We start from the raw sequence: 55,048 nt of genomic DNA, 5'->3' as shown, positions 1-55,048 counted from the left end.
TGGGGTCTTGGCAATAATATTTGGGGCTAAAGGTAACTTTAAAATCATTGGTCGTGATCCATGGTAACAGCTTAACTGAAACTCACTCATCCCTGTTGCGCCTGCTGGTGCGTAGGGCAGAAAGTTGCAACAAAGGCTCTCCACTTAGGACATCTTCTCCACCGTGCCCCAGCTCTGACATTGACAGGGCTCAGTTTCGACTTTAACAGAAAATAAATGGGCAAATTTTAAATAATTTCCCCACAACAAAAAGCAGAACAAGAAACAACCTTTGAGTCCACTTTATTGAACTGTCGTGTTTTGAAATTTCAAGACAACTGACTGACAGCAATTGTCTAAATACTTAACCCAAGTCCTACAATAAAACTATGATAATAGGAAAGTGCAAAGTTCACTCGTCATTCTAAATAAAGATTAAAATCATGTCATATTTAAACTAATATTCTACAGTACTCTTTTCTAAAATAAGCACGGGGAATTGCTTGTCTTTACATGTGATAATGGAATCTTGTGATGTTCCAACCTCAACTCGGATGCAAACACACACGCCGCAAAAGCATTAAGAACTAAGTGTCACACATTTCATTATTTTAATAAGGAGAACATTGCAACTCATGAAAGGTAATGTGTTGTATATAAAAAAAGAGACTAAATGCATACATAAGCAGACATTCAATTATCAATAAATACATGCATTCTATTATTTTTTTCTCTTACATCAAAATGAAATCTTTTCCCTATTGATCAAAACCAAAGTTTTGGTAGTTGACAGCAACCTCAAATAGGAGTAAAAAATGTTGGCTTTCGTGGGATAAGTAGTGACTATCTGGAGTAAAATAACACGGCAAAACTTACTAGTTCTTTGCCAAAATGAAGTTACCCATCTGCGTGAACACAGCTAAAGTCAGTGGTGCAAAACAATGGTAATGTAGTAATATAGGTATCAACGGATTTCCTCCGCTCTCACTTCACTTTCATTAAACTATAAGACATCAGGTCAAAGCGGAAAGATGGTAGAAAGTTACAAAATGAAACTAAAAAATAAAAGCAATTACTCAAGTACGTATGGTCCACTGTTCATAATACATATGTTGACCCCATCTTTGTGTTCAACTTTACTTGACCGGGACTAGATCTAAACTATTAAAAAAGAAAATGCCATTTACCCAAAGTGCACAAAAAAAATCAAATACAAAAAGCCAAATAGAGAGCCTGAGAATTAACTGATAAATATAAATAAACCTCCTCTGTTTTACAACCTCCTATTAAAGTAAGTGGAAAATGGTTTAGACTATGATGAAGGACAAGGAAGACTGTCTCCAATCTTATCATAAACTATTAATGCAATATTGACAAGTTAACAGCAGTGGCACAAACACTATTTGAAGAATGTATCCAAATAACTACATTTCTGCCAGTACATTATGCAGCACACTAATGCAATTGTTAAAACCGCTTACTCTGCTGTGCAGCTATTGGCTCAGAAGGATTCACTGTTTCTCCGGGTCCAGAATTGTTCATCGCTACATGTTATGTTCCTATGTCAGTGCGCTTAATGTGCTTAACAGACAAAGAGAAGACAAACAGGCTTGCTAATAGAACCTAAAATCTTGCAGAGCACACAAGGACTTAATTCCATTAGGAGGCACAACAGGATATACTGAAGGGAAGGAAGTCTCTTAGTTAAAACGGGTGCTGCTGGAAGATGAGTCTTGCAGGGAGTCAGGATAGACAGGTCCTGTAGAGAAGATGGAGAGAAAGAGGATTGATTCCGATGTCTGAGGTTCAGTTAAGTGACGTGTGTTTTGGCATCTCATCTACGGTGGGCAGAAATCAGCAAAGTAGGGGTGCTGCAATGCCTCCTCTGCAGAGATCCTCTGGACAGGATTACACTTCAACAGATTCTAAAAGAAGAAAAAAAGAGAATGCAACTCAAATATGCGTTTGTACGGAAACATTTCTTGAGCATTCAAGCAGTTTCTAAACCCATAGGTGCAACATCGCGAAACTTCCGGGAACGCTTGCGAAACAGAACAGGGTATGGGGTTTGAGAAGTCCAAAATTCTTCCTTTGTTAGCCAACGTCGCTATGACATCACCAACAAGTGTGATCGAAGATTTCTATTGGAGAAGCGGTTTTAGTCTAGTATCTTCATGGGAGTCCCATACGGCGGCGCACAGTTGGCCCAGCATTGTCTAACTGACTTGCCTAGTTAAATAAATAAAATTCATACTCTACTGTCTTTGATTCAAGTTAGGTTTGGGAAAAAGCCTTGCACTGGCTCCACCTGGTGGTAAGTTGATTTTCCCAGCCAAGCGGTCAACTAGTTACAAACTACGCAACTCCAGACACATGCATGTTGTTTTAATGCCACTTGTGTGGGTATTTGTGCAAACCTATGAATTCAGAGCTATACAATAGAAGAGTGAAGGACATTGGATTGTAAATTGATGTTAACATCAAGGGATGGTATAGCGTGATAATACGTTGTATACTGAATAATATAAATGGTCAGTTGGGGGGCGATACTAACCTGCAGCAGATCCCGTCCTGTGCTACTGAGTTTGGGGACAACATTCACCAGTGAGGTCGTGGCTGGATACATGGGGTACGGCTGTAGAMAAAAAGAACAATAAGGGTAACGGATGTAAACAAACAGCAGCGCAGAACATTTTTGTTCCTTCTCTAAGAGATGAATCTGTGATCTGGAAACTGCCATTAATCTCATACCTTGTAAATCATATATTCRCATTTTTCTGTCAGGCAGTAGAAAACATGAATTTCTATATAATCAACTGTAATTCACAAAATGAGTGGGTTTGACTACCTTGTAGTCTGGGAGCTTTGTCATTGTCTGCCACTGTTCTTCAGTTGGTGTACCCAACAATGTGCCACAACAGCGTTAAGGAATGACTTTCACCACTAAATAGGACTCGTCAAGTTTAGTCATTACAATAGATTAATCTCAACAAAGTGGACCAACTTTAGTTCCTGTGTTTTGTTTCTACATACCACACAACAAATGGACAGTGCGCTGAACTTGGTGGTTAACTATCGAAAACATCTCGGAAAGGATATCTGAAGATCCTCTTCAGCTGGTCGTCGACGTCATTACCCGGGAAAAGGGGCCTTCCAGCGTTTGCCAACTCTAAATAAAAAAAATTATAAAAGTTATTGAAGATTCAAAAAAAGGCAGGAGGCAGACCTGCCAACCTTAAATCATTTTTATGAGTACCACTTCAGCGTGGCGTTGGACCCCATGGCAGCGAGCGTGTGACACCCCCACAGATCAAATCATAGGCAAATGCACCTGTTTTTAGCCTAATAATGATGTTGGCAGAAGACTCCCAGTATGAATGGTAGGCTATAGGCCAGGGCTCTCCAACCCTGTCCCTGGAGAGCTACCATTCTGTAGGTTTTCGTTCCAACCGTTATCTAGTGCCCCTGATTCTAATAATTAGCTGGTTGATAAACTGAATCAGGTTAGTTACAACTGGGGTCAAAACAAAAACCTACAGGAGGCTAGCTCTCCAGGAACAGGGTTGGAGAGTCCGGCTATAGACCGTTATGGGTACTTGGGAATTGGCTGGTCTTCAGTAGCTCACTAGAAAAGTTAATGTCAGTGACCCCCTCAAGAAGTTAGAGCATTTTGAAAAACCTGTAAAACAAAAACTGTAACTGCCATAAATTATATCAAACAATGTAGCCAACACAGTTGTCTAGTCAAATACTATTTCCCAACTAGAGTCCTTGTGTACCACCAACAGTACACATTTTAATTTTAGCCCCGGACAAGCACACCKGATTCAACTTGTCAACTAATCATCCTTCCCTCAATTAGTTGAATCTGGTGAGTTTGTCCGGGGCTACAACAAAAAGGAGGACTGAAGTTTGGAAACAGTGGTCTAGTATTTCATCCTAAATTAAATTGAGGTCTCAATGACGCTCACATTTTTTCTAGGTTAAATTTAGGGGTAATGATTATTCTAATTAATAGGTGTATTTATATAGATGGTCTTGTGAAAATGCAAAGTGACTTCTTCATTTTGTTTGGGGACAAAATTCTAAATTAATTCAATTACTGGATGCAATGTAGTAGTCTGGCTTACTGTAGGCTATTTGGAAGATGAAACAACTGAACTAGGCCTATATGAGCTTGTTTCAGGTCTCCATCCCTGACCTCATCCATCAAGTTAGGTCTGACTAATACCATTCATTCAACATGCCGTCATCGTGAACTGACTGGGCTATTACCACATCATTAGCAGCCTACTGTTGACATACAGCTACAGTACCAGTCAAAAGTGTGAACACACATACTCATTCAAGGGTTTTTCTTTATTTTTACTATATTGTAGAATAATAGTGAAGACATCAAAACTATGAAATAACACATGGAATCTTGTAGTAACCAAWAAAGTATTAAACAAATCAAAATATGACAGCTTTGCACACTCTTGGCATTCTCTCAACCAGCTTCAACTGGAATGATTCTCCTTTAGTCTCGAATGAGTTCCCACATATGCTGAGCACTTGTTGGCTGCTTTTCCTTCACTCTGTGGTAAAACTCATCCCAAACCATCTCAATTGGGTTGAGATGGGGTGATTGTGGAGGCCAGGTCATCTGATGCAGCTCTCCATCACTCTCCTTCTTGGTCAAATAGCCCTTACACAGCACGGAGGTGTGTTTGGGGTTATTGTCCTGTTGAAACAAATGATAGTCCCACTAAGCGCAAACGAGATGGGATGGCATATCGCTGCAGAATTCTGTGGTAGCCATGCTGGTTAAGTGTGCCTTGAATGCTAAAWAAATCAGTGTCACCACCACACCACCTCCTCCATGCTTCACGGTGGGAACCACACATGCAGAGATCATCCATCCACCTACTCTGCGTCTCAAAGACACAGCTGTTGGAAACAAATCTCAGACCAAAAGGACAGATTTACACCGTTCTAATGTCCATTGCTCGGGTTTCTTGGCCCAAGCAATTGCAAAATAGTTGGGAAGAGATTTGCAATGTACCGATTCCATGGCACACTGTTTATGAATTGACACGCAACACGACGCCAGATTCAAAACTTTGAATTTTTCTGTTTAAATTATTATACAAAATTCTTGAAACCAATAGAATGTTTAAATATATAGAATGTAAAAAAAAAAAATATATATATATATATATATATATATATATGGGATACAATCTTCCCAGCTCTGCAGATTTTGCTGCGAGGAGGCAGAGTCATTAGATCATTTATTTTGGTACTGTCCTTATGCAGCTCGTTTTTGGTCACAGGTCCAGGAATGGCTGAAGAATTGCAACATTTCCCTAGAGCTAATGCAGCAGATAGCAATACTGGGTGATTTGAAAAGTCATAGTCAATCAATAATATAATAATTATTTAGCAAACATTTCTTTAATTTACAATCTGTAGAAACTATGAGAATAGAAATGTTCAGTACTTTTGTGAAGCATCACAGCACAGTTGAAAAATACATGGCAAATAGAAATTAAGGGATAGAAGGGAGGGGTTGAATGGAGCTGAAGGGACTAATAACAACAAGATAACAAATGTAAAACATACGGGGTCTGTAAAATGTATTTAGGTTCAGAACTTTTGTGAAACAGCACAGTTACAAATATATGGCAAATAGAAATCAAACTGGATGGACATCACAAAGAGAGGAAGGCCAGGACTAAAAACAAAAYATAACTATTGTAAAATAGATTGTGTCTGTAAAATGTGTATAGTATGTATAAGTTGGAAGTTGAAGCCTAAGTGTTATTGATTAGTAGTTTACTCCAATTGGGGGAGGGGTGGTAGGGTTTGCAGGGAATAATAAAGGAAGGTATATTCTAAAGAAACATATGTAGGTACACTACCGTTCAAAAGCTTGAGGTCACTTAGAAATGTCCTTGTTTTTGAAAGAAAAGCACATTTTTGTCCAATAACATCAAATTGATCAGAAATACAGTGTAGACCTTGCTAATGTTGTAAATGACTGTTGTAGCTGGAAACGGCTGATTGTTAATGGAATGTCTACATATGGGTACAGAGGCCCATTATCAGCAACCATCACTCCTGTGTTACAAAGGCGCGTTGTGTTAGCTAATCCCAAGTTTATAATTTTAAAAGGCTAATTGATCATTAGAAAACCMTTTTGCAATTATGTTAGCACAGCTGAAAACTGTTATAAAACTGGCCTTCTTTAGACTAGTTGAGTATCAGGAACAKTAGCATTTGTGGGTTCGATTACAGGCTCAAATGTCTACACTGTATTTCTGATCAATTTTATGTTATTTTAAAAATGGACAAAAAAWGTGTTTTTCTTTCAAAAACAAGGACATTTCTAAGTGACCCCAAACTTCTGAACGGTAGTGTATATATAGGGGACTGGAAATGATGCAGACAATTACATTGATGGAAGCAAAAATCGATCCGCAATATTAAAGCTGATCCACCCCCTAAAAAAAGTATCTTCTTATTGGTGTCCTTTAGGAGTGGTTTCTTTGCAGCAATTCTAACATGAAGGTCTGATTGACGCAGTCTCATCTGAACAGTTGATGTTGTGATGTGTCTCTTAGTTGAACTCTGTGAAGCATTTACTTGGCCTTCAATCTGAGGTGCAGTTAACTCTAATTAACTTATCCTCTGCAGCAGAGCTTACTTTGGGTCTTCCTTCCTGTGGTGGTCCTCATGAGAGCCAGTTTTATCATAGCACTTGACGGTTTTAACAACTGCACTTGAAGAAACTGTCAAAGTTCTTGAAAGTTTCCGGATTGACTGACCTTGATGTCTTATAGTAACGATAGACTGTCATTTCTCTTTGCTTATTTGAGCTGTTCTTGCCATAATATGGACTTGGTCTTTTACCCAATAGGGCTATCTTCTGTATACCAACCCTACCTTGTCACAAACACAACTGATTGGCTCAAACGCATTAAGGAAAGAAATTCCACAAATTAACTTTTGACAAGGCAAACCTGTTAATTGAAATGCATTCCAGGTGACTACCTCATTAAGCTGGTTGAGAGAATGCCAAGAGTGTGCAAAGCTGTCAAGGCAAAGGGTGGCTACTTTGAAGAATCTAAAATATATTTTGAATTGTTAAAACACTTTTTTGGTTACTACATGATTCCATWGGTGTTATTTCATAGTTTTGATGTCTTCACTATTATTCTACAATGCAGACAATAGTCAAATAAATGAGTAGGTGTGTCCAAAGTTGACTGGTACTGTATATCAAAGGTCAATTAAGAACTGATTCATTAACATAGGCCTACTAAACTTTCACAGTCCAACATAACCTGTGAAGGATGGTATTAGCGGAACAGCTCTCTGCCATGTCTGTTTCCATCCACGCAGCGATGTGCACAGAACTACCTGAACACTGCACGTTTCCTTGCTTGTCAATGCACTCGTGCCTACTACCGTTGGGGAAATCAAAGCAAGTGTGGGCTAGAAAGTGTTCTCGCTTAGTTGACTAAACTTTGTAGCCAAATACCTTTGTTATAATGACGCCTTAGTTAAAAGCACTAACTACAAAATAATATTGGTTATGTGCTTGCCTAACTTATACAATTTGTTAGTCCATGTATTTGGCAAACAGTTTGTTCAACTTTAATTTTTTCTACCCTTTTCCTCATACAGCAGTGGTATGCGAAGTGGAGAGATGCCCTCCAGCTCGAGGGAGGAAARTAGTACTACAATTACAGGAGCGGAGGGCTAGAGATTATTTCCAAAGATTGTCTATTAGCCTCTTCCTCTCTGTTTTCTCTCCTCGACTGAGTCCTCTGACTGGTTCTGCTTCAACTTCAGACGGCTGAGTCAAAAACCACAAAGTGCCAACGAGATGCCTCTTTTTGTGTATTTTAGGGTAGTTTTTCATACCAGCATACTTTGACTTCAAATGACGTGCTTGGTACGCAGCAACATGTGTGCAGGTTGGCAGGTCTGCAGAGGCCCCAACTTATTTGAGCGTTATAAACACAGGTATGAACAGACCGTAAGATCATCCCCCTTGAATTCGCGTCTCAATTTTAACCTTGACGTTACACATACCTGCAAATATACATCCAGCAGACCACATGTCAATGGAGGTAGAATAAAGCTTAGCACCGAAGAGCACATCTGGGGGCCTATACCACAACGTCACAACCTTCAGAGAGAGAGAGAAGCTTGAGTGTCACCAGTAAGTTAGGCCAGTAATTGTTTGCATGTATCCCAATGAATCATGTAATTGCATATAAACATGTAGTCAATATCCCACCTCTGCTGAGTAACATCTCACTGGGATTCCAAAGGCTCGAGCCAAGCCAAAGTCAGCCAGCTTCAATTCCCCATTCTAAATTAAGCAAATCATACCACATTGTAGGCTATTTAAAAAGGGAAATACTTTTCTCACTAACTAAGCAACAACATTTCTGTTTCAGCTAAGACAGACATACAGTATACAGMACAATGTGTACTTTAGGACTTTCTAGAACTAGAATTTAAAAACAGTAAACATTCCACTGACTTACCCTGTTGATGAGAAGGTTCTGTGGCTTCAGGTCTCTATGGAGAACATTCCGACTGTGGCAGAAAGCAAGCCCCTTCAACAGCTGGTACATGAATGACTGCACATACAGAAAGTAGGGGAAGACTGAGTTAAGCACAGAGATACAGAAACACAAGCCAGTAATACTACAGTATTCTCACTATCAATGAGAGTCATTGGAGGTATTCTTCTGAGCTATAATTTTGCGATTGCAAAATCAACAATACCCTGCATATTATGCGAGGGCTAGCAAATTTGACCAATCACAGCATTAAAACAGTCAATTCATCACAATATCGCATAAAACTGACTGAAAAAGAGGGTTAGCAATTTCTACAAAARGAGGGTTAGCAATTTCTACAAAAAGAGGGTTAGCAATTTCAACCAATCACTGCACATTTTACCGCATAATATGGTTCAWTCAAGCCACACGTCAACAAACTTTTCCCCTTGTCAGCGCATTTGAAACAAAATAATTACATATTGCCACAAAATCCTGAAGGGACAGTTCTACTGATGGGACATCATTAGAGCCATATTCTGCTCCTTATTTGAATCTCAATTAGGGCCGTGACGATTACGGAATTTGGGGTAACAATTCATTGTCATCAGGGATGCAAACTGGTGAGGGCCCAAAAATGTGACACTTTTTTGCTGTTGCACTGAAACAATCAAAAAATCCCTGCTAGGGGGAAATGCAGATTAAYCAATTAAACAACAAAGAATWTGATCTACATGATCAGTCTCTGTGTGTAWAATAAAAAGTGGTTAATGTGAACCGAACCCAACTAAAAACTGTAAGGAAAGCAATCCAATGTTATTTGTTGCCTAGACTTTACTGCAAATGACACTCAAGTCTTGAAAAAAACAAAAACAATACACTAATATTGCAGTTAGCCATGACAGCCTTTATAATAGAATGATTGTGACCACACACATCTAAATATTGCATTTYGGGGRRAAAACATCTTAACCCTAGGATGCATATGCCGGGTCATGTTTTTTTTGTTGCTGTATTGATCCCCAAAAATGCCATCTAATATTCCAGGAGTTCCTTAAATAATGTGTCTTAATGTTCTAACATCCTAGTTGTKTTTTYTWWATTTTATTATTKAAGTAAAAAATAGTTTTTTGCATCACTACCCCAAGTTTTCATGTGGGTCAAATATGACCTGTATGTATTTCCTATGGAAATCACTGCATTGCACTCGTCAAACTGACCTTTCTTTTTGCTACAACAATAAAATCTAAGTAATTAATAAAATATTTATGGTGTGATGAAAGAGAGCCATGCCACCACCACTCAGAGCAGCCAGGACCAGAAGAAGAAGAGGTGGCAACTCTGCTCAAGTGTAAAGGATAGAATAGTTAGCTGCTGGTGTTCTCAGTGCAACACATCTGTCTGCAAAGAGCAGTCACATGCTTGTGGTTTGTAACAAATGCATGGACTAAGACAGCATAAGTAAGCATCACACACGCACAACTTTATTCCTTTAGTGTTCATGTTTTCTGAATTCACAATTGTTAGTGTTGTCGTTTATATTGATGATTGAACTTTTGGAGTTTTCAAATAAATATTTTTGAAATATTATAAAAACATGTTTATGTGGTTTAAAGTGCCTTGCAAAAGTTATCCATCCCCCTTGGCGTTTTTCCTATTTTGTTGCATTACAACCTGTAATTTAAAAATGATTTTTATTTGAATTTCATGTAATGGACATACACAAATCAGTCCAAATTTGGTGAAGTGGAAATTCAAAAAATAACTTGTTTCAAGAAATAAAAATGTTTAAAAAAACATGAAAAGTGGCCGTGTGCATATGTATTCACCCCCTTTGCTATGAAGCCCCTAAATAACTCCTTCCGTGGCCTCCAACTGCTCTTAAACGCTAGTAAAACCACCCGCCCGCCCGACTAGCATCACCACCCAGGACGTTCCGACCTAGAATATGTGGACAACTATAAATACCTAGGTGTCTGACTCATATTAAACATTCCGATCCAAAATCAAATTCTAGAATCCGGCCATACCCTAGTAAAACTGACTATCCTACCGATCCTCGACTTCGGCGACGTCATCTACAAAATAGCTTCCAATACTCTAYTCAGCAAACTGGACGCAGTCTATCATAGTGCCATCCGTTCTGTTACTAAAACACCTTATACCACCCACCACTGCRACCTGTATGCTCTAGTCGGCTGGCCCTCGCTACATATTCATCGCCAGACACACTGGCTCCAGGWTATCTATAAGTCTATGCTAGGTAAAGCGCCGCCTTATCTCAGTTCACTTGTCACGATAACAACACCCACCCGTAGCACACGTTCCAGCAGGTATATCTCACTGATCATCCCCAAAGTCAACACCTCATTTGGCCGCCTTTCCTTCCAGTTCTCTGCTGCCAGTGACTGGAACGAATTGCAAAAATCGCTGAAGTTGGAGACTTTTATTTCCCTCACCAACTTTAAACATCAACTATCTGAGTAGCTAACTGATCGCTGCAGCTGTACATAGTCCATCTGTAAATATCCCACCCAATCTACCTACCTCATCCCCATACTGTTTTTATTTTATTTACTTTTCTGCTCTTTTGCACACCAGTATCTCTACTTGCACATCATCATATGCTCATTTATCACTCCAGTGTTAATCTGCTAAATTGTAATTATTCGCTYCTATGGCCTATTTATTGCGTACCTCCTYATGCCTTTTGCACACACTGTATATAGACTTTCTTTTTCTACTGTGTTATTGGCTTGTTTATTGTTTACTCCATGTGTAACTCTGTGTTGTTGTCTGTGTCACACTGCTTTGCTTTATCTTGGCCAGGWCGCAGTTGTAAATGAGAACTTGTTCTCAACTAGCTTACCTGGTTAAATAAAGGTGAACAAAAATAAATAATAATAAATGATCTGGTGCAACCAATTACCTTCAGAAGTCACATAATATAACCCCTTTATTTAACCAGATAGGCCAGTTGAGAACAAGTTCTAACTTACAACTGCAACCTGGCCAAGATAATGCAAAACAGTGCGACAAAAACAACACAGAGTTACACACAAACAAACGTACAGTCAATAACACAAAAGAAAAATCTTTGTACAGTGTGTACCAATGTAGAAGTAGAAATAAAGTCCATGATCACATGATCTCAGTATATATATACACACACACACACACACACACACACACACACACACACGTTCTGAAAAGCCCCAGAGTGTGCAACACCAGTAAGCAAGGGGCAACGCCAAGAAAACGCCACCATGAAGACCAAGGAGCACTCCAAACAGGTCAGGGACAAAGTTGTGGAGAAGTACAGATCAGAGTTGGGTTATATTAAAAAAAATATCAGAAACTTTGAACATCCCACAGAGCACCATTAAATCCATTATTTAAAAAATGGAAAGAATATGGCACCACAACAAACCTGCCAAGAGAGTGCCGCCCACCGAAACTCACGGACCAGGCAAGGAGGGCATTAACCAGAGAGGCAACGAAGAGACCAAAGACAACCCTGAAGGAGCTGCAAAGCTCCACAGCGGAGATAGGAGAATCTGTCCATTTGACCACTTTAAGCCATACACTCCACAGAGTTGGGCTTCACGGAAGAGCAGTCAGAAAAAAAACATTGCTTTCCCCATCGGCAGGGACTGGGAAACTGGTCAGAATTGAAGGAATGAMGGATGGTGCTAAATACAGGGAAATTCTTGAGGGAAACCTGTTTCAGTCTTCCAGAGATTTGAGACTGGGACGGAGGTTCACCTTCCAGCAGGACAATGACCCAAAGCATACTGCTAAAGCAACACTTGAGTGGTTTAAGGGGAAACATTTAAATGTCTTGGAATAGCCTTTTCAAAGCCCAGACCTCAATCCAATTGAGAATCTGTGGTATGACCTAAAGATTGCTGTACACCAGCAGAACCCATCCAACTTGAAGGACTGGAGCAGTTTTGCCTTGAAGAATGGGAAAAATCCCAGTGACTGGATGTGCCAAGCTTATAGAGAAAACCACAAGAGACTTGCAGCTGTAATTGCTGCAAAAGGGTGGCTCTACTACAAAGTACTGACTTTGGGGGGGGGGGGGGGGGGGGGGGGGGGGGGGGGGGGGGGGTGGAAAGTTATGTACGCTCAAGCTCTGTTTTTTGTGTTATTTCTTGTTTGTTTCACAATAAAAAATATTTTGCATCTTCAAAGTGGTAGGCATGTTGTGTAAATCAAATGATACAAAACACCCAAATAAATCAATTATAATTCCAGGTTGTAAGGCAACAAAATAGGAAAAATGTCAAGGGGGAGGAATACTTTCGCAAGCCACTGTATTTTGTTCTTCACACTAAAAGGTTGAATGTGAAACTTTGTAAGATGGATTGTAAGAAAAAGATGCTAATATTTTCAATAGCTGTTATGAATATTCATAATATATTATCATTGAAATGTGTATCAAACTGTTGAAGAGCGACTAAAAACATTTCAAACAAAATAATTATCGATAGGTACAAATCACTTAAAATAATTATGTTCCACAAAATGGATAATATTTTAGACCCATATAAATGAAACAGATATTACATTATGGGGTCATTTTGACCAGGCATATGCATTCTTGGGACGCCATGTTTACTCTGCATCCTAGGGTTAAAGTAGAAATAGAATGAAAATAACAGGCATTCTGTTTGCTCTATTATAGTGGCCACTATAGTAGACATCGAATAAGTGCACAAGGCTACATGTGTGCAAAAATACCCCCCCCCCACTCACACAAGTGTTACTGTCAAGTTCAACAAAACAAAAGCAATATCTTTGGGCTACACTGCATATTATTACACTGTACACCTTCTGCCTGTGGACATCAGTTCTACAATGTGCCAGCAGAGCATGATACCCTTTGTTGGCATAATCTCTTTCAGGCAGTGAGTACACCAGTGGCATTCCCACTTTTTATCCACTTTATTGAAAGAGGGAAAGTGTGTGGCGTTTCTTTCACTTCTATTGGCATCCAGCATAATAAGCCAGGCCCCAGCTCCACTTGATCCCTGAATCCACTTGTTTAACAAGCAACGCCTCATTTTCACCTATTTCTCTCATTCTGAAAATTAACCACATAGAGGGAAAACATTAGTTCACAGATAGTTAGTTCGCTAGGTAACATTCACAGATTGCCAGGGTCCACGTAAGCAACTACCGCGTTATAACTTGATGATCAGTGTTTGTGCCGAAAATCTCCCCCCTGCCAGAATCCCCCCCCCCCCCTTCGCAGGCAAGAAAATGGCATTGCTCAAACCCCCCTTCTAATTTCCTTAATTTTGTGGCTCGAGTCAAATACTCTTCTATAGAACAAACTTCACGTCAGGATAGAAAACCAAAATTAATAATTAATGTATGCGTGTTATATTAAACATAGAATAGTAAGTGCATAATGCGAATTAAAGACATATTAATAGAAACAAAACTGCAGACATTACTAATGCCCTCCCCGCAATCAAAACCGACTAACGTGATCAGAAAACTCAACTAGCAAGCAAGTTGCAGCAATGAAGAATTGAGTGCATGCGCGTTCACGCGAGGGGGGGGGGTTCTGCAGGGGGGAGATTTTCGGCACAACACCGGCAAGGAGTCGTATACCAGTTAATACTATAGCAAATTGGTTAGGTTACTAACGTTAGCTCATCTGATGTTGTAACGTTAGCTGTCTGACTTTATTAGCCAGTTAATTTTCACACAAACTGAATTATTTGATCTGCTCATTACGTCACCTATTTTGGACTCAAAACAGCGAATTYCACCTAAAGGTCACTAGTTTGCATCCCTGTGTCAAGCAAATGGACATGGTTATTGTCATAACTGTCATTTTTGTAGAAAAGTATTTTGAGCTTGTCATGGATCATAATGCATCATAGAAAATGATCTACAACACARCTTTGTTAACATCTCGGTTTAAAAAAACGAATGATGATTTTTTTTTTTTACGGTTATTGTCCATAATTGTTGGTTACACGATAATTGTGCCAGGACCTAATAGCAATGACTCACCTTGACCGTTTCTGGATCTAGGTCTCCATTGCAGCTGTCAAAATACTTCTTTAGATCCTGTGGTTGTAAAAGTCACAAGTTCTATCAGCAACATTACATTTCTTCTCATCATATCAAACTGGTAAAAAGTACAAAACCCTTATAGTTGAACCTGCGGTCACATCTGCTTTAAAATGGTCAGTCAAGTCTATTGGTAAATTGTCATAACTACAAACTGCTCTTTATACAATAATGTAATCTGCATACATCTGGCAACAAAGCAACGCTCACCTGATCACAAAATTCAAACACCAATGTTAACTTCTTGTCACTGTGCAGAACATCATGCAACCTAGGGAAAACAAAATTAATTGTCAATTAAACTCTTCGCATAGCTAGATATTTAATCTAATGCTAATTATAACACTCTTGAAAAGTAACTTACTACTACTTACTGAGTCAGGCCGTTCTAACTATGCTATGGCATAAATACATTTAGCTAGCTATGTATTTTCAGAATTTGACCAATTTCACTTCAGACCTACCTCACAATGTTTTTATGCTTCAGTTCTTTCAGGAGGCAAATTTCTCGCAGGGCAGAACTTGGGACCCCCTACAAGAAACAAGGGGTGTAATCATTAGCCAAACAGCTGCTAAAACAATAATTTTAGTTGGGTCCCTCCGTGGCACTGTAAAAACACTTGCAGTCATAAGCAGGTGACAAAGTAGTGTCATTTGAAAACTCGAGTCCTATCAAACAGACCAGTAAACATGTCACACCTGCAGTGGTGTCTCTTAGTGTTTACCTGCAGTGGGAGCTCTCTTCGGGCTTCATGCTGTGTGTGTGAAACGTTTTGCAACAGAATCTGCTTTATGAATACGCCCTAGCGTACAGCAGTAACCAAATTGAGACATCAAGAAATATGCTAACCAGTTGGACAGCAAGCTAAAGTAGCTGTATTTGTAGTCTCAAAAATGCCTACCTCATCGTCGTCATCCAATCKCACTCTTTTCAAAGCCACGATTTCATGCGTTTCTCTGTTTTTTGCTTTGAAAACAGTTCCATATGTACCTGGAGAAAGAAATCACAACGTTCGCTAGCTAGCTTGACTGAATGGGCTGTGTTAATTAGCAAGGTAGCTAGAAAACTTGCCCAGGACTGGGCTAACTAGTTTCATTATTTACATAGAATAATGAAAAGCTAACTAGCAGTTAACTTCAACGAATTTAACTAGATTCCGACGAATATAACTTATGTTACATCTTTTTATAGATACGTCAACATATTTCAGGCTAACTAGYTATATTTTGTTAGCACGCAAGCTAACGCGTCAGACAACTAGCTACTAGTAATGTAGGTAACTAACGTTAGCTAAATGTTGTCGTTGTAACATATGCTTGCTGCTAACGTTAGTAAATACTACCAAATATCTAAACACTATCGAACGTGTCACTTAGCAATGACTTGTCATTTAAAATTACGGATATGATGGCTGCTAACATTACTATTGGCTAGCTATTATTATTATTAGCTAGTAGCAGTCATAGCAATGCTAACGGAAAACATTATCAGCAAGAGAAATCCTGGTAAAGAAACAGACACTTACCCTCTCCAATCTTTTCAAGCTTTTCATACTTCTGCATATTTTGTCAATAAAGCTAGTCTTTAACTAGCTAACTAGTGAAAAGCAGCCCCAGGGTTTGGGGAAATTTGTGATACGCGTTAGCTAGCTGTTCTCAGCTACAATGATGCTGCTACATGGGCATCTAAAGGCCAGATTATGAACTGCATGCAAAATCACCCATTCCCAGTCAAAAATAATTATTAAGAACCTGTTTCACTGTCATTCTCATGTGGTCAATCAGAAATGTTTAATAAAAAGCAATACTCAATTTTGTTGCAATGTTCCCTCCTGAATAAATCCCCATTCAGAGGTCCAGTTAAACAGCCTGTTTAAATCCGGTTCTAAGAAGCCTGTTAATGGATTTAGCTAGCCTAGATCCACCATTTTCACATCGTATTATCTGTTCAGACAATGATCATTATACATGCCCCCCTCAAATTCTTGCAAAATTTACTGATATATACAGGTCAGGTCCAAGTAACCCTTTTAAAACCACAATCACATACTGTATTGTACGGTTAGTATTCTCTTCCTATTAAGAGCACATGAGCACTTGCAATTTCTGCAGCCTCGGGGCACAATAAAATATGATCGCGTTTGTCCACCCATACATTTGGCTTGTATAAAATGGAATTTGACATTGGACCATTTAACTAAAGCAACTTTACAACATCAAACTAGTCACAMAAGTACATTACGGCAAGTATTTTCRGGTCACATTGTAGGTCTACAGTTTTGTGCAATATCAAAGTCAGGGCTGCCAACTTTTGAAGAAAGTTTGGAGTGAGTTTTGCCATGTGAATTTCATTGCCCCCTGACACAATCCCTAGATGGTGGACTGGGGGTCCTCCCCCATGAAGATTTTACTGTTTTAAAGCTAATTTCCTGCAATTCTACGTATTTTTCCATGGCTAAGGCCTATGACCAGGGTGGGAAAATATGTGTATTCAGGATGCTTTGAACATTAAATGAACACCCAATWTTCAATGACTTTGTTACTTTTAGGTTTTTGGGTGATGAAATGTAAAGTATGCAAATATTTTTTTAGCATCTTTTTTAGGTGGTTTGACACTTTATTCAGACAGTAATGAAATGAGATAGGGAGACAAGCAAAATGCTAGAAACAGTGAGACGTTTGGAAGTATGGATTGATCCCTGTTCTCAGTTGGAAAGTTGTATGTGACACGTGCCGGGGAGTGTTACCACTACGCCAAGTCTCTGCACAGGACATTTTTATATTGATGGCAGTGGGTAACCACATCATAGATTACAGTTTCCTTGTCCATAGACTGCTTTCAAGGTAAGGACACCAAGATTTTATATTTTGTCAGTTGGGTGAACTCTATCTTTAAAATAGGGATGGAAGAAAATCCTGCTTGCTCTCCAGAAGGGTTGGCCATCTCTGATCTATGTTTCCCAAGTGCTGGATGTTTGAAAATGTTCATGTTATAACAATTAATTTCACCCAACCTTCAAGAAATATCTAATGAATATCTATATTCAGATGGTTTAAAGATCCTTTGCCATCATCTTACTCTACATAGACAAAAAATAATGTGTTTATGAGTTGTGAGTCCCCCTACCATCTCTGCCTAGCATGTGCACAATACTAAAATGTCAAACAATTATATTTGATTGCTGTAGCATTTAATATCATATGCTTATTTGTATGACTTATTTTATTCAAAACTGTCCAAGAACGGCTGCAAAAATACATAGCCTCATATAATTAATTGTCAAAGACACAAGTACAGTGCATTCGGAAAGTATTCAGACCCCTTGACTTTTTCCATATTTTGTTACAATACAGCCTTTTTCTAAAAATGGTTAAATCAATTTTTTCCCTCATCAATCTACACACAACACCCCATAATGACAAAGTGAAAAAAGGTTTTTTAGAATTTTTTGCAAAATTATTTAAAAAAATAATTAAAGAAATACCTTATTTACATAAGTATTCAGACCTTTTGATATGAGACTCAAAATGTAGCTCAGGTGCATCCTGTTTCTATTGATAATCCTTTGTTTCTACAACTTGATTTACCTGTGGTAAATTCAATTGATTGGACATGATTTGGAAAGGCACACACCTGTCTATATAAGGTCCCACAGTTGACAGTGCATGTCAGAGCAAAAACCAAACCATGAGGTTGAAGGAATTGTCCGTAGAGCTTTGTGTGTCAATGCACAGATCTGGGGAAGGGTACAAAATGCCAAGTGCCAAGTGTCACGTCTGGAGGAAACTTGGCACCATCCCTACGGTAAAGTATGATGGTGGCAGCATCATGTTTTTTAGCGGCAGGAACTGGGAGACTAGTCAGGATCGAGGGAAAGATGAACAGAGCAAAGTACGGAGAGATCATTGATGAAAACCTGCTCTAGAGCACACAGAACCTCAGACTGGTGCGAAGGTTCACCTTCCAACAGGGCAACAACCCTAAACACACAGCCAAGACAACGCAGGAGTGGTTTCGGGACAAGTCTCTGAATGTCCTTGAGATGCCCAGCCAAAGCCCGATCGAACATCTCTGGAGAGACCTAAAAATAGCTGTGCAGCGATGCTCCCCATCCAACCTGACAGAGCTTGAGAGGATCTGCGGAGACAAATGGAAGAATCTCCCCAAATACAGGTGTGCCAAGCTTGTAGCGTCATACCCAAGAAGACTTAAGGTTGTAATCGCTGCCAAAGGTGCTTCAACAAAGTACTGAGTAAAGGGTCTGAATAATTATGTAAATGTGATATTTCAGTTTTTAATACATCTGCCCCAAAAAATTCAAACCTGTTTTTGCTTTCTCATTACGCGGTATTGTGTGTAGATTAATGAGGGGAAAAACTATTTTGTAAATTTTAGAATAAGGCTGTAAGGTAACAAAATGTGGAAAAAGTCAAGGGGTTTGAATACAATCCGAATGYACTGTAGTCATATCAGATTTCAAATATGTGATTAGTGGAATATTAAAATAAGTGTGGGGAATAACAGTAGTGTTCTTGCTGACAAGCACAGTAATTACCCAATATTTTAATAAATAAAATCTCCTGAAGACAAGGTGACATGAATCTGCCCCTACACTACCCAGATTATTTTATATTTAACGTTCCCATTCTAGAATCAAACTTACACTTTTGGGTTCACAATCTGGTTGACAAAATTMTTTTCATAATTACAAAGCAAGTCATCCTACCAAATGTCCCTGCTAAAACATACTGTAGGTCTGTCTGCTGCCTTTTTGTTGTCACAGCCTAAATGTCAATCAGCAATCGAGGGGACTAATGCAAGTGTAGATTAAATCGACTTTAGTACATGCTGTCAGAAGACTGCATTCTGCAATAAGGACGGGAGTAACAGCAACCTAATTTTGTTGAAAACATTGTACATGAAACAGCGCTACCGTGCTGCTCTCTTTACAGTTTTATAAACTCAGCAGATAATTTTCTCTCTCCATTCAGCTCCACTCTAATATTGAGGGGCGTTTCTTTAAAACACGCATCCAATCCAAACACGCATCCGTCCAACATGATCACACCACTGCTAGGGTCAAAGATCCTTTACCTAACTAGACCAATCATATGCTTCAATGTGAAGCGGTTCACAGTGCTGTGGCAAGACAGGACAATGATAGAGATTCCGCTCGTGATGTTAAATTGCAGGCGCAGATGCTCCGATTTCAAAACGATTAGGAGCACAGTTAACGTGCTGACTATACAATGGACTAATTTGAAAAATAAAAGCAGTACTTTACAATTCGTGAGATATAAGAGGTGTGCCGTGAGAGCGTGAAAGGAGGGTCAAATGCGTGCGTTTGTCTCACGGCCAATGCGTGAGAGTTGGCAGCTCTGCAATGTAYTGTTCACATCCGTCCCTCTGATCTCTGCCTGCGGATGAGGTCAGCAGCCCTCYTTTGCTCAGCAATTCCAGCCTAGGAAGAGAAGATACCTGTGTGTCCACAGAGATACAATATTAAATAAAAGCACTTACTGTAAAAGCACTTTGTGACAACTGCTGATGTAAAAAGGGCTTTATAAATACATTTGATTGATTGATTGAGAAAAGGGGAATGCATTGAGTATGTGTGTCTGGGGTTTATTAGAGTGGTATAGACTTGTAATAAATCAGGACTTTATAACGTTCTGGGCCGTTCTGGGAGACTCACTCAAAAAGCTATGTTTTTTTCTCACTAATGTGTTGTCACTTACCAACYACAGGGTTGTATCCACCTGGAAAGCCTGTGAGGAAGTGGCAGGCTCCTGCAAGCATGGGAGGAAAATGTACACAAAGTAACTTTGTTTTTAGTGTTATGTCAAAATCACATAAAAAGGCCATGTCATACAGAGGATAGCAACTAAGCATACTAAAACAGCTCCTGAAGACAGATCCTAGAACAAATCCCCMAAAAAACTATCCTCATATGCACTAGAAAACATATACAGCTGTGTGTGTAGAATGATTACAGTCGGATATTTACCTGATTGATGAATCAAATTATTTGTCCTCTGAGATGGGTCCAGTGTCCAGATATCCAGGCCATCCAACATGATCACACCACTGCTGGGGTMAAAGAAAAGCTCCAGCAAGGAGGCCACTGTAGACTTCCCTGCACACAATCACATAATTTTCATAAATATATAATTAGGTTCCAAATAATTATACTATGTTCAGACTAATGTTTCTACAATCTCATTATAGGCCCTTTGTTTATGTAATCAGATTAATTGAGTGTTTGTTTCCATGGAAACGCATGGGACATTACCTCCTGATTCCCCAACGATAGCGACAGTCTTAGAGAGGGGGATGATGAGGTTGAAGTTCTTCAGGATCTGTTGGCCAGGTCTCATTGGGTAACTGTAAGAAAACAAAGAAAAAAATGGCACTCACTGATACAAATAATGTRTGTGTCTGTCTTTGTGTTAATACTGTCTTTCTGACATGGTCTTGCCTGAAGGTGACTTTCATGAAGTCCACCCATCCTGTCAGAGATTTGTCAGGGATGCGGCCGCACCCTGTCCGTGGAAATGGAGGCTCCAAAGACAGGTACTCGAAAACACGGGCCCCAGAGCTGAGGGCTCTCACCAACTGGAAAACGCGATAGGATATAGTTTCTCATGGCCATATCAACTGATCATCTTTTGAATCCTAGATGGATAGTAATGTATTATGTGAAACCTGGCACCATCCCTACGGTGAAGCATGGTGGTGGCAGCATCATGCTGTGGGGGTGTTTTTCACCGGAAGGGACTGGGAGACTAGTCTGGATCGAGGCAAAGATGAATGGAGCAAAGTACAGAGAGATCCTTGATGAAAAYCTGCTCCAGAGCACTCAGGACCTCAGACTGGGRTGAAGGTTCACCTTCCAACAGGACAACGACCCTAAGCACACAGCCAAGACAACGTATTGAGTAAAGGGTCTGAATACCTATGTAATGTGATGTTTTTTATTTKTATAAATTGGAAACATTTMTAATAAYCTGTTTTGCTTTGTCATTATGGTGTRTTGTGTGTAGATTGATGAGAAAAAAATGKATTTAATACATTTTAGAATAAGGCTGTAACGTAAAAAAAAGTTGKAAAATCAAGGCTTCTGAATASTTTCCGAAGGCACTGAAGGACCACAATGGAAATAAGACTCCGGCCTTTGTGTTCTTATCCTCAATGATTTCTAATGTATGTTAATCTTGTCTCCAGCTGGAGTAGCCTACTACTTTTAATTATCCAATAAATTCATACGTACACAGCCATACCTGAACGATGACCAGTTTGAAGGAAGACTTGAACATTCAACCGGTTCACAAGCATGCCAGTCTTGTTGGCATCAAAGAAGGCTACATCTTGCCTGAAACAATAACGGAACTATTGTATTAGCAAGACTGATAGTTGGACAGTAGGTAGTAGGTCTAGTGACATACAGTCAGTCACCCAACTCCATGTCTTGGAACTGGTMTATTCTACCTTYTGCTTACAATAGWGAAATAACTGCAACTGTATGTATCCCTGAGTAAAGATTGAAAAAGGGTCTTCCCMATGTCTGCTGCTACTCGCCCCCCTACCCTAGAAAGCAGGGTGCTGTAACCAGCAAATATATTTCATGGCCATATGTTTTACTAAGTATTTGACAGATATAGATTCTTCAATCTACAGTTMAATTCAAATTAGATCATGGACAACTTATTTGGAGATCAGCGACTTCAGAGCAGGTTCCCTCATCGCTCATGTAATTCCCAGTATGTTCTCTCATGTAGCGTGCCACTCTGTTCACCAGATTGCCCAACAGGGGAATTTGAATATTCAAGATGGCAGCACCAAAAGCAAGCTGGGRAAAAAATATATGATTGTTTAATTCCATTCCAATTGAGGTGTCGGAAATCACTCAACATTTCAACACTAGGAAAATACAATAAAATCAACAACCACTGGAGTTTGGCCTACATGTTACAGTCCAGTACCCTTACAAACTGCAATTGACTGGTATTTTGGACGCAGTAATTGCAGAATAACTGAACTGCAGTTATACTGCACTGTAACTGCATTTACACTGCAAAATTACTGCAATATACTGCAGTTATACTGGACTCTGACTGCAATCTTTTTTGTAAGGGTAGTGTTAAGTTGCTCACCACGACAGCACCAAGAAGGGCAAAGAGCTGGGGTTTGACAAACTCCCAGAGGATATGCCAGTCGACAGGATGAACTTCAGCACTGCCCCTTGGTCTTGACGTCTGGCAGGCCAATTTGCAGACTGCTTGTTGAGCCAGACCCCAGATATGTCCAGCAGCTTTACTAGGCTGTCCAGAGAAGTTGCCTGCATTGGCTAATTGTGTTGTGTATAGCCGTGATCTGAGACAAAAACAATAATGTTAGGTTTCAAATATTCAACCTTTATTCAAAGGAGAATGACTAGCATGGCCTGCAAGGATTCATCCTCAAAAAGAAAACCCTACTAAGATGAATTTCTGGGTGATTACATGTATAATTTACAACAACCTGTACTATTCGTAGTGCGATCTTTATTGTGCAAGTTTGACAAACATGGACAACATGAGCTTAACAGCTATGATGTGGGCTTCTCATTACACTTATTGTTACGTGAATCAAACAAGTTACAAGTGCATTGAGACACTTCTGGATGGTCGATTACCACCACTTTTTACTGTGAAAAGTAAACGACACGACTACTTTGGGACAGAGGTGAACTAATTCATCAGGGGCGTATTCATTACGCCGATTATGTTGCAAACGTTTCTTAAACGGAAGCAAACTGAACGAAACGGGGAGGAACCTACCTGAATTTGTGCAATATAAACTTTTTTGCAGGTGTTTGGCTAACGATTACACACCTGATCAGCTGGCTACCGGCATTAGTCGACTAGCAAGTTGTCCTAACGTGGCTGTCTATATAAATCTTGTGTTGCTGTGGTGTTGAATTTATTTTTTTCACGGAAATTTAACAAAATGCAAATAAACTGAGCACTTAGCTCAGAAGTGTACAACAGGGTTAGTTCTTTGGCTACAAGCTTGAACAACATCCAGGCTGCCATATTGACACAAATCCCAGAATGCATCTAATTTACATTTTACTGTATTTGGCAATAATAACAAAACATGCATTTTGCTCACGAAAAACAATATGGCAATAACTTAATTTTTTTATTGCTCATTTTCTTGATCATCATTGACAACGATGTTGTCTTCCATTTGTGAAAAGGGGAGTGGGGAAATCGTCTTGAGGAAGTGACGATCGTTAAAACCAAGTGACGTCAAATGATGTTTCGTTGAGGTTTGTTTGTGAAAGACAGAACAGTGGAAGCCCACCTCAAATGATCTAGCTAGCTAACGCGGTTATCTACCATAAATAGTTATCAACCCTAAATGGTTATTAGTTATATATATAACAGTGGATATTCTAGCTAATAGCGCGACAATTAACGTAGAAATCCAGGCCACTTGAAATCAGAATCCAGCGAATGGACCGAGAAGGGAACAACAGCTAGCTAGCCACATAGCTAACGTAACGGTACCGTATCAGCATAACGTCAAGACAGTCACGGATCAACGAGGAACGTTGGCTGACTGACTAGCAAGAAAATAAGCTGAGAGTGGTAAGAACAGTTAACTACATACCTTGCTAGCTACTTGCTGGTTTATTGCTTTGTTGGTGATAGGTAACCATTCAACGCCACATTGTATGTAACGTTAATGTTATATAGCTAACGTTAGCATAATAGTTAACGTACAGTAAGTTACCTAGCAACCCCCCTCACCTGTCTGATTTCGTTTAAACGAATGTTGTTAACTTGGTAGCAACTGCATAGAAAACCAACGCCACAATAACACTGTGTGTGTGTTCCCAACTTGCCTGTTGGAGGAGGTGCAGGGAGAATGTGAAGCACTATGGCCAACTTAGAAACCTACCAGGAGTACCAGCGGATTGAGGACTTTGAGGAGGACTCACCTCACGGGGAAGAGGACCTATTAGTACATGTGCCAGAGGGCCTGAGAGGTACTGTACCAGTTATATTACATAACATATATTGTCCTAGCTATCAGGGCTAGACAACGCTATCTTATAGTACAATATGATTTGGAGAGATATGTGATTTCTTGTAATGACACGATTCCTGTTTCCTATAAGCACTAGGAATGGGAATTCCCATGGACCTCACGATAAGATGTTATCTCRATATTTAGGTGCCGATATGATAGGCATTAGGATTCTCACAATTCTATATGTATTGTGATTCGATGTTCCAAACATATTGCTCACCATATACAGTATCTGCTGCAAAGGGACGAGAGCCATGACAAAACGAGTTTTGATCAGTCATGGAAATAAAAGTGCTAAAATAAATTGTCTTTCTATTTAAAAAGAAAATGGAGGACAAAGTATGAAGGAAAAATACTGGAGTTTTGGTGCAGGTACAGCCAACTAGCACAAAAATAATATTGCAATATTGTCAAAACGATACAATGTATCATCAAAATAAGTATCCCTATATGTAACTATTGATTCCCTCCCCCCAATCACTTATAAGCACAGGCACTAGATTCACTTAAAGTTGTTGTTTTCTTTGAATCATACCTGATCAAAACTGTTGTTGCTGTTTTGTTGAGGGGGGAAAAAAGTAATGGTTTCTTTAAATCTCTTTTTTCCCACCCCAAATTTGCAGACTCATGGCACCATATCAAGAATCTGGACAACTTTTTCACAAGAATATCCTTTTAACAAATGTTGTGATAAAACATGTTTCTCTGGCAATATACAATGCCTTCGGAAAGTGTTCAGACCCCTTGACTTTTCCCACATTTTGTCAGGTTACAGCCTTATTCTAAAATTGACTAAATCGTTTTTTTCCTCATCAATCTACACAATACCCCATCACGACAAAGCAAAAACAGTTTAAATTATATATTTTTTTGCTAATTTCCTAAAAAGTAAAAACTTAAATATCACATTTACATAAGTATTCAGACCCTTTACTTTGTTGAAGCACCTTTTGGCAGCAATTACTGCCTTGAGTCTTCTTGGGTATGGCACTACAAGCTTGGCACACTTGTTTTTGGGGAGTTTCTCCCATTCTTCTCTGCAGATCCTCTCAAGCTCTGTCAGGTTGGATGAGGAGTGATGCTGCACAGCTAATTTCAGGTCTCTCCAGAGATGTTCGATCGGGTTCAAGTCCAGGTTCTGGCTGGGCAACTCAAGGACATTCAAAACTTGTTCCGAAGCCACTCCTGCATTGTCTTGGCTGTGTTCTTAGGGTCGTTGTCCTGTTGGAAGGTGAACCTTCGCCAYAGTCCCAGGTCCTGAGCACTCTGGAGCAGGTTTTCATCAAGGATCTCTCAGTACTTGGCACCGTTCATTTTTGCCTTGATCCTGATTGGTCTCCCAGTCCCTGCCACTGAAAAACATACCCACAGCACACTTCACCGTAGGGTTGGTGCCAGGTTTCCTCCAGACGTGACGCTTGGCATTCAGACCAAAGAGTTCCGTCTTGGTTTCATCAGACCAGAGAATCTTGATTCTCATGTTCTGAGTGCCTTTAGAAAACTCCAAGCAGGCTGTTATGTGCCTTTTACTGAGAAGTGGCTTCTGTCTGGCCACTCTACCATAAAGGCCTGATTGGTGGAGTACTGCAAAGATGGTTGTCCTTCTGGAAGGTTCTCCCATCTCCACAGAAGAACTCTAGAGTTCTGTCAGTGTGACCATTGGGTTCTTGGTCACCGCCCTGACCAAGGCCCTCCTCCCCCGATTTCTCAGTTTGGCCCGGCAGCCAGCTCTATGAAGAGTCTTGGTGGTTCCAAACTTTTTCCCTTTAAGAATAATGGAGTTCACAGTGTTCTTGGGGACCTTCAATGCTGCAGAAATGTTTTGGTACCCTTCCCTAGATCTGTGCCTCGACACAATCCTGTCTCGGAGCTCTACGGACAATTCCTTCAACCTCATGGCTTGGTTTTTGCTCTGACATGCACTGTCAACTGTGGGACCTTATATAGACAAGTGTGAAACTTTCCAAATCATGTCCAATCAATTGAATTTACCACAGGTGGACTCCAATTAAGTTGTAGGAACATCTCAAGGATGATCAATGGAAACAGGATGCACCTGAGCTCAATTTCAAGTCTCATAGCAAAGTGTCCGAATACTTATGTTTTGTTAACATTTCTACAAACCTGTTATCACTTTGTCATTATGGGGTATTGTGTGTAGATTGCTGAGGAAATTGTTTTATTTTCTCCGTTTTAGAATAAGGCTGTAATGTAACAAAATGTGGAAAAAGTCAAAGGGTCTGAATACTTTCCGAAGACACTGTATATGCTGTGGCTTATTGGGTTGGTATGAATMATTTCTTTCAAGATGATGTTTAAAAATGCAGCTTTATAATGTGTGTTTCTCTACTGTCACCTAATGATCTAATTTATAAAGAAGCAATTTCAGACACAGTTTTGACATTTTAATCTAATTCAGGCTGTATGATGTCGCAAGATACAAATGCAACTTATGATGCACAGTGACTTTAAATTAGGCACTTGCCTCAGGAGAATGACTTTCAATTATGTGTGTTCTTCCAGAACAAATGCTCTGTACTTTAATGATATTGATGCCAGACTGGTTCACTTCAAGTTGCTTTGTTGTTTTCTTTCTTTCTCCATGGGATGTATTAGGTCTACTTTAAAAATAAATAAAAACATACATGGTTATTATTCGATTAAGCATCAAAGGTTACTTCAGAGTAATTGTTTTGTAGGGTGTGACAACCCTTAAAGGGCAATTCCACCACTTTTCAACCTCAGTTTCATTATCTCCAGCACAATATCATTGTCTACATATGTCAAAATGCTGAAATTCGACTTTTTGTAGAAAATAATCAAATTTAAAAAGTTGTACATGATGACATCAAAAGTTAAAGCATAAAAAAACAAGTGATTTTTGAAATTGTTTGATTTGCGGTGACGTGGAGAGCAAGAAAATACCCTCCCTCTGGCTAAACTCTTTGCAGGTTTTAAAAATAACTGTCTTTTTACTTTTAAATCCTACCCTGTGGTGTTACAGAGAAGCATATTTTTGGACCTTATTGTCTTTATAGAAACGCGTATGTAGACACCTCACTTATGTAGACACTGGTATGGTGTTGGAGATGATGAATATGAAGTTATGAGGTGGAATTTCCCTTTAATTCTTTGTTTTTCTTAACTTGAATTTCCACATCTATCAGTTCCATCAGAAGAATGGCTTTGCCTGTATGATGTTATCAGAGTTCTTTGAACTTTTGTAAGTATATCGATTTATTTACAATCCTCATGCTATTGTAAGATATTTTTTACTTTAAGACAATATTCAAAGTTTATATCGGCTAATGTTTAACCCCAACATCTCAAACTCCTTATTGCAGTCAGTTCCTGTTTGTGGTCACATTCACAACATTCCTGTTCAACTGTGTGGAGTATGATATMCTGTTTGCCAATCGGGCAGTGAACCATACAGGACCTGGCCAGAACCCCCTGGACAGAAACAAGGTCACTCTGCCTGATGCCATCCTACCAAGCCAGCAGTGCACTGAGAGGTACGTCAATCAGTATTGTCTTACACGGAACCCAAACCTGCTGAGCGCGTGCGCAATCTTGCGCCATAGTGCATACATTTATTTTGTCCCCCCACACCAAACGTGATCACGACACGCAGGTTAAAATATTAAAACAAACTCTGAACCAATTACATTAATTTGGGGACAGGTCGAAAAGCATTAAACAATTATGGTAATTTAGCTAGCTAGCTTGCACTTGCTAGCTAATTTGTCCTATTTAGCTAGCTTGCTGTTGCCAGCTAATTTGTCCTGGGATATAAACATTGAGTTTTTATTTTACCTGATGCAAAAGGTCCTCTACTTCAGCAATTAATCCAAACATAAAACGGTGAATCGAATCGTTTCTAGTCATCTCCTAGGCTTTTTCTTATCTTGACTTTGTATTGCAATTGGCAACTTTAATAAATGAGGTGCATTACCGCCACTGACCTCGTTCGTCTTTGTCACCCACGTGGGTATGACCAATGAGGAGATGGCACGTGGGTACCTGCTTCTATAAACCAATGAGGAGATGGGAGAGGCAGGACTTGCAGTGCGATCTGCGTCACAAATAGAACTGATCTATTTTCGCCCTTGGCAACGCAGACGCTCATTGGCACGCGCAAGCAGTGTRGGTGCAATAATTGAATAATATAGATTTCTAAATTTATTTTGCAATGCTCGCGCACACGACGCGAGCGTTGTAGTCAGTCTGTTAATAGATGTATTGGTAGATGGATTATGTATGTGTGTGTGTATATATATATATACAGTTGAAGTCGGAAGTTTACATATACCTTAACCAAATACATTTAAACTCAGTTTTCACAATTCCTGACATTTATTTATAGTAAAAATTCCCTGTCTTAGGTCAGTTAGGATCATCAATTTATTTTAATAATGTGAAATGTCAGAATTATAGTAGAGGAACTGATTTATTTCAGCTTTTATTTCTTTCATCACATTCCCAGTGGATCAGAAGTTTACATGCACTCAATTAGTATTTGGTAGCATTGCCTTTAAATTGTTTAACTTGGGTCAAACGTTTTGGGTAGCGTTCCACAAGCTTCCCACAATAAGTTGGGTGAATTTTGTTCCATTCCTCCTGACAGAGCGGGTGTAACTGAGTTAGGTTTGTAGCCCTCCTTGCTCGCACACGCTTTTTCAGTTCTGCCCACAAATTTTCTATGGATTGAGGTCAGGGCTTGTGATGGCCACTCCAATACCTTGACTTTGTTGTCCTTAAGCCATTTTGCCACAACTTTGGAAGTATGCTTGGGTCATTGTCCATTTGGAAGACCCATTTGCGACCAGCTTTAACTTCCTGGCTGATGTCTTGAGATGTTGCTTCAATATTTCCACATAAATTTCCATCCTCATGATGCCATCTATTTTGTGTAGTGCAGCAGTCCCTCCTGCAGCAAAGCACCCCCACAACATGATGCTGCCACCCTCGTGCTTCACGGTTGGGATGTGTTCTTCGGCTTGCAGGCCTCCCCCTTTTTCCTCCAAAATAACGATGGTCATTATGGCCAAACAGTTCTATTTTTGTTTCATCAGACCAGAGGACATTTCTCCAAAATGCATAATCTTTGTCCCCATTTGCAGTTGCAAACTGTAGTCTGGCTTTATTAAGGCGGTTTTTGGAGCAGTGGCTTCTTCCTTGCTGAGCGGCTTTCAGGTTTTATCAATATAGGACTGGTTTTACTGTGGATATAGATACTTTTGTACCTGTTTCCTCCAGCATCTTCATAAGGTCCTTTGCTGTTGTCTGGGATTGATTGCGCTTTTCACACTAAAGTATGTTCATCTCTAGGAGACAGAACGCATCTCCTTCCTGAGCGGTATGACGGCTGCGTGGTCCCATGGTGTTTATACTTGCGTACTATTGTTTGTACAGATGAACGTGGTACCTTCAGGCGTTTGGAAATTGCTCCCAAGGATGAACCAGACTTGTGGAGGTCTACAATTTTTTCTCTTCTGAGGTCTTGGCTGATTTCTTTTGATTTTCCCATGATGTCAAGCAAAGAGACACTGAGTTTGAAGGTAGGCCTTGAAATATATCCACAGGTACACCTCCAATTGATTCAAAGGATGTCAATTAGCCTATCAGAAGCTTCCAAATCCATTTTYTTCTGGAATTTTCCAATCTGTTTAAAGGCACAGTCAACTTAGTGTATGTAAACTTCTGACCCACTGGAATTGTGATACAGTGAATTAGAAGTGAAATAATCTGTCTGTAAACAATTGTTTGAAAAATGACTTGTCATGCACAGAGTAGATGTCCTAACCGACTTACCAAAACTATAGTTTGTTAACAAGAGATTTGTGGAGTGGTTGAAAAACGAGTTTTAATGACTCCAACCTGAGTGTATGTAAACTTCTGACTTCAACTGTATATATAAACTACCGTTCAAAAGTTTGGGGTCACTTAGAAATGTCCTTGTTTTTGAAAGAAAAGCWATTTAAAATAACATAAAATTGATCAGAAATACAGTGTAGACATTGTTAATGTTGTAAATGACTATTGTAGCTGGAAACGGCAGATTTTTTATGGAATATCTACGTAGGCATACAGAGGCCTGATGTTTGTTGATAACGGGCCTCTACGCCTATGTAGATATTCCATAAAAATCTACCCCTTTCCAGCTAGAGGAGAACCGAAACAATGTCTACACTATGTTTCTGATGAATTTGATGTTATTTTAATGAACAATACATTTTCTTTTCTTTCAAGGACATTTCTAAGTGACCCCAAACTTTTGTGTGTGTGTGTGGTTGGCTATAAGAATGTGTAGTTGAGTAGAGATAGTTATCTCTTGCCAGTTCAGGTTTATTGTTTTTGTACATGATCTGGCAGAAACGAAGGTGCTTGAGTGCATGATGTACACGTCCCTGATGTACACTTGTCTTAACACAACCAATGTCAGAATCTAAATCCTTTTTCATTGAAATTGTGTATTGAAAAGGCCACAGTAATACCAGGGTATATATATATATATATATATCTAGAGCCTGCAGAACTTCATCAGGGTTGAAAAAAGGGATTTTATTTGTCCAGCATAATGTGATTATGACCAGTCATTCCGAGGCTAATATTTGCTTATTAGATTTGTGTGAGATATGGTTTTACTGTAAGATGGGCTCACATTCATAGAGATACAATGTGGAGCACAGAGCATTGGCCTACTTTCACATGGCCTTTGGGTTATTCTTCCACTCAGAACATTATGATGAGTCCATTTAGTTGTGTATCAGAGATGTTAATTGTAAAATGAGCTCTTTTGAGTGGCAGTCTTATTATTGTCTTTCCTATTACCTAATTGGAAGTGGTCATTAATTGAACTAATTTGGATTGCTGTCGAGCACTTAAGTCTAATTGTGTTCAATGGACCGAGGGAAGGGCTGCTGTTTTTAGTGAAGTTTGATTATTTGAGTAATGCGTGCTGTGAAACCTTGTGTTGAAGAGCTTTGTTAGTTATGCCTACCGAGCAAAAGCTTTGGTACTCATGACTTCTCTGTCAAAGACATATCTGAAAGAGAAATTAAGTTCCGTGCAACATACTGGGTTATTTGGAAATAGCCATGGGATGGTTTTTCAATGCCGTCAACAGCATTGAAACAATTTCTTTCAATATCTTTTATACATTTGAATATTTGTAGCTACTTTTTAAGTAAGTACCTGCAGTCAACTTGTGCAATACGTTAGGAGATAAAGAAGATTGTGTGCTTCATTTCACCTGTGACATCATTTTTCATTATGAAGCTTACCTGTAGTCCCCAGTCACGTGGTGTTTGAGACTGTATAAAATGTTTGCAATGTGCTCATTAGCATTTAGTTAGCATTCTCTATGGGATTTATACAGCCTAGCAACTACTGTACATTTAACTGTTTATTTCAAAATACTAAATTAAGTGTAAAAAAAAGATTTAAAAAAAGATTCACTTAAGTATATATCTTGCTATGACTGATTTATAGCCCTGCATATTCACATAGCCTTCTCCTAAAACACTTGTAAACACTAGGCAAGTTGCAACACCGCCAGCCTGTAGTGTATGACTGGTTCCTGGAGCAGGCTATTTGTGTATCTGTGTTCAGAGTAGTACCAGGGAAAACAATGTAATGGATAGTCCCTGAATGGTGAGACTCAGTAGCTGGAAGGAATCACTGTGAAATCTGGGCAGGCAGCCTGTGGACCACATGACATCCCCTAGTGCTGCAGCAAGACCCAGACCCCACCTCCACCACCACAGCGGAATCTTTTTCCAAAATGGATAAACCATCTTGCTTGTCTTTTGCAATATCGTTAATCTGATTCTGCACACAATCCTAGACTGCGGGGTTATAGTTGACCCCCCCCCTAAAAACTTCAGTGACTGAATGGGTGTTTATATAGAAGATGACTACACACCACTGCTAGGAATTCTAACCCAGGAACAGCATGTCCCACCATTTTAGAACTACTGACTTAGTCTGCTCCCCCCAACTCCTCTCCGTTTCATCATTGAGTTGGTCTTGAAATGAAAGAGATGTCACACAAATCAGGAAGTAGCCTAACTTTGTCACGTTGTTTGTATTTGGTTTTTAATTTCAAAATTATACTCCTGAATTTGTTTACCAGGATGGCTAGCTAGATAATAACCTGTGTGACTTGTTCTGTATTTTGAAATGGGATACTTTCCCAGGTGATTCTTAGCAATTCTCTGATACGCAGGAGAGACTTTTACTGAGACATATCCAAGCCACAAACTGTGAACAGGAGTGCAGTATCTGAAGATACCTCTCAGTAGAGCCTTGCACGGGTGTGAATTTTAAGCCCGAGCCCCACCCATGCAAGTGACGTTCAGGCCCTACCCAGGCTCRATTGCTTCTGCCAAATCCTCTCCCAAATCAGAAATAACTTCCTCCATTTTGTAAGTCCATTAGCTGCTCCTCTGTCACTCTGCATGCACTCTTATGGCGGCCCTGAGTCTGAGTATCCATAGCAACGGCACCACTTGGGCTGCTCCGCTTAATGAAGAGACGTGAGACAGCAGTTAGCTGTTAGCTACTTTTCGTCATCTCTAAACTTATTTTTTGTGAAATAATCTCTCCTGTCTTATATTTGACGAGGTTGAAGCATTTCTGACACCATGTTATGATCTTAGTCAGATATGTCTACTGCGCAGCAGAGCATGTGCAAATGGCTCCGCTTCAAAATGTTAGTGATCAATTTAGTGATACCCGAGCCCTGCCCGTACCCTAGTTATTGATGAAAAAACATGCCCGTCGGGCTGGTCGGGTAGCAGAGCTCTACCTCTCAGGCCCCACAGCTTAATTACAACATGTGGTTGGTTCAGGTCACCCGTGAGGAGTCTTAAAGCAACAGATTCATAAGGCTCCTTTACTCTCATTTGTAGATGGTTATTTTGGACATACATCAATGGTGAAAATGAATGATTTTGACCTGCTCTTTATGCAGCTGATGAATGGCTCGTGCCATCTTCCAACACCTCTGTATACAGATTCACAAACACATGCATTTTCCATTACGTGGAATGAACCACTGATGTCAAACAGGGACCAAAAACATGAATCTTAAATATTTATTCCCCCCCCCCCTTTGTCATCCTTTCTTCTCCTCTGTAGGATCCAGGAGAACAGTTGGATCATCTTCCTGCTCATCATGGCAGCCATCTTCTGGGTCTACCGGATGATCAAGGTCTTCTGCAACATCCTCCACTACTGGGAGATCCGACAGTTCTACATCAAAGCACTGAAGATAGGAATGGTAAGGCGTGATCCCACAGTCTCATGAAATTGTGATCTGCCAAATGGTTCGAGGTAGTTTTAGCAACTGTATCAGCAAAATAAAATTGCTTGGATTACAATGGTTTCAAAAAACGTCAAGATAAATGTTTGTCGTCATGCCCACCCCGCCTTACGCACGAGTCCCTCCTATCACGGTACAATCTCTGAACACCTTTGACTTCTGCCCTTTTGCCATTCCAGGGCGAGCTGTGTAACTTCACGTGGCAGGAGGTGCAGGACCGTCTGATCAGCCTGCAGCGGGAGCAGCAGATGTGCATCCACAAGAAGGAGCTAACTGAGCTGGACATCTACCACCGCATCCTGCGCTTCAAGAACTACATGGTAGCCATGGTCAACAAGTCCCTGTTACCTGTACAGTTACAGCTCCCCCTGTTGGGCAATCTGGTGTTCCTCACCCAGGGCCTCAAGTACAACTTTGAGCTGATTCTCTTCTGGGGTCCGGGATCGCTTTTCCAGAACAAATGGAACCTGCACCCCAAGTACAAGCGTGCAGGCAACCGCCTGGAGCTGGCCCAGCAGCTGAGCCGGGTCATTCTTCTGATGGGCGTGGCCAACCTGCTCCTCTGCCCCTTCATCCTGGTGTGGCAGGTGCTCTACGCCTTCTTCAGCTACACCGAGGTCATCAGGAGGGAGCCGGGGAGTCTGGGAGCACGTCGCTGGTCCCTGTACGGCCGCCTCTACCTGCGCCACTTCAACGAGCTGGACCACGAGCTGCACGGCAGGCTGGGCCGTGGCTACAAGCCCACCTCCAAGTACATGAACTCGTTCACCTCACCGCTGCTGACCGTGCTGGCCAAGAACGTGGCGTTTTTCTCGGGCTCGGTGCTGGCCGTGCTCATCGCGCTGACCGTATACGACGAGGATGTTTTGACCGTGCAGCATATCCTGACCGCCATCACCGTGCTGGGAGTGGTCATCACCATCACCAGGTGAGTGAGGAGACAAAATGGCATCCACAGAGGGAATGGTGACCTTTCGCGATGATCTTGTACTGGTTGTGTTTCATTCAAAGAAGTCGTTCCTTCCCGTTTCCCATTGCGGATGAGTTGGTATGGAAAAGCTCAACCTAGTTTCCACAATATGGTTGCCACTCCACCAATTCTAACAGATCTGATGAGGAATGAGCGAGGCGGTAGAAGGGAGGGAGCTCTAGGGAACGTCTATCCATAAAGAAATTCAACCTATGTTAAACCCACAAACATACCAGTCCGTCCATGATCCATGTCATATGTGTTGTGTGAAAAAGAGAGATGACGTCTGTGTGAATATGCCCTCTCAGGTCGTTCATCCCAGACGAACACATGGTGTGGTGCCCGGAGCAGCTGCTGCAGTGTGTTCTGGCTCACATCCACTACATGCCAGACCACTGGAGGGATAACGCCAACAAGAGTGAGACCCGGGACGAGGTGGCACAGCTGTTTCAGTACAAAGCGGTGGGTGAGAAGGGCCAGACAGTAAATAGACGGCTCATTGGCTTCACCTTAGATGGAAAGGAATTACTGAACTTTATATGGCTTTATGGCATACGGTCTGAAATTAAATTGTTCTTGTAACAGACATGTAAGGGCTTAACATAAGCTAACTTCTTTGAATGACTCAATACCTAACAAGTGCTTTAATTGTAAGTAGTTATTTATGTACACTCCAATTCAAATGAATTCACCATAATATGACATTCCCCACACAGGAATGAATTGATGTTACAGCACTTTAAACATTTGTTTGGGTGACACTATGTAAAGTAGTCAGACTTGAGATCCGAGTTCTTAACTGTTCTCGCAACTCTCTCATTGACGTCAATGAAGGATGGCGCAGGCTATATGCTATCAGATACCCAAGAACTTCTAGTCATTGCTAGTTAGCATTGGCTCGCAAAACTACCTCCAACTTCCTTCGTACTGAACACCGCGACACATAAATGGTATGCACGARTTCATCTGACTGGGGAAGGAGATTAAGGGCATTACCAAAATCCCGAAGTRTCCCTTTAAGCGTGCGTATCTGAAGTCTGAACATATCTTCCCAATACAAATCCCTTTCTAGTATAACTCACCAGTGTTCTGTCTGTTTAGGTGTTCATCCTGGAGGAACTGCTGAGCCCCGTTGTCACACCCTTCATCCTCATCTTCCTCCTGAGGAACAAGTCCCTGGAGATCATCGACTTCTTCAGGAACTTCACCGTGGAGGTGGTCGGAGTTGGCGATATCTGCTCCTTTGCACAGATGGACATCCGTCGCCACGGAAACCCACTGGTGAGTTCAGGTCGTCTCTGCTGCTCTGCTGCACTCTGCTGCACTCATTTAGGGTGTTTACCGTATTGGGAAAGATTTATCGTGTCATTATTACGAAAGCATTTGTTATTTTTCATGTTGAAATGAGAGACTAACACTGTTAATTGTCAGATATCGCCAAGTTATCAGTCATACTGTACATGCTATTACAAATCAGTTTTCACTTCGTGTGTGTTGTTGTCCTGATATTTGTGACTACTTCTGTATAATGGTGTTAATTCATATTTTTGTCGGGCAAAGTTCCTGTGAGGGATGTATAACCGGTTGTCTTTGCAGTGGATGTCAGAGGGCCAGACAGAGGCATCTGTGTACCAGCAGGCTGAGAACGGCAAGACTGAGCTGTCCCTGATGCACTTCACCATAAAGAACCCCCACTGGCAGCCCCCCCAGGAGAGCTCAGTGTTCATCAGCCATCTGAAGGAGAAGGTGCACCAGGACGCTCAGGGAGGACCCCCCACCCAGCTGCTGCTCTCTGAGGCCCCGCTCTGCTCCTCACTGCTCTCCAACGAGTCCGGCAACGCAGTGAGTGACTAACTCACCACCACCAATTCCTAGTCAGTCACAGTTAGTACACAGGAAGATATTTGCCTCAACACTCTGTATCAGCACCCCTACTCTCATTCAAACGGTTTCATCCAACAATGATGTCAATGTATTGTCATTTCTCAAAGATTTTTGTTTAGTATTGGATTACATTATGTTGTGTTATTTTTCAGCTTTCTTGTATACTGACCTCTGTATCTCTGGGTTATGTTTTCCTGTCCAGCCTGACAACCTATTGGCCAGTGTCCTAGCCCACCCTATTCTGACAGCGTCAGGCCTACCCGGCCGAGACCGCCGCTTCGTCCCTCCCAGCACGGCTGCCTCTGCCGCCGCCAGCGTCCTGGCCTCGCTGTCCATCTCCCACTCCCAGCTCCCCCACGCCAGCCGATCCCACTCGCATGTTCTCCTGCCCTCCACCCACCCCGACAGCACCATGTACTGCAGCGACCGCACTGTCATTGACAGGTAGGTAAACAGACTCCACGCTCTGCAAACGCACTCCACAACACACAAAGTTTAGGTTGTTCTGTAACACAAAAGTGTTGCTTGATTAGATACTTGCAAGCCAAAAGTGTGTTATTGATTTGATATTGAGATTAGTTGAAAGTGGTTGGATTAAGTGATGAATAAAAGTGTATTTAGATGTTTTTTAGGCTTGCTAATAATAGCTTGTTGTTATTTCCTCAGCATGTCAGCCAGTGACTCTCGGATCAGGAGCACGACAATGCTTTCAGAGTTTGCCTTGGCCGAGATGAGTCTCCATGCTATTTACATGCATGAGGTAGGTAACCTCAAAGGGATGACCTCAGGGTCCTTATGTTTATTTAACTGTGACGCTAGGGCTGTCCCCGACTAAAACAAATCTTGGTCGACCAAGAGTCGTCTGTTCTTTCGACCAATCGGCTGGTCAATTTTAATAAGTGTGTTATCCCATATGTAGACACAGCCTATGTGTTTTTAATAAAATCAACTATATGTAGGCTACTGAGCTTGTCTGATGCTTTAAGCACACTGATTAAATAATTAAGACAATTACACAAGAGGGAGCAAGAGATCAAGGAGCCTAACCAGAAGAAACAAAACCTGTTCCCGAACCACCACCTCCCGTTGATGCTTCTGGCCTTCGCAGATTCTGCCATTATGCTCCCGAAGTTGTCAGTAATAGGCTATACCAGGGGTCGGCAACCTTTTTCCCATTTGGAGTGCCAATTTATCTTGTCATTTCTACCGATCCGCGTGCCAGTTATGATTTTCATATGCACATTTTCGTGGAACAGTTTCATTTCTTTTATAATAAAGTTGTCTCAAAATGATTGTCGTGTGATTTAATAAAAATTATATCTAAATGAACAATTATACAAATCTTAATCAAATATTGCCATTGCCAACTATTTTTTTATTTTAATTGTATTTTATAGAATCTTTATTTAACTAGGCAAGTCGGTTAAGAACAAATTCTTATTTACCCCGAGCCAAACCCTAACCCGGACGATGCTGGGCCAATTGTGCGCCGCCGTATGGGACTATGTAAAATTAGCATACATAAAGCCAACAAATAAAAACGTTGCAGCTGACTACGCATGACCTTTCTGCGAGGAACTTGAAACATTGTACTAACAAATTTGCAACATTATATTAAAGTATTCTGGAGTTTCATGAGCCAGTGAGCTCTGGACAGGCACAGCTGTAGGCTATTTGCGCAATGGATAATAAGTAATCAGGTAGGCCTATTTTATGACGTTCCCACCGGATCAGACCATTACATTTTGTTTCTCCCTTTCTCGCTGGGTGATTATCAAAAGGAAGAGAGCTGGAAATACTTTTCAAGTATGCTACATTAAGGAACTATTGTCATTCTCAATGGATATAAAAACAGAACTCCTTTACTTGCTGTTTTGAGGTGAAGAAAAACTTACTTAGTAGCTCCACAGCTCATTAGTGGTGGTGAGTTAAGACGATCAGAAATACTATCAGATCCCCAAATGGGCACATTTATAAGCCTACATTTGCATGCAGGCCCGACAGCCAAGGCTTACTTCTACGCGTAATCGGGTGCGTATCCTTCCTCAACATTGACAGGAGCGCTCCAAACGAAACAGTGAATAAATTGACAACTCGTAAATGGAATGAAATAAACCAAAACTTGTTTCTCACAATTGTAATTTAAGTTGTGCCCTCTGCAAACAGCGTGTCCACCCTGACAATGAGAACTGTAAAAGACTATAATAATAATAATATTGAATGCATTAACAGAAATTACGGTAACCAAACAAACATTGTAGATTAGAAATGATGGGTGTTAACAGTAAATGTACTACTGGTGATACTGGTATGCCATCTCCACGGCCTCCGCAACGGATTAGTCCACTGAAACTGGCGTCAATCAAGACGTGCCAAAAAAAAAAGATTTTTGCAACTGTTCCACTAAAAAATTCTCGGTCCACCAACAGCCTATCGACCAGTCGACTAAATGGGGTCAGCCCTAGTATGCACACACAAACACACAAGTGTGTCCTTTTCTGTCTCTAGGTCCACCAACAGAACTCGCTCCCCCACCAGAGAACATCAGGCCAGTGGCAGAACCCAATGCCAATGAGAGATCTAATCAGCAACACTGGTACGTAACAGTCATTCATCTGTTTTACTTAGGATCTTGGCTAAGTCAGATGGAGCATGTTGGGTTATGACATCCAGTTGATCAACTGTCTTATGCGCCGACCCTCTATGCAATCAGGTTCGCAGACGCACAGCGGCCACACAGCAGTMCACCTGTCTAGTATCCCCACCCCGCTGCGTCTGGGAGGCTGGACGGAGGAAGAGGAGGAGGATGAAGAGGAAGTCCTCAACAGGGGATCGACTCCTAAACAGGACTCCAAGAGTAGTTGTTAAAGTGCCTTAAATAAAGGGGTGTGTTCCATCTTACCTCTATTTCCTACACACAGACACTCCTCCCTAACCTATAGGCTAATATTGTCGGAAAATGTTCTTCTATCTAGTACTACTGTTTTTGCTTTTCTTAAGCGAGCAATAGGTAGAAATAGCTCTGCCGTTTCCTGGTTTCTAAAATGTTTGCCTGATTGTGTTATACAACAAGCAGACTGCTGTGAATATCTTTATAACCAGTAATAACCCAAAATATTGTAGTTTTCAGCTGTTTGAAGCTGAAAACCGAAAGCAAAAAGAAGCAAAAATAAACTTAGACTATAACTTAAACTATAACTCTAATTTCTATCTGAAATGTCAGGTCATACTCACAACTACGTAATGGACCTTAAAAAAAGGGTGTGTGGCTGATTGTCTTTTCTCCTCTTCGTTTGCAGTGTTTCCACTCCTTTCTTGATGAACATTGTGGCCTTAGATGATCTTTTTGGCGAGTATTATGACATCACGTAACACAACACGGCAGTTGGGAGAGCTCATTGGATAACCATTGTCTCAGTCTCCACCCCACTACCATGCCTCTCCTATCACATCAGGAGTTGTTGTGGCATCAGGGAAACTGACCTGTCTTCCATCCCTCTCGCCATGTCATCATTTTGTTATAAAATGTATAAATATCGCTCATAGAGGACTGGAGTCTGTGTGTTTGTGTGAGTGTGAAAGAGCGTTGTGTGTGTGTTTAGAACTCGGGGTAAGGGTGGCATGCACAGCCAGGAGACTTGCAGGGCAGGCTTGAGCATGGTACATAGCAACACCTGTCACACTTTTGTTGCGTTTCTTCATGTGTTTATTTTTAAAAACTTTTTATTTGTGCATCTGGGAGGTTTACAATGTGGGTCTGGGTTCACTTTCTCATGGTGGAAATGGTGTCTTACCTGGTGCTGAAGAGAGTATGGAGTGAAGGTCTATCATACTAGCTGCCTGACCATTTTCACTATATGAGGAAAGTTGAGGGCAAAATTATACATTGGCGTATTTGGCCATGACTTATTATTGCTTGACATTTGTAAATACACTTTAGCGTCTCTATATGTTCTGGCGGTTTTAATGATTGGGAAAGATGCGAAGTAATGCGGTGACCTGAAGTAGGCTGCAACTATACTACTTAGGTCACCAATAGGACCCCACAAGAAAATCTGACAAAAGCCAACAGATGGACTAGATTCATTAACCACATTTCTAAACTGGACATAATCTCGTTGAAAGCTGCTGTCTATGACTTTAATGGGCCTAATACCATGTTTTCTTCAGTATTAAGTTATTTATCTTTTTAAAGTAATTGGCGTTCCTAAAACAGTATTTAACAGGTAATAACTTGATTACTCTGTATCAAAGGATCGCCAATGTTCTGTCTCCACTGGCAACAGAGATGTATGTATTACTTGACAAACGCACGAAGATCAAGATGMCATATTTGCCCAGGCAGTAACTACTTTGTTGTGGGTAGCTATGAGAATAGGCAATGCAGAGTCGCATATCATGTACAGTAAATCATTAAGTGTTGTTGATTTTGCATGTACTGCTCAAAATTTTGTTCACGGAACACTTCCCCCAATGTACACACGAAGTAAACTTTTTATTATAAGGGCTGTTCCTAAAATTGTCATTACAGCAGTTGGAGTTTGTGGTTTTACTTTATTTGTAAGTTAATCCTATGTCAGTATTTTACTTTTCTCAGAGAACAGCCTAAGATGTCATTTTAAATAAGATAATTCTCCCTTTGTTGTCCCAAATATTTAAACTGTCCAGATTTCTGAGATATGACCTATAATTAATTACAATATGAGTGAAATAGTAATTATGTTAAGAAGCAGTTTTTGTGTGTTGGAGTGGTATGGGTGTACCCCAACAACAGAATGTTTTGGGTGTATACCGGTCATGCAAATCAACAGCTGATTGGCCAGCTCAGCCAATGAGCCATTTTTTTAATGGTCTGTTTGAGATACAAGTTTGATGTGGGGTTTTTTAAGTCCTTTTTTTCCCTTCAATTTATATTTTGTCCACAAAAGTATAGGATGAGTCAACAACATTATTTGAGTATGAGTTAACAGAATGTCAACTTTTAAAAAGTGAGATTTTCACTGGACAGTTACTTTAAGTTATGAATATCTTTAGTATTTCATATTTAATTTAGCATTTATTGGTTTCCTTAATTAGTCTTTATAGTAAATACATTCATACCAAATATGATTGGGATCTAATTTTAATAATATATWTWTTTTTTTATTCTTAAATTTGCCCCATGTAAAACACATGTATTTTCCTGGATGTATTTCTCATGCAACATTGACCCAAACAGATTTTCTAAATCTTTATTTGTTTTTTAATTCGATTTTTATTTTTTTTGCCTTTGACACAACATTTTTGGATATGCAGCTTCGAAAATAAAAAATCCTTCATGTGTGCTTTAGCACCACTTAGTGGTTTCATCAGGACAGTACAACTCAAAGGAAAGCAAACGTGTTTGCGTGTAAATGCTGAATGTAACCCACCCATCACCCCTAGAAATGTATCCTTGTTACTGTAGCCAGAACTGCTTATTGAAACATTACACTAAAGCTCCGTCACTGCTATCCATGCCCGGCTGATCCACTAACCTAGAGCACATCTATATGTATATCTCTATATCCACCACTACTGTAAGACTTTAGAGAGCACAGGTGAAGACTATTTTCTTTATTTTGTTTTCTATATGTGTGTTTTGAAGGGGTGTGAGTGTAGTCATCAGTCTAACTATGCTAAGCTAACATTGACTCAAACGTTTTGCACTGACTGAAAATAAAATGTCTATTGATCGATACCTGCATTAAACTACATTTTAGATAGAGCCGGGGTCTCAAAGGGATAGTGAGTGGAACTCCCATCCTGAGTGGCCTCTCTCACAGTATGTATAATGTGCATATAGCATCACCATGCGTAGTATTGTTATCGTCCACACTGTGGGCCTATCGCAGACCTGGTTGTTGTTACCTCTGGTCAGTAAAAGTTCAGCCAGTAGTGGAAATGTCTGTAAATGTTTTTAGTAACATTTTAGGCCTAGTCAATGCTACAATTGGTATGGCTGTTGGTGTTCCATTTGTCATTACTGATGTATTGAGTTTTAGTTGTGGAGACATGATAGGTCATGTGTCTTGCCAGTTTCCATAGCTAGATCTCACTGCCTCACATCTCTGTTTATTATGTAGCTTTATTTTGAGCAGTGCCTTAGGGTTAGCGTTAGTTCCTTATTAGAAACCAATGTATGTAAACCATCAGATCTAATTTTACTTTGAATTTTAGCAGCACATGATGTACAGTATTTATTTTGGCAGGTTGGTCATGTTTTGGCATCAAATATACAGTGGGAATTGTATTACAACAGACTGATATTTGACATCAAAGTAGTCAAATCACCTTCACCTGATAAGAGAATTAATCTGATCAAAGTTTTTGTTTTGCACTATCTGCCTTCCCGATCCAAAAGAAGCTGTTTGGGAGGGGAATGTTTTATACCCCTTTCAATGAAGTTGAATGATTATTTTATCACATCCTTGAGTCTCCCCACTCAATATCATTGCTTCTTATCCACTACAAACCAGTAAAAAATATATATATATATTTTGACTGGTACAAGGTGCTACGTTTTCGTATTCTAGTGTTGAATAGTTTGAGGCATCTTGTTTTTTTGTTACTTAGGTTTTTTTCTTTTTGTTTGTTTTGTTAATTTAAGGAACACTAGCTGAGAAGAAACCATGCCAAAATTACTTTTTTTCAACACAGCTTTATCATACATATTTTATTTGTTTTCTGTAACTGAATAGAGGCAAAGGAATTCTTATTTCATGTGTATTTAATCATTGAAGTGTGTTCCAAGATGTAATGTACTTTGAAATAAAAATAATAATATACGTTCTATTCTATGCATTTATTGAGTTGGAAATGTTTTCATTGGCACAAACTTTCCAAATGTAATTCCTTAACTGCCATTAAACATGAAATAAATGCACAATTCACAGACATGAAATAAATTAATCTTATTTTGCAGTTTTATTAGTGTGATAACTAGCAGTGGTGATTTTTAGCATGTAAATATTGGTGAGCAAACACCATTATTTTATATGCATGCCAGAAAAGCCACTACACAACATTAAACAATACATTAATTGCACTATAACGGTGACAAAGGTGCCCACAAACTGTTAGGGCCTACTTAAATCTGGCTCAACAGCAGTCCCAACACCTTACCACTGCTACACTTGGCTATCAGCGGAGCCTTGTTTGTCAGCGAAACAGTTAATTCAGCCTAACTTGCATAAATAAATGTGGTTTATAGTGACAATTGAGATGTACAAACTATGGCATAAGGGGTGGACGAGCGGATAAGAGGCAATCCGTAATTTCGATTAAGACATTAATGAGTGAGCTAGGACGGACATAGTCTATTACTATTTGTTCAGCACTTTTGAAATGTACAGCGACAGAATTCAGAACATGGGCCGTTTTTACAGTATTTTCCCTGTGAACCAAGTCAGAAACGTAGGATAAATAAAGGAGGCGTATAAGCAGACAATGAAAGCTATTACAATATTCAATGATTACATTTCTCTAAAACAGGTTATAGGCTACATGTGCACCACCAAGTCAGAAGAGTGCAAAATTAAGAGGGGAAAAGGGAACAAATTATTAGGGTGAGCTACTAACAGCTTATCATTTTTATTTAAAAAAAAGAAAAAATCACCATTTACCAGTTCTCTTGAACGCACTGAAGTCGGAAGTCGGTGATTTCCCAGCTCCGAGTTCTGAGTTGTTCTAAACGTGGTATTTTTAAAAAATGATGCCAAAGTCTCCAGTCATGTAAAATGATGTAGAGTTGGACCCTAAGCCACAAAAATGTTTCCCATGTGTCTCTACTCTACTGCTCTATGCCACTACTTAAATGTAATGATATGCATGCAATGCTTTATTATAATGGTGATTTATTTTTTCTCATGCGTTCCAGTACCTCGGAGCTCCCCGGGTCACCCCACTCTAGCGCTCACTTTTTTTTCAGGCACCTCCCGATTTACTAATTAAGCACTGCATATCTCCTTGGAATATTACGTAGTTTATGCAGCAACATACAATACATTTTTGGACTCACCTTGTGCTGTGCTCACTTGAGAGGTCCTTCCTGGGCAAATTTTGTCATCAAAGTCTGGTATTTGTATTTATTATGGATCCCCATTAGCTCTTCTTGGTTTCCAGCAAAATTAAGGCAGTTTACACAATTTAAAAAACATTACAATACATTCACAGATTTCATAACACACTGTGTGCCCTCAGGCCCAAAACTCCACCACTACCACATATCTACAGTACAAAATCCATGTGTGTGTGTGTATGCATGTGTCTGTGTCTATGTTTGTGTTGCTTCACAGTCCCCGCTGTTCCATAAGGTGTATTTTTCCCTGTTTTTTTTATATAATTTTACTGCTTGCATCAGTTACTTGATGTGGAATAGAGTTCAAGGTGGTCATGACTCTATGTAGTACTGTGCGCCTCCCATAGTCTGTTCTGGACTTGGGGACTATGAAGAGACCTCTTGTGGCATGTCTTGTGGGATGTGTATGGGTGACTGAGCTGTGCGCCAGCAGTTCAAACAGACAGCTTGGTGCATTCAACATGTCAATACCTCTYATRAATACAAGTAGTGATGAAGTCAATCTCTCCTCCACTTTGAACCAGAAGAGATTGACATGCATATTATTAATATATTAGCTCTCTGTTAATATTAGCTCAATTTACAATTCTGAGTTGGATGACCGTTCAAAGTGTATTTTCCCAGTCGGAGCTCGTATTTTCCAGAGTTCCCAGTTGTCTTGAACTCACTGAAGTCAGATTTACCAGTTCCRAGTTTCCAGTTGTTTTGTGCGCGGCATAAATCATGCTGGATTGACAGCATGGCCAATGTTGAATGTTTATCCTTTTAAGCTTGGAAAAGAGACCCTTAAACCCAGACTTGGGACCACACACCCACTCCACTGAATAGCAGGCTAGTGATTACTTTKCAATGCTTGCAGTTAGCCACTGATTCCTTCCAAACCACTCATTGTTGTATTTGTGATTTCCAACTTGTTGTGTATTGTTTATGTCCAATGGCCGATGAGCACCGATACGTTTTATCTATAATTTCTCTTCTTTATTTCTATTCGTATGTCAAGGATTAAAAAGGATTTGCCRGTAGATTGTCGRCTTGATTCATGATGATGACTGCTAGCTAAGATTTTGAAAGTATGATGTTGACAGGATCAGTCCAATCAAAGCTACTGTAGATATAACGTCATTTAATGTCATTTTATCTGTGGCCAATAACCATGACACTTCTTGGATGGGCACCTTTAATGTAACTCTATGGCAGCACCCAAGGGGCTTGAATTTTTTAGCTCTACCCTTAGATTTGGCAGTGATGTAGTGTTCCCATGAGTGACAAAACACTGAGCCAATCACAGCGCAACTAAGGAACATTACCAACTCCTACGCTTCGTATTTTCCACTGGTTGCCCAAACCATCACAGAAACACCTGCATTTTGGAGCTGCCTTACTCAAGAAAGCAAAAAAGAGACCATGTTTGTATGCAGCTTTATTTTATTTTTTACATTGTTTGCAAACTGATATATGACACGTATTAATGCCAAAATAACATGCAAAACAGGCAACCCCCCCAAAAATGTGGGACTCAAAACAGAGCACAGCCCCACCTGCCCTGAATGACGGGTCGCCACTGATAACTACTGCTGCACCCCTTAGAGCCCTTTAAGACTCCATTGGCCATGCTTCTACTTATCCCAGTCCTTCTCAAATAGTGGGGCGCGCCCCCCTGGGGGTGCTCGGAGCGATGCCAGTGTGACCCCGGGGAACATGCTTTTTTTGCCGCAGGGAGTAGTTTTTTTTTGCACCGAACAAGAGCACACATCACAGAGCAGGAGATATGAAGTGCAGATAACAAACCCTTAAGAGACACCATGGGAAAATATTTATTAGGGATGAAAAGAAAGCGGAGAGAGACGGAGATAATGAGACAAACATAAGTCTCCCGAAAGCTAAGACGAGGAAATATGACGAAGCGTATGTAGCGCTTGGCTTCACTTTGACTACGGTGGGATACAAGGAAAGACCGGTATGTTTACTGTGTCTAAAAATGTTGGCAGCGGACAGCATGAAGCCAAATAAATTAAGGCGTCACTTAAAGACATTACACCCCAATCACGCTGATAAGCCGCTTTAGTTTTTTCAGCGAAAACGTGCCGAATATTGCYAACAATCATCCCGCTTTGTGAATGCTACTTCAGTAAACCAGCGAGCACTGTTAGCATCATATAAGGTGGCGTACCAAATTGCTCAGTGCAAAAAAAAACACTCCATAGCAGAGGAGCTGATACTGCCTGCAGCATTAGACATGGTCTCTGTCATGCTGGATGATGCAAGTGCTGCAAAAATAAAAACTATCCCTCTGTCCAATGACATATAAATGACATTGCTAATGATCTTAAAGAACAGCTGGTAGACAAACGTTTTGCCTTACAGTTCGATGAAGCAACTGACAGCAACAAAGACTGTTTGTTTATCGCTTATGTACGTTTTGACATGACAAACTCCCTGTGTGAGGATCTACTTTTTTGTAAATATGTCAGAGACACAGCTGAAGAGCTATTCAAAATGCTGGACTGCTTCCTGACTGAGAATGGGCTAAAGTGGGAGAACTGCATTGGTGTTTGCAGTGATGGTGCACAGACCATGGCAGGGATGAGAAAAGGACTTCGGGCACTCATCAAGAAGGCCTCACCTAATGCTGAGTGGACACACTGTGTTATACACAGAGAAGCACTGGCATCAAGGCACCTTTCCTCTGAATTAAGCGAGGTTATGACTGACATTGTAGGTGTAGTCAATTTTATAAAGACCAGACCACTAAAAACAAGAGTCTTCTCTGCTATCTGTGAGGAGATGGGAGCTGAACATCAAGCTGTGCTGTTTCACAGTGAAGCAAGGTGGCTGTCACGAGGAAAAGTCTTGTCCCGAGTTTGTGAGCTCAGAGAGCAGATAATAATGTTTTCGGAGCAGGAGCACAAGTATGACCTCGCAGAAAAATTTWGTGATGAGAATTTCCTGGCAAAACTGGCCTACCTGAGTGACATATTTGGAAAGCTAAATGAACTAAATCTACAGCTTCAAGGGAAAGATAAACACCTCCCTCAGGTCACAGACAAGATCAGCTCTTTCACTCGAAAGCTTGCAATGTGGGGCAGGCGACTTGATGAAGGAAATACTGATTCATTCGAGAACCTGCATGAATTTGTTGACACTACTGACTATGATGCCACCTCAGTGATTCCATATATTAAGGAGCATATTTCATCACTGATTGRGATTCTTTAAAAAGTACTTCCCTGAAAACAGTTCCCAATATGACTGGGTGAGAGATCCTTTCAATGCACCAGCTCCAACTGGTTTCAGCTCTGCAGAGGAGGACCAGTTCATTGATATGACGTCTGACTCCACATTGAGACTGAGGTTCACATCACAGACACTGAGTGAATTCTGGCTGAGTGTAGAGAGGCAGTATCCACTCTTAGGGCAGAGGGCCATGGACATTCTTCTTCCTTTTGCAACATCTTATCTTTGTGAGACTGGCTTCTCTGCTGTTGCTGCACTGAAGACCAAGTGCAGGTCCCAGCTAAACATTGAGCAGGAGMWGAAAGTTRCAGTATCATGCTTCAAACCCCGCTTCGAAAAGCTGTGCTCTGCAAAACGTGCTCATTGTAGCYATTAATCCTGACTTCCWCATTTTGATWWWAAAAAATCAGCACAAATTGTTTTATTCATTTTTGTTTTATAGGTCAAAGTGTTTCATATATTGTGCTCCTGAGTTAATGTTGCTGATCAATTAGAATTTATTATTATTTATTGATTATATTTTATTTTATTTTTCAGTATCAAATGGTCAAAAAATGTTAACAGTTTAAATAAGGGTTGATTTTTTTTATTTTTTTTCAGGCAAATTGATGCACTTTAAGTCTTTTCTGTTACAGAGTAAAAAACAATGTTAATTTAATAAAGTTATTCTTTGTTGTAAGTTGATCTATATTTCTATATTTCTACCTCCGCCTTTGTGCAAGGAGGAGCACTGCCAGAGCCCTGCAAAATGACCTCCAGCAGGCCACAAATGTGCATGTGTCTGCTCAAACGGTCAGAAACAGACTCCATGAGGGTGAGGGGCTTACAGCCCAACACCGTGCAGGACGTTTGGCATTTGCCAGAGAACACCAAGATTGGCAAATTCGCCACTGGCGCCCTGTGCTCTTCACAGATGAAAGCAGGTTCACACTGAGCACATGAGCACATGTGACAGACGTGACAGAGCCTGGAGACGCCGTGGAGAACGTTCTGCTGCCTGCAACATCCTCCAGCATGACCGGTTTGGCGGTGGGTCAGTCATGGTGTGGGGTGGCATTTCTTGTGGGCGCACAGCCCTCCATGTGCTCGCCAGAGGTAGCCTGACTGCCATTAGGTACCGAGATGAGATCCTCAGACCCCTTGCTGACACATGCACATTTGTGGCCTGCTGGAGGTCATTTTGCAGGGCTCTGGCAGTGCTCCTCCTTGCACAAAGGTGGAGGTAGGCGTCCTGCTGCTGGGTTGTTGCCCTCCTACGGCCTCCTCCACGTCTCCTGATGTACTGGCTGTCCCTGGTAGCGCCTCCATGCTCTGGACACTACGCTGACAGACACAGCAAACCTTCTTACCACAGCTCGCATTGATGTGCCATCCTGGATGAGCTGCACTACCTGAGCCACTTGTGTGGGTTGTAGACTCCGTCTCATGCTACCACTAGAGTGAAAGCACCGCCAGCATTCAAAAGTGACCAAAACATCAGCCAGGAAGCATAGGAACTGAGAAGTGGTCTGTGGTCACCACCTGCAGAACCACTCCTTTTATTGGGGGTGTCTTGCTAATTGCCTATAATTTCCACCTTTTGTCTATGCCATTTGCCACACAGCATGTGACATTTATTGTCAATCAGTGTTGCTTCCTAAGTGGACAGTTTGATTTCAAGAAGTGTGATTGACTTGGAGTTACATTGTGTTGTTTAAGTGTTCCCTTTATTTTTTTGAGCAGTGTTTACAGTCGCGGCGGAGAGTTGGGGGCGCGAAATGTTTACTTCTTCCTAGGGGGGGCGTAACAGAAAATAATTGAGAAGCATTGACTTATCCGCTACGCGATTCAGCATTCGGCGGTCCCATTCTGTGAGGTTGTGTGGCCTACCACTTCGCGGCTGAGCCGTTGTTGCTCCTAGACATTTCACTTACAATACAGCACTTACAGTTGACCAGGGCAGAAATTTGACGAACTGACTAGTTGGAAAGGTGGCATCCTATGACGGTGCCACGTTGAAAGTCACAGCGCACTTCAGGAAGGCCATTCTACTGCCAATGTTTGTCTATGTAGWTTGCATGGCTGTGTGCTCGATTTTATACACCTGTCAGCAAAAAGTGTGGCTGAAATATCAGAATCCACTAATTTGAAGAGGTGTCCGCATACTTTTGTATATATAGTGTACGTATCTTTTGATTGACTGTTCTGACACTGTTACTGTTTACAATTATGTCCTAATAACTTCCAGTGCTCAGCACCTGCATGTATAGCATCATCTTCCCCCATGTCTAGGTCTACAGACAAGTTGTGTGATTTGTTTTGTTTGGGTGTAGACAGATACAGTTCAGGGAAATACATATTGAAACAGGCAGCATCTATTATTAAAAAAAAACATTTAAAATACTCTGAAATCCTGAAAGCTACCCCTTGCTTAGCCTGCCACTTCCCGGCTGTTCAAGAGAGGCGTGTATACGTGAGGGACTTGGTATAGAGAAACGCGGGGACACGCTCTCCCAAAGGAAGGGGGTAATGTAGCGACATCAAAAAAACTGTAATTCATAAGATTGTATTCCACTAAGCACTACACCTCTTTTTCCACCAACTGCACACATTCGACTGCYTTCTGCAAATGGCTCATCTCGAATAATAAACACTCTATACTGTATCCCATGCAGATAATTTCCCTCTGGATCCTGTGTTTTCCTCTACCGGTGAGGGTGAGTTGAGGATATGACACTGTTGATTAGGCCTGCCACTCTATGTACTGTCCTGTGTGTCTTGTCCTAAAAAGCACTTTTAACAGAGATGCTTTATTGAACATTGTTAGTAGAGGAGTAGGTGTTATCTGGGTGTATGAAACCGCAATCTGGACTCAGGGGTAGATGTAACAWAGTAAATGTAAATCCGGGACACTGCAATTAGTATGGTGTGTTACGTTTCATATGGTAGGCCTATGTGTTAATTTAAGAATGTCCGTCATCCATTTCGTATGATATGTTACGAATTGCAATTCGTACAATATGTTACGAATTGCAATTTGTACAGTATGTTATGAATTTGCAAAACAAATGATGTGTTATGAATTCCAAATTGCTTTAGCTAACGTTAGCTAGGTGGCTAACGCTAGCTAGGTGGCTGACGTTGGCTGGGTTGGGGGTTAGGGTTAGTGGAAGAGTTAACTAACATGCTAAGTAGTTGCAAAGTTGCTAAAGTTGTCTATGATRAGATTCGAACACACAACCATTGGGTTGCTAGATGTTCACATTATTTGTTTACCCATCTACCCCGACCATCCACCCTACTTTAGTTTCTGTCGTCTGTCTTATCTACCAGTTCTGGGTCACATTTCCATTACAGTCTTCTGGAGCAGTGACTTCTCATTGCTTCTGGAAAGTGTCACTCATTTAGCCGAMAGAAACTTTCACCGGTTTTCCTCACTAAGCARCGAGCCTTCTCAGGTCTCTACTCCACCCATTACTGGGTCTGAGCCGCCAAAGGGTCCCACCAGTAGCTCTGACAAATTGAAAACCTTAGTCTTAAAATATAGAATTTGTAGATAACTGTCCCTCTTTCTGGGACTCCCCCACAAACAGGGCAAAGCCTGGACTGCTGAGGAGTGATGGACTCTATCCAAGCTGGAGGGGTGCTCTCATCTTATCTATGAACATAGACAGGGCTGTACTCCTCTAGCTCCACAATGAGATAGGGTGCAGGCCAGGCAGCAGGCTGTTAAACCTCCTGTTGTGTTCGTTTCATGTTAATTCATTCTGTGTTCCATAATAATCCATATTTTATCACCTAATGTTGTGTTAGATCTTTTTATCAAATTAAGTTCTTGTGTACATTACAAGTTTTGCATTTCTATTTGCTATAGGGGTGCAAAGGTGAACGTCAAGGCACTGGAGTGACAAACCGCCCTTGCTGTCTCTGCTTGGCCGGCTCCCCTCTCTCCACTGGGATTCTCTGCCCCTATTACAGGGGCTGAGACATTGGTTTACTAGTGCTCTTCCATGCCATCCCTAGGAGGGGTGCGTCACGTTGTCCTAGCGCTTTTTTCGCTAAACTCGACTTGAGTGGGTTGTGGGGTTTATATCCTGCCTGGTTGGCCCTGTCTGGGGGTGTTTATTTTACCACCAAGACAGATGATGGCACTAAGACTGCCACTCAGTCAGCTGTATAGGAAATAAGTAAACAGGAAACCACTCACCCAGAGGTGGCGCACTAGTGGCCGGAAGCTTTAATGCAGGGAACTTAAATAAGTTCTACCAAATTTCCATCAACATGTTTAAATGTGCAACCAGAGGGGAAAAAACTATAGTCACCTGTACTCCGCACATACAGATACGCGTACAAAGCTCTCCCTCGCCCTCCATTTGTAAATCTGACCACAACTCTTCCTCCTGATTCCTGCTTAACAAGCAAAAATTAAAGCAGGAAGCACAAGTGACTCGGCTATAAAAAAGTGTCAGATGAAGCAGATGCTAAACTACAGGACTGTTTTTGCTATCACAGACTGGAACATGTTCCGGGATTCTTCCGATTGCATTGAGGAGTACACACAATCAGTCATGGCTTTATCAATAAGTGCATCGAGGACGTGCTCCCACAGTGAGCTGTACGTACATGCCCCAACCAGAAGCCATGGATTACAGGCAACATTCGCACTGAACTAAAGGGTAGAGCTGCCGCTTTCAAGGTGCGGGACTCTAACCCGGAAGCTTACAATAAATTCTGCTATGCCCTGCGGCGAACCATCAAACAGGCAAAGCATCAATACAGGGCTAAGATTGAATCATACTACACCGGCTCCGACGCYAGCCTTATGTGGCAGGGCTYGCARACTATTACAGACTACAAAGGGAAGCACAGYCGCGAGCTGCCCAGTGACACGAGCCTACCAGACGAGTTAAATCCCTTCTATGCTCACTTCGAGGTAAGCAACACTGAGGCATGCATTAGAGCATCAGCTGTTCCGGATGACTGCGTGATCACGCTCTCCGTAGCCGACGTGAGTAAGACCTTTAAACAGGTCAACATACACAAGGCTGAGGGGCCAGACGGATTACCAGGACGTGTGCTCCGGGCATGTGCTGATCAACTGGCAGGTGTCTTCACTGACATTTTCAAAATGTMCCTGATTGAGTCTGTAATACCAACATGTTTCAAGCAGACCACCATAGTCYCTGTGCCCAAGAACACAAAGGCAACCTGCCTAAATGACTACAGCTCGTAGCACTCATGTCCGTAGCCATGAAGTACTTTGACAGGTTGGTAATGGCTCACATCAACACCATTATCCCAGAAACCCTAGACTCACTCCAATTTGTATACCACCCAAAGAGATCCACAGATGTTGCAATCTCTATTGCACTCCACACTGGCCTTTCACACCTGGACAAAAGGAACACTTATGTGAGAATGCTATTCATTGACTACAGCTCAGCGTTCAACACCATAGTACCCTCACAGCTCATCACTAAGCTAAGGATCCTGGGACTAAACGCCTCCCTATGGAACTGGATCCTGGASTTCCTGACGGACCGCCCCCAGGTGGTGAGGGTAGGTAGCAACACATCTGCCACGCTGATCCTCAACACTGGAGCTCCCCAGGGGTGCGTGCTCAGTCCCCTCCTGTACTCCCTGTTCACCCACGACTGCATGGCCAGGCACGACTACAAAACCAACATTAAGTTTGCAGACGACACAACGGTGTGAATGTATAGTGAAAGTGACTATGCATATATGATAAGAGTAGCAGCAGTGTAAAAAGAGGGGTTGTGGGGGCACACAATGCAAATAGTCCGGGTAGCCATTTGATTACCTGTTCAGGAGTCTTATGGCTTGGGGGYAAAATCTGTTGAGAAGCCTTTTTGTCCTAGACTTGGCACTCCGATACCGCTTGCCATGCGGTAATAGAGAGAACAGTCTATGACTGGGGTGGCTGGGGCCTTTGACAATTGTTAGGTGCCTGATCACCGACAACAACGAGACAGCCTATAGGGAGGAGGTCAGAGACCTGGCCGGGTGGTGCCAGAATTAAAAACCTATCCCTCAAWGTAACCAAGACCATGGAGATGATTGTGGACTACAGGAAAATGAGGACCGAGCACGCCCCCATTCTCATCGACGGGGCTGTAGTGGAGCAGGTTGAGAGCTTCAAGCTTCTTGGTGTCCATATCAACAACAAACTAGAATRGTCGAAACACACCAAGACAGTGGTGAAGAGGGCAYGACAAAGCCTATTCCCCCTCAGGAAACTAAATAGATTTGGCATGGGTCCTCAGATCCTCAAAAGGTTCTACAGCTGCAACATCGAGAGCATCCTGACTGGTTGCATCACTGCCTGGTACGGCAATTGCTCGGCCTCTGACCGCAAGGCACTACAGAGGGTAGTTCGCACGGCCCAGTACATCACTGGGGCTAAGCTGCCTGCCATCCAGGACCTCTACACCAGGCGGTGTCAGAAGAAGGCCCTATCAATTGTCAAAGGCCCCAGCCACCCCAGTCAAAGACTGTTCTCTCTACTACCGCATGGCAAGCGGTACGGAGTGCCAAGTCTGGGACAAAAAGGCTTCTCAACAGTTTTCAGCCCCAGCCATAAGACTCCTGAACAGGTAATCAAATGGCTACCCGAACTATTTGCATTGTGTGCCCCCTCAACCTCTCTCTTTTTACACTGCTGCTACTCTCTGTTTATCATATATGCATAGTCACTATAACTATACACTCTATGTACATATACCTCAATTGGGCCCGACACCAGTGCTCCGCACATTGGCTAACCGGGCTATTTGCATTGTGTCCCACTCACCACCCGCCAACCCCTCTATTACACTACTGT

General features: G+C 41.1%; 3 protein-coding genes across 5 annotated transcripts; 1 reads left to right on the top strand and 2 right to left on the bottom strand.

Annotated features, from left to right (window-relative positions):
- Nucleotides 1–266: 266 nt before the first annotated feature.
- LOC111979362 (cyclin-dependent kinase 5) lies at nt 267–16,575 on the bottom strand. Its single transcript, XM_024009855.2, has 12 exons — nt 16,160–16,575; nt 15,536–15,624; nt 15,098–15,165; nt 14,844–14,904; nt 14,574–14,630; nt 8,523–8,618; nt 8,270–8,344; nt 8,062–8,158; nt 3,079–3,148; nt 2,828–2,888; nt 2,534–2,614; nt 267–1,904 (listed from the first exon to the last, which is right to left on the bottom strand). The coding sequence occupies exons 1-12, from the start codon at nt 16,194–16,196 to the stop codon at nt 1,818–1,820; spliced, it is 879 nt and encodes a 292-aa protein (XP_023865623.1). The 5' UTR covers nt 16,197–16,575; the 3' UTR covers nt 267–1,817.
- Nucleotides 16,576–16,720: 145 nt separating this feature from the next.
- Nucleotides 16,721–23,848, bottom strand: LOC111979027 (mitochondrial potassium channel ATP-binding subunit-like). The gene is made up of 6 exons (XM_070448826.1): nt 23,508–23,848; nt 22,788–23,007; nt 20,927–21,018; nt 20,642–20,770; nt 20,373–20,423; nt 16,721–20,112 (listed from the first exon to the last, which is right to left on the bottom strand). Exons 2-6 carry the CDS (start codon nt 22,976–22,978, stop codon nt 20,096–20,098), a joined length of 480 nt encoding a protein of 159 aa, XP_070304927.1. The 5' UTR covers nt 22,979–23,007; nt 23,508–23,848; the 3' UTR covers nt 16,721–20,095.
- Nucleotides 23,849–23,942: 94 nt separating this feature from the next.
- Nucleotides 23,943–43,707, top strand: LOC111979241 (autophagy-related protein 9A). Of its 3 annotated transcripts, XM_070448824.1 has the most exons (15): nt 23,943–24,269; nt 24,536–24,670; nt 25,338–25,383; nt 27,875–27,937; nt 28,059–28,229; nt 33,859–34,000; nt 34,222–34,970; nt 35,321–35,474; nt 36,114–36,293; nt 36,609–36,854; nt 37,099–37,340; nt 37,563–37,656; nt 39,405–39,492; nt 39,610–39,782; nt 40,196–43,707. In XM_070448824.1, the coding sequence occupies exons 2-14, from the start codon at nt 24,562–24,564 to the stop codon at nt 39,762–39,764; spliced, it is 2,439 nt and encodes an 812-aa protein (XP_070304925.1). In that variant the 5' UTR covers nt 23,943–24,269; nt 24,536–24,561; the 3' UTR covers nt 39,765–39,782; nt 40,196–43,707. The 3 variants fall into 3 exon arrangements, with proteins under 3 accessions (XP_070304925.1, XP_070304926.1, XP_023865408.1); XM_024009640.1 differs by lacking the exons at nt 23,943–24,269; nt 25,338–25,383 and having other exon boundaries at nt 24,582–24,670; nt 27,882–27,937; XM_070448825.1 differs by lacking the exons at nt 39,405–39,492; nt 39,610–39,782; nt 40,196–43,707 and having other exon boundaries at nt 37,099–37,344; nt 37,563–37,650.
- The last annotated feature ends 11,341 nt before the right edge of the window (nt 43,708–55,048 follow it).

Source organism: Salvelinus sp. IW2-2015, linkage group LG19, assembly GCF_002910315.2.
Source record: "Salvelinus sp. IW2-2015 linkage group LG19, ASM291031v2, whole genome shotgun sequence".
In the NCBI taxonomy this organism is placed as follows: Eukaryota; Metazoa; Chordata; class Actinopteri; order Salmoniformes; family Salmonidae; genus Salvelinus; species Salvelinus sp. IW2-2015.
The sequence above is the reverse complement of the archived record's forward strand: the minus strand, read 5'-3'. Positions and strand labels throughout refer to the sequence as shown.